The following is a 60,304-nucleotide window of genomic DNA, read 5'->3' as shown; positions in this document are numbered from 1 at the left end:
CCAATCAGGGAGCCCCCTCTCCTTCGTCTATTTCCTTCCTCTTCTGAGCCACTTTTTTATAGTGTGTTTAGACAAAAGCAAGGTGAATGTTTTTATTATGTAACTCTTGTTTGATTATTCAGCGTTCTTTTGCCTCAGTCAGCCAGTGTACTAAACATGCAGACGTGTGCTGTGAGCCAGCAGGAAACAAACCGACTGTGTCGACGAGAGTCTGCTTCGCTCTGTTGGTCTGTTTGTGTGTTTTGGAACATTTACATTTCCCCCCAAAGTTTTTAACTCGAGCACCTAACTTTGCTTCATCATGTATCATTTATTGTGTAATATATAGTCACATGTTCTGTGTGGACACACCTTGCTCGCTCTTTTTCAAACAGACTGGGACTCTCTGCGGCCTTCTTAGCGCTGCACTCTGTTTCATCCATGTAAAGAGATGGAAAGTGTTGATGTGAAAGATGGCAGGAGGAGAACTTGCTTTCAGTCTCTTTATAGTGGCAGTTGTTGTGTAAGAGTAAAGTACGCTGAACCACAGGGTTGGGTCACCTGAGCCTGACTCTTACTGTTGCTTTGTTGTTTTTGATTTGAGTCAAAAATTCAGATATCAATAAAATCACCAATATTTGTATTTATCTACATACAGAATGTAAGTATTGTAATAGATAAACTGCGATTGCACCATTGCTAAATTATCTCGAGCATCTTTTTGCTACATTCTGTATCGGATGATAAACTGAACTCGGGCCATGAAGGTGTTTCCCTGACTCTGCACATAGATGATGAAAGATGATGGAGCTGGAGTGAAGAGATTCGCTCAGTCAGTCATTTTTCATCAAAGCCTGCAGAACTTTTCGTCCCAGGAAATGTTTTTCAGGATCTTAAAGGTTCCTTTAGATTGGAGTTCGTCTGTGTTTCCACTGCAGTCTGGAGTCAGTCAGTCTACTGGAATGCAATAAAGATGAGCAACCATGTTATGCTGTCGTGATCACTGCTCTCTGCGTCTGACTGGTCAGTGCTGAGCTACGGTCCACAGAGCCAAGAGGCCACTGTGAACTAGGGCTGCTACGATTAGTCAACTAGTCACGATTACGTCGACTATCAAAATCATCGACGACTGATTTAATAGTCGACGCGTCGTTTGAAGCTTTGTAAGATCACAAAAGACGCAGGAATAAGTAGTAGGATTTAAGAGTGTAATAACAGAATGAAACAGAAGATGGCAGCACTGCATGTACAAGGATGCCAGCTGCTGTTAAACCCTGAAGAAGAAGAAGCTGTGTCCCAGAATTCATAGCGCGGCCCAGCTCAGTTGTCAACAATGGTGGCAGCTAGTTAGTTTTAATGTTACTCTTATTATTCTTTCTGGGTCACAAAATAAACGTTTAACATATTTTCAGGCGAGAATGTAGCTGTGTAAACCTCAAATATCTGCTCAGTTTATCAAGACACCACATATTTTCAAAAGCGCTCCGACGTTTTCGGAGACGTCTGTTACCCACTAGCTCGATAGCTAGCCGGGGGCTAGGCTCGCTAGAGCCGTGAGAACACCGGACTCCCGGCTAATCGTTTTCAAACCCACCGCCGTCTCTACTCAGGTTAAACATATATAAGTCACTTAGAGAACTTAAAAATGTTATTGTTTGTCTTTTTTCAGTATTTTATTTGTTCCTGAGTAAATCGGTTTGGCTGAGATTAAAGTTATAGTTTTTACACAGCTGAATAAACGTCAAGCAGACAGCTGATTATCAGAAGTGTGAGATGCTCGAGAATTTACTCCGGTGTCCCGTTATATTTTAGATAGCAAGGAGTTTATTAAACTTCACCAAACAATTTCATTAAAATTTAAAAATAAATAAAATTTAATAAACTATCATCTTGTCTTTATTTTTAGTTAGCACATACCTTAAACACTTAAAGCTGTAAGCTAATGATAGTTATATAAGAGCAGATGCTGCTGGTGCAATACTCTGTACGTTTTACGTCCAGTGGATGATCTGATTAATCGACTAATTGCAAAAATAATCGGTAACTAGTCAACTATCAAAATAATCGTTTGTGGCAGCCCTACTGTGAACGGGGGAATTTGCACTTTGGGGGCATTAAAGAGCCTTCACAGGACTCTTTTGTGTGGGAGGTTGGACACATGTACTTTAGGATAACCACAGTGAAACTGTTTTCAGAGTAATATTTTTTGGTAAACATCACCCCTCACCTCATTTGACTGCCACTGCGTCTCTCTTGATCAACAAATTGATTGCAAACAGAAAAGATTTCGGTCCAATAACAAACGAGCTACAGAGGAGACTGATCGTGAAATACTGAAGAGTAATGAATACAAGATTGAGATGTTAAGCATTACCAGCATCTCTCTAGAGTTTCTTTGTAAGTGGATTTTAAGGGGTAAAATAATTTTATTGGAAACTAAATTTCAGCCCTAATCCCTGCAGTGGAAACTCTAAAGGAACCTGGTTCTGGTGATAGAAACGGCTTTCTTCTGACAACATTGGCAATATCCTGCAATTATCTTAAATAAATTTTCTGTTAGTATTTTGTTTTATATTTCGTTTTGTATTTTCTAATACAGGCCTCTTGTCCGGTTTCATAACAGCAGATTTCCTTCTTGTTTGCAGATGAAGCCGGTGCAGAGATGTGCTGGTTGAGGCAGTTTTAGGGAAACTGATGTTCTTTGCCTGTTATGGACCGCACGTTGTTTCAGTCCAAGAGTATGTCTGGTTTTTCATCAAATTCTTTAGTGCTCTTCTTTGTGTCTTGTTTGCATTTGAATGCCTAAGAAAGCTGTACTTATATACTGCAGTCAGTTTCATCTTGTGCCTTGTGTTTGTGGGTGTCTGGATGTCCAGTGCTTTTGGTTTTATGGCCAGATATGCACTTCCAGTACGGGCCTTTAGCCAACAATGTCAGAGAAAATTGGTAAACCTCAAGATCAGCTCAGTCCTGACCTGCTGTCAAAATTCTTTTGGCTCCCTTCTCTCAACCTGGCAGCATTTGCAGCTCATGTGAGCACAACTGCTACATGTATGAGGACAAACATCGAAAATCTGAAAAAATGCAGATACCCCCCAAACTTGTTGAGTCGTGTGTGTGTGTGTGTGCGCGTGTGCAGCAGTGTCTTTCAGAAAGTTCTAGCTCTGCGTAGATTTGAATAAAGCAGGTGTGACGGTTGCTTAATGTGTGAAACTAACATAGTTACTCAGTTTGCAGAAGGTGATTTAGTCTTAATTAAATAGATGCTGAACAAGCAGTCATATCATAATCAACATGATGATGATGATGATGATGATAATGATGCATTTTGAGGATTAATTTTTTAATTAAATGTTTTCTTTCATCAAGTCTTAATATTCTGCTGATTTATAGACATTTATAGACACTGAATCCTGCTCTGCTGTCCATGGAAATATAAGGAGACCGTCTTTGTTTCTGAATGTGATACATGTCAAACATTTCTCTTTATTTCACTTCACATTTTGTTTCCTGTGTTATTTGGACTCATTTATTGCTGCTTAGTGGCTTAATAAAGACACTTGATGTTTATTTATAAAACGCAGGTGCTCAGCTGTCACCTGCTGTCTTTTTCACTTTGGTGCTCTCTCCCTGCTACACACACACACACAAACACAAACACACACACACTGACAAAAAAAGACTGACCTGAAAGATGGGATCATGGCAAAGCTGGAAACCTGGATGACAAGAGGATGTGAATGCAACATTGTGGACAATCCCTACTTGTGCCCATCACCAAAACCAAGCAGCTAACCCACCATGGCGGCAGTGATCAGGGAGATGGAAAAGATGGAAGCCAGGAGGATGAACCAGCTCCGAACCATCCAAGGTGTACTCTCTGGCAGGAGTCTGGAAAGTGGTGAACAACACTAGAGGCCAGTCTGAAGCCAGTTGCACAAAAGTCACCATGAAGTGTGGGATTTACCTAGGAGATGCTCTGTCTCCTGTGCTGTTCTGCCTGAACCCCCTCAGTAAGATCGCTGGCTGTGGATAGTAACCATAGAATAGAGTAATCGTTAGCCACCGCCTCTAGATGCTTAACACCGATCTGTAAGAGAGTGAATGAGATTGATTGATTCTAGGGTCAGCGACATTTCAATGTCATCAGGATTGGAGAAGTCGAGTTGGATAGTAGTGAAGAGAGGATAGGTAGTCACCAGGTAAGAGCCTTGGTGCAGGCTGTGCAAAGATGCCCCTGAGACAATCCAGAACATAACAGGTGGAGGCAAGATGCAGGCACCCACAGCATACGTGGTATGCCATAACCAAGTGGCTGGCATAGAGTACAGGAACATCTGTGTTGAGTGTAGCCTGGATGTCCCGAGGTAAAAACCAGGACACGCGTGATAGGATTGTCAAGAATGATCGAGTTAAGATCCGGTGGGACTTCCAGATACGGGCAAACTGGTGATGGCTAACCAAGCAGACAGTAGTGGCCGTAGGGATGCAACTTTACCAAATGACAACAACATCAGGAAGAAGGAACATGACAAGCTTGAGAAGTACCAAGGGTTGAAAGAAGAACTTGAAAAGATGTAACAGGAGTATTGCACTGTTGCGCTTGGTGGACCCAAGCTAGGCGAGTGGCTTCAGCAAATGTTGGCTTGCTGTGCTTCTTAGTATAAAAGGTCCATCATTAAGACATGAGAGGAGTCAGACATAATTAATGAAACTGCAGCCCTGGTGTCGGTGTGAGAGCAAGTAAAGAACAATTAAAAGAACAGAAATTAAATGGTAAGTAATCTTGCAAATGTTGTGTAAGCTCAGTAAGCCACAGGGCTTAGATGCATTGTTTTACCTTCAGCTTGACATTGAAACCCACGATTAAACCGGAGGTTATCTGCTAAGCTTTTAATTGTGCGATTAGTACGGTACATGCCTCTGACTGTGCACACAAAAACATTAATTATGCTTGAGAGGTGATACAAGAAGTAGTTCCTACCATCAATCAGTTAGACAATCCAAATAATATAATTACTTTCCACTGTGCTCCTGTTAACCATAAATGAATTCACACTGACTTTGTTTCTCTCTTGTAAAGCATTTGTTTCAGCTCTTCTTCGTTTTGATGATCTTCAGTTAGTTCTCAGTTTATGTGCTTCTTAGTTTTGTTTAGCACATTTTCCATTTTGATACTTTGCTTTTTACTGTTAAGATGGCTGATATTTTGATAACATAAGGTCATTCAGCAAGTTCAGCTTTGAATATTTCAAATATGTTTAAGCATTTCAGGCATTCACAGCATCCACATTGCATTTTACGACAATGTGCTTTATTAGGCCTATTTATGGGCCTTATTACTACTGCACGTGTTCATGTTTGTCATATTTCTGAATTCATTATTGATTGATTTAAAGTATATTGAAAAGACAATCACTATGTCCTTCTTAGTGGTTTATCCTTTGTGCACGACTCTTGTTTAACTAATGTAGTATTGCCTGTAAGAAATTAACCTTTTTGTTATTTCCTGTTATTTCTGGCCTGTATCTGTCAGACAAATCTAATGGCCCCGCATTTAATGCCCCATAAAGAGCTGTAATTACAAGGAGAACAGTACTATAGTACCACGGTTACCTCAATTTGTATTTGTGTGTGTGTGTGTTGGAAACCATGATGGCTCGAGTGTAATTAAAAAAGGAAGTGGGGGCCGTTGTGCAGAACAGCCAGCAAACTCACATGAGTGGGCTTACATACGCCCCCATGTGAAGCACGAAACCCCGTCAAAACCATGAGTGTGTGAGTGATGTGCTGCACGAAGGCATGGGTAGGAGGGAGGGCTGGGACAGGTAAGACTGGGAGGTACTAACCCTAGAGGATGAAGGCAGTGAACGACTGGTTCAGTAGGCTCCCTTTATACCCCACAACCCGTCATAGCGGGGAGAAGGCCGGCCCGGGGCCAGCGTGTCAACGCCCCGGAGCACCACAGAGTCTGTGGCAGCACCCATCGCACCACCACAAAGAGTGGAGTGTGCAGACGAGTTCCAAGACCTGGGTCCCAACATGAGACATCCACTCAGTTACACAAGACACACTGTGAAGGAAAGAGACTAACTGGTCTGGGTCCAACACATAGACAGGTTGTAACATTTATAGTTTCATTAACAAGTTATACATGTGTAATTACCTCCTTTGGCATGAAGACAGGGGGTGTGGTCATGTTGGGTGCCACTGGAAACAAAAAGCTAAGCTAACAGAAGAGTTAGTAACGGTTTGACTCATGTGCATTTGATTCTTTAAACAAAGTTTTCATTCAATAAGATGATAACAGGTCTTGCTGGTGATGTTCAACAACAATGTGGCAACATCAAAAAGCAGCCATGTTGCTACAATGTGTCAAACCAGAGCTGTGAATGACTGAGGTAAAAAGAAATATGACGAGTTGAGACCTACAAAATAGGCTGAACATGAAGAATTAGAATAGCTGCTGTTTTTGTTTTGTTTTGTTTTTTACAACTGCAAACAATTAGAAGCAAGTAAACCATTTATTTATACAGCACTTTCAGAACAACTCTCAGCTAAACACAAAGTGCTGTACACTTGACATGCCAGAAATGATACAATGAATAAGTTAAAAAAAATTAAAATAAAATAAAATAAAGATAAAAATAAAAAAATAAGATAATAATTAAAATGATATTTAAAACAATAAAATGAGCACATTAGATCAAAACAACACAATCAGGGTCATATGCCAAGGAGTAAAAATGGGTTTTAAGACGTGTTTTACAAGTGGACAGTGAAGGGGCCTCTCTAGTGTGCTGCGGCAGATTGTTCCACAGATTAGGAACAGCAGTAGAGAAGGCCCCGCCCCCTCTGAGCTTTCTCTTGGACCTGGGTGCCTCCAGGAGCAGCTGGTCAGCTGACCTGAGAAACCTGGGGTCTGATAAAGAATGCAGAAGCTCAGAGAGATAAGGTGGGGCCGTTTAAACATTTAAAAACTAATATAAGAATTTTAAAATGAACTCTACGATGTACAGGCAGCCGATGGAGTGACGCGAGGATGGGAGTTATGTGCTCGCTTTTACGAGTTCTGGTTAAAAGTCGTGCAGCAGCATTTTGGAGCAGCTGCAGACGAGAGAGAAGACACCGACTAACTCCAAAATACAGACATCACAGTAATCCAAACGAGATGAAGTAAAAGCATGGATTACTGTTCAAAATGCGGCCTGGATAAATTAGGTCTTAGCTTTGCCAAACGCCTTAAATGATAAAAACTGGACTTGACAGGATCCTTAATTTGAGTGTCCAACTTAAAATCACTGTCCATCCTAAAACCCAGGTTTGTAACACCAGGTTTAAAATACTCTGCCAGGGATCATCTGTGATTCACAACAGGAAGTCATTTACTATACTACTATTTTTTTAAGATAAAACCACAGGATTGCAATCTTTGGCTTTAAAAGAAAATCAAATGAAAACTTTCTCAGTTTGTTGCCCCTAATAAGGCGTTTAAACATTGCTGATATTGTTGCGTACTCACTGACTTTGTGACCAATAAGCCACTTTAATCGAGTCCCTTGATAAAAATGTATCATGCGAGGTAATGTAACTTTTTTATTTTGCTATTATGTATTTGTTTCCTTACTTTTAATTTATCATTATTTATCTCAACTTCACCTTTTACCTTGTTTTTGTTATTTATTGTTTTATATTATTATCACTATTTTATCTTCTTTTTACTTTATTACTACATTATTTTGTTGTTTATTCTTCTTAATTAATTATTTGATGAAAAAAATGTTGTTATTTGTTTGTACTTTGTTATTACTCTGGTTTATATATTAATTGATTGTTTGAGCTTAATCTTAAGATTTTTATTTTCATTTATGTATTTATTATTCCTTTGTCGCCTTGCTGTGATGTAATGGTAATGGTAAATGGTAAATGGACTGGTTCTTATATAGCGCTTTTCTACTCTTTCTGAGCACTCAAAGCGCTGTACACAACTTGTACATTCACCCATTCACACCCATTCGCACAAGCACATTTTTCTAAGTGCTTTCTAAGTAACATTCACACACACATTCATACTCCGATGGATGCATCGGAGAGCAATTTGGGGTTAGTATCAATTGGCCTTCAATTTTTTTTAATATGGTTAATCACAGTTAATTTATAATTTCTTTCTTTTTGACATAAGGCCAAGGATTTGAGGCCCTGTGAGGGGAAAACATCCAACTTCGGGCCCCACCACTTTAATATTGTAAACCATGCTGACTCTAAAAATGCAGAAATTGATCAAAATTTTGCTTCGATGTTTTGATTTTGTGCAAAACTGACGAGATATCTGCAAATCTTTTTTTTTTATGTTTTAATGTTTTTAATAATAACATTATTAGATGATGTAGAGATATAGAGAAATTAAAAAGAAATTAAAAGTTACACTAAGTTAACACTCAGATATATAGGTACACTTGAGAACTGCTTTAACGGAAAATGTCAAAAACTATTAACAAAGGCATTTAAAACCATTAATCACAGACTGAATAAATGTGTGGCGCCTCGCATCGTGCATTATCAACATCACACGTTATACTCCAGACAGCGAGGAAGACAACACTTAAATAACCTGATGTTGAATATGAAAACGTGTTGCTATAGAAGATGTTCACAGATTACTAAAATACGACAAATTAACATTTGAAAAACTCATAAATTGCAATTGAAAAGTGTGCCGTGCATTATGAATGATGCGAGCTGTTTGAAAATTCATGACTACTTCAACAAAACTTAAAATCTAAAATAACAAAACAATAAATCATCCTTTTTCTTCCTCTCAGGTTGTGGGTCAGCAGCAGGGAAGCCCAGACCTCCCTCCTGCCACCGGCTCCAGGTTATCTGTGGAAACATCGAGGTGTCCCAGGGCAGCCGATAGACGCTATCTCTCCAGTGCGTCCCAGGTCTATCCCAGGGCCTCCTCCGGGTCGGACATGCCTGGTCGGAAGACCTTACCCAGGAGGTGACAGCCTAGTGTCCTTTGAACATAGAGGAGTAGCGTCTCTACTACTCCCCCCCGAATGGCTGAGCTCCTGACACTCTAAGGGAGAAGCCCGTCCACCTTCATTTCAGCAGCTTTTTCAGTAGCGTTTACAAAACGATCAGGTCTAGATTAACAGATGTATGCTGTTTTCAACAATGCGCCAACTGCTGGCAGACGGCTGCATAACGTTTAGGACAAAATAATTTAAATAATTAAGTATTGGCAAATATGACTTAAATGATCCTTTGGATATCTTTTTAAAATGTAATTTTCCAAGGGGCCGCCTGCAATTAGACACATTTCTAGTGTCCAATTGTCTCTTTTAGGTTAATCATTTCTGTCTAAAAAATAGCCTAATAGATTGTTCTGCTGTTTTCCTGTCAATCATGGACCCTTTTCTCCCTCTGGCGCCCCCTGGCTGTACTGTTTACCAGCTGCATCCTACATGGATGCGAGCAGCAGTCCAGCTATTAAAATGCTGACACGGGGAAAAAAAAGATAAAGACATGTTGTTTTCAACACAATTTATTTTACATACTCTCCATACACTTCATATTCCATGTGAAGCCTTGGTATGTACTATTGCAAGTTGCTTTCAGCTTATCATGTCAGCACACACAGTCTTTAGTCAGCAGGTCCTTAGTCAATCTGCCCACACTCTCTCAGCTTCAATCAACGGGCCCCTGGAAGATGAGTTTGATGTGGCCCTGCTCTCCTGTCAACCAGGTACCACAGAAAGGGCAGGCAGCATGAAAGGCATGAGTGCCGTGGGGCAATGGGATTTGGCTCCATCCTGCTACTGTCTTTTCTGAGCAAACGTGACCACAGGGGCAGAAAGCATGAGTGGGTGGCCCAGCGTCCAGGTACAATCCACCCTCGCAGCCCAACCACAACGGCACGTAGGGGCCTACTCTTCGACACATAGGGCACTCCCTCTCACCTGTGCCGGCAGGTGCTGTGCCTCCGGGGCCGGGGGGCCCTTTTTCTTTCCGGTAGCCCCAGTTGTGGTAGCCGTGTACGTGGCCGCAGTTGACATAAACCCAGGGTTGCTTCTTGTCGACAATCTCGCGCTGGGCCAGGCTGGGGAAGGCCAGCGTGTTGAAGCCCACAGGACACTGAGGCCTCGCAGCGTTCAGCTCCTGTCGAAGGCACTCCAGCTGTTTGAGAGTAGGAGTATGCCGCAATCCGGTGGGGGTCCTCCACAGCAAGGTTGCTCCACACAGATCAATCAGTGAACCATCCTGGAGGGTGTTTGACTCATTTTCAACCTTCAGAGCAGAACAGAAAAAGGAAAATGTGAGTGCAGATATGAAGCAAGGAAAGCATCATTATCAGAAACTGAACCAGGCAAAATCACTTTTTGTATTCATGGAATTTTGTGAATTTTCTTAAACTAGAAAAACTCTGCAGGATTTTCACTTTTATGCCACCACACAATGGGATGTAGCAATCTATGGAGCAGCGGTCCCCAATCCCCGGGTTGGGGACCAGTACCGGGCTGTGAGAGTTGAGGCTTGGGTGTGAAATTTTATCTTTTCCCGTGTTGTAGTTGTGCGTCTTATTTTGAAAGAAATATTTACACGTCACCATAGCGACCAAAAAGCATTACGATGTTGCTCTCAGTGTTGTTGGCGCATTTCAGGAGGACGCTGCTAATAAAGTTGCACAGCTTCACAGTGAAGTTGCGTTTTTGTCTTGGTCGTATCATGTTGTTGTATTTATCCGCGACACTTTAAATGCCGCTACGTAAAAAAATTGTCTGACATTAAACCGGTCCGTGGCGTAGAAAAGGTTGGAGACCGCTGATCTGTAGAACCAGACAGCAGCTTTGTTTGTTTATGTCTCGACGAAGCAACAAGTCAGCAAATGTCTGACCACAGGCAGAAAAAAATATTCAGTCACATTTAAATTTATTTACTCAAAAGACAAAGAAAACTCTGTGTTTATGCATTTATTGTTTTTTTTTATTGCATCTTTCTTTAAAATGCTTCCTAGTTTGACTATTTCTATTATTTCTAATGCTGGTCTAAGGTCACCATCTTTAAGCTGCAGTTCATCTTTGACTGCTTTACTTAACTTGTATACCTTCTGTGATCATTTTGATTATTAGATTAGCTTTTATATTAGATTATTTAGATTTAGATTATTCAGCAGGCCCCAGAAATGGACTGAAAAGTAAGATTTCATTCATCATTACAGGATGGTGTGCAGCCAACAGCGCGACTGTTTCAAAACAAAGGAAGTACTGGTGAATTATGGCACTGTGTTAGTCCAGCTTTGGTCCTCAGAAAGTTTTTCAAATCAGCTGAAACTGTTACTGGAGTTAAAATCATCCACATGCTGGGAAAAACTGGATGTTTATCCTGGGCCAAGAAATGTTTGTATAAAGTCAACCAAGACCTAAATTTAAGTTTAGTTTAAGTTGAGTTCGTTATTCGACTCAATATTTCTGTAATAACAGAGAAACCAACCAAATCATTGCCTCCTAATGAAATATCAGAGAGACTGTGCTGCACGACTGTATACTGACATTTTTCTTTTCTTTTTGTTTGGTCCTTGTGGCTACGGGCGTTTACATTATTGCACGGTTTTAAAGAACAGCGTGCAGTTTGACTGCAGCTCAGAAATCCCATTTAAAGAATTGCGCTCAAACACACATCAGGAGCTAATACACACTGCTGAGAGGACGTCTTTCCTCCTTTTTGAAATATTAATAAAAAAAACATAACAGGATCTTTAAATACAGTCATTCGTAGCTTTTGATATTGTTTAGCTTTGCGGTCTGTGATGAATCAATCATCAAAAGAAAGCCCTGCAATTTCAAGCTTTTACGTCAGGCTCAGTAGTTCGGACACTCGTATCCACATGAAGTCTGCATGAAACACATCAGCTGCTTTCTTACCAGTTTTCCTCTCTGCTGGGCTGAGCGTGTCTCCCTCAGCGCAAAGACATTGCCACAGACTGAGATTTCTCTCCAGACCCCAGGAGCCGGCTCAGACACAAACTCGCCCGCTGGGTGCATGACCAGCACACCGTTGGTAGTCAGACCATCCATCAGGCCATCTGATGTTCTCCATTTGGCAGCCCGCTCCTTAGATTCCCCACATGGACACACACAGAGCAGGTATTCAGGTTAACGTGAAGACTGTGAGGTGCTGGAGGCCGTTGTTAGACACGGTTAGTAAGAAAACAGCTATGGCTGCGTTTTCCCTCAGTATAGACCAATGTACTGAGTAAAGCACAGAGATGCACCCACGCCTCAGAATAAACTCAGAAAGGATGCAAATCAACTCTCCTCCTTCTCACGTGTACTTTAAAAAGCTTTTATAGCAGCAAAGATCTGCCAGGTGCTTTGTTTCTAAGACATTTGATGCTCTTGATAAAAGTGAAATCTTTCATGAATGTAACACGAACGTTGGGGTTATGTTGTTTGTGTACTTTATGGCAGTTAAAGCGTAAACAAAGAAATCTGGCAGCTAGTTATAAGAGTACGCTTCTGATATGTAAAAGATTATTCAAATTATTTGAATTATTTTAGTGTAACCTTTTAAATGTCCAAAAAATAATATGGAAAATGATGACTTTGTAAAGCACACTAAGAGTTCCTAACTTAAAACTATTTTACATACAATAAAAATAACATTTATTAAGCATAAAGGGCTGCGTTCCTCATTCTGACTGTAATTTAGCTTAGAAAAGGCTTGAAAACAAAATATTTCTGTGTTTATTTTTTACTAAAAACATCACAGTAAGATGCATGAAACAGGTCGTAGATCAATGTAAATTTATCCCAATACAAACTATGATCAGGTCTCTGTTTCATATTTTGTGGAGTTTTATAATTTTCTATTTACACAGGTTAGTGTCATTGGGCCTCGTTTATATTTACAGTCCATAATCTAGCTAAAAATAGACAGAAATGAAAAATGTACCAAAGTAAATCAAGCTCTTTCACCCCACACAGCGCTTACATAAAGCTCCTCACCCACTGGCATCCAGCCTTTACGTCACTGCCACAGTCGGCTGTTGTCAAAGCTGTGCTTGTTTCACAGCTCGTCAGAAAATAAGGGTGCGCTCCAAAAGCACCTCCTATGTCCTATTCCTAACCTCTTGTAGTGGATAGGAGAATCAATATGGACTTAGGAAAAGAGAACAGCCAGATGTGACACCAGATGTCCGCTGTGTTGAAAGTACAATATAGAATAGAATAAAATAGAATAGGCCTTTATTGGGTGCTCCACACCAGTTGCTTTGGCCTCTGTCACATTGACTGAGTGAAGGTCTCCAGTTCCTGCTCTCCAAAGATGGACCAGTCTGTGAGATCAAAACAGTCCTACGCTGGAGGAGAGCATGGCCATGTTTTAATGACCCAGATGTTTGGAGGGGTTTGTTTCCTTAGGGGGTGCAGGCAGGGACACAGCAGATGGACTACAAAATGTGCACACTTGCCACGGCGTGTGGAGGTCAAATGACAGAACAGCCTGTGAAAAATATTACTTTAATATAAATGTTGGCATTTTAAAGAAAAAGTAACATTTAGGGCCTGATTTATGCCTGACTTAGACTTCTGCAGGAAATCTACTTAGTAACTTATGATGTAACCTTCACTGCCCTTCAGTTGTTGCTGGCTGCGTCGACCAAACCTGTAGTTACAGTTCTGGTGAAGTGCACTTCGGGTTAAGTGGACGGTCAGGACGTAGGGTTGTGATGTTGTAAGTTACCATGTAGATTCTACACTATGACCCCAGTCCATCAGTTTAAATATATTAGTTATCCCTGATCTCATCTTATCATATCTCAAATGATATCTTTAATTAAAAGTGACTTTTATTATTGCTAGATGTCAGATTATGTTACGTTGTCCTCCTGTGTCTGCTCTTTCTTGCTCTTCCACAGACAGAAGACCAGGAAGGCTGCAGGACCCGACGGTGTGTCCCCCCCCTGACTGAAAGTCTGTGCTGATCAACCATTTTCAGCTGCATCTTTAACTGGTCTCTGGAGTTGCACCATCATCCTAGTCCCAAAGAAATCCACCATGATACGATTAAATGACTACAGGCCTGGCGCCCTGATGTTTGTGGTTATGAAGTCTTTTGAAAGAGTGGTGTTGAGCCACCTGAGGGACATCACAGACCCCCTGTTTGTCCAGTTTGCCTACTGGGCAAACAGACTGGCCAAGGATGCAGTCAATATGGGACTTGACTATGTCCTGCAACACCTCGACCAACCTGGGATATAAACCATTATGTCTTGGCCTTCAGTTTAACCTGAAAGCTCACCAGTTTACTGTGCCCGTCTCCACCTATCAGTGGATCACCAGCTTCCTGACGGACAGGCAGCAGCAGGTGAGGCTGAGGTCTTATCATCCTCAAAAATACTCTCACTTCAGATTCCTGGGATGGTCCTCACATATAGAGTCTGTCGTGACGAAGGCCCAGCAGAGGTTGTACGCACTGCAACTCAGAGTCCAACCTGCCACAGGAGCTGCTGTTCATCTGCTACACTGTCATCATCCAGTCTGTCCTGTGCTAGTTAATTACACCTAATACTGGTCAGAATATAATCGGGTATAATAAAAATGATTAGGTGTATAGATGTACAATATATATGTACATTAACAGGTGCCTGTGCCACTTTTATTTTAACTATGTTGTTTATTTCTTGTTTGTTTTTATTCTTTATCACCTGCTGTAACACAACAATTTCCCCGTGGGATGAATAAACTATCTCTCTCTATCTAGATGGTCGAGTCAATACGAACTAAATTAAATGACTGTAGATTTCTTTCCTTCATAATATTTTTAAGTCCACAATCAACAGCCGCTTCATGAATGTAAATATGCACAACAACAAGGCGCAAACTAGAGTTACACTCAAAACAGGAAGGCCAAATTAGACTGTGGTGGGGCGTGGCCTGCGGTGCCGTGCAGGGAGGGGGGACACACCTGCACGGCATCCTTAATCACGCCCGCCAAGTTAAAAACACGGGGACTCAGGGGTTGGGGTGTTGTGATGTAAATAAAATGGCTCAAAACACTGATCCCTGGACCCGCCGTGCCTTATTCACTCCACATAGACTTTGCCAGAAAACATTTAAAGCCTCCTTAGGCTTGGAAAAAAATTCTTTGGACAGATGAAACAAACTTGTACCACAATGATGGAGAAGGAAAGGAAGTAGGTTTAGATTAATACATCTTCATCTGCCAAACACAGTGGAGACAGTGTTATAACATGGATTGTCTCCAAAAGTTGATTCTGTTCATCTGGACGTAGCGTTTTGTGGGAGAAACATTTCGTCATCATCCAGGTGACTCCTTCAGTCTCAGCTGACTGCAGCTTTCAATCTTATAAACAGGACATTTGCATAATGACTGAAACCAGCCCACTGAGGGAACAATGGGCTGGGAGGTCAGTTCCTTAATCATAATTATGCAAATTCTCATGACCATTGATCAACAACCACTGATCAAAGCCCACTGATCTTTTGGAGATTTACTTACCTGGATGATTGAGCGTGCATGAAGACATAACATGGATTGTATGGCTGACAATGAAACTAGATTCAGTGTTTATGTTACTGCTGATTAAAGAAGCAGGATGAATTCTGAAGTGTGCAGGGCTATAATCTCTGGTCAGGCTTTGCCAAATGCTAAATGGTAAAAATGTGCTTTAAGTGACTTTGAATGTGGAACGCTGGTCGGTGCCAGAAGTGTTTGGTCTAATTATCTCTGAAACTGCTGACCTGCACATCCATCTCTGCTTACAGAGAAATGAGAAAATATCCAGTTAGCAGCAATACTGGCTGAAAATATCTTGTTGATGCCAGAAGTCAGATGGGAATAACCACAAAGCTTTGATCTGACGCAAAGGCAACAGTAACAAACAACAAAGCTGCTACATATGAATGAAAAGACAACATTTGCTCCGTACAATATTATATGTCTGTGTTGTGTAAAGCGCTTTGAGTGCTCAGTAGAAAAGCCGTCCAGAAATTTAGTTCTGATAGCCAAGTTGTCAGGGCTGTCAATCTTATTATTATTCCTCAGTACTCTTTGCACAGAGGTGTCACATTTTAAATTGTCCCACCCAGCTTCTGCTACAGTTCTTAAGAGTTTATCAACATTTAGAAAGGAAGGAATATTTCAAATACAGTACGGACACTAACAACCGGAGGCTAATTTGAAAAAATATCCCCAGATAGCTCATATCACATATGGGTTTATATGTTGTAGAAGTCAGATTTACCACTAACTGTCTCAGACAGTTAACATGCATATCTTTGAGGGTGAGAACACACCCAGAGATATAAAAAGTGGTTTAGTTGGTGAACTTATCCACAGGTTTGCAGACTACGTGTTTAGGGAGTCAAAGGCACCAGTATCTGATGAGTCCGGAGTAGAAAACTGTTGCATGTAACCATAACATAGATTATTTAATTTGGTGAGTACAGTATTATAATAAATGAAGAAAAGCTAGTTCAGGCAAACTACTTGCTATACTGTCTCTTCATGTCACATCCCAAAACAAATGGTGTTCAAATGCAGGATTTCACTTAGCGTAGAGAGACTGTAACTGTTGCAAAAACCTCCTTTAAACCTACTAATAGTTACTAGTTACTGATAAAGGGAAAACCAGAATGACACTATGTTGCTTTTCAATACTTCAGCCTGGCTGACAAAGAGTCGCAGCACTTCTGAGCATCGTTTTGCTTTAGCAGTAGTGATGACTTCAGTAACTTTGTAGCCACAGCCGCCTCGAGTCACAAATCTGTTAACAAGTCAAACTGCTTTAGAAACTGCTGATACTTTACAGACCACTTCTCTCCCGTTGATCTCTCTGGGCTACTTTATGCAGACTGCCGTTAAATGCACAAGACCCCATCCCTGTAAAACTCTTTTAAAAAGTTCTGCCTCTCAATAAAGCGTAGATGAGTTTGTTGTTATGGGGTGGCTGTAGCTCAGGTGGTAGAGCAGGTCATCTACTGATCGGAAGGTTGGTGGTTCGATTCCTGGCTTCCCCTCTGCATGCCAAATATCCTTGGGCAAGATACTAACCCCAAATTGCTCTCCGATGCATCCATCGGAGTATGAATGTGTGTGAATGTTATCTAGAAAGCACTTAGAAAGATGTGCTTGTGCGAATGGGTCTGAATGGGTGAATGCACAAGTTGTGTAAAGCGCTTTGAGTGCTCAGATGAGTAGAAAAGCGCTATATAAGAACCAGTCCATTTACCATTTGTTATTAATAAGTTAGGTACCACAGGTTTTTAAGGTAGATATAATTAAGCTGTTACTTAAAAAACTGCAAATTTAATCCACGTTGATCTAAATAGGCTCTGTGATCGTTTGCATAATTTCAGTCAGGATTTCAGGTTCATCACAGCACAGAAACAACACAGTGATCTTGGTATCAGACAGTGGACTAATATCTGTGCTTGGCCCAACAGACCTTATTGCAGCTCTCAATACTTCACTACAGAGAGTAGTACAGCATACAGCATTGATATAAAAGGAAAATGCACTGCGCTGGTTTAACAAGTCACCTTCTTATATACAAATTTAGCCATGTTGTTCCACTATGACCAACATTATGTTAGTTTTTTCACTTGGTGAGCAAATGTGAGCAAACATTTCCATTTCTAAAAACAACAAATACTCAGTTATTAGAGGTGGGAATCACCATACAACTCATGATACGATATTATCACAATACTTAACGCACGATACGATATTATTGCAATTTTTTAAAATATTTTGCGATATTCAGATTCTGTACATAAAGGTAAACTTTATCAATATTCATTTTCTCTAATATCAAAGTCTCACACTCAGTCTTTCTCTCATTTCAGTTTTATTGTTGACAAACTGAACAGTTTGTATTACAGTCTAGTCCAACTTAACTGAATCAACCATCTGGTACAATTACAGCTATTCTGAACTATGCAGTTTATGAAAACTATGCAGCCCCTTCAGCAACTGAAGAATTTGAAAGTAAATTAAAACAAAATATAATTTTACATTAAATAAAAAAGTTTTAAACTTAATTAAAATAAAACATGTCTTAAATTAAAATAAGTAAACTGTCATGTTTATTGCTGCCATAAAAAAGTTAAACACATTTGGACAGTGAAGGAATGTCAGGATTCTTGCTCAGAAAAAGGATCAACATGCTCTGAAGTCAGAGCACAAAAACCTTTTTGTAACAAAATATCGATTTCTGCTGTATCGATACATTATTAGCAAACAAAATATCACCATACTACACAGTATCGATTTTTTCCCCACCCCTATCAGTTATGTTTATGTATAAAGTCACAAAACATAAACAAACAAAAGAAATTATACATGTTTTTTTTCCTACTTATAATCTGCTGCTTTGCTTTGGCCACCATGACGACTGAAGACATTGTAAGGCAGCATATGGCCTTTAACTGTAAAACCTAGCTGTGCTGCAAACTCTGCACTAAGAGCTCTAACACAGCAGACCCATTTCTCTGGCTAGTTTCCCTGAATCCATAATTTAATTTAAAATCCCTGCCTCAGGTACAAAGTCCTAAATGACAAGGCACTTCATTCCCAGAGTGCAGACTGACTTGATGCGTTTAAAGTGCCTTTAACTCTCTGTCCCATGAAACCAGCCACAGGAGAGGAGAAAGACGTCCTCTCCACTTTTAAATGTAGGATTTAAACTTCCCACTATTACAGTTAGACCATTCATGCTGCAAAGTATGCTGCTGCTGCCCTGCATCACTGTCTGCTGTTGTTGTCTGCAGGGAGTGATGAACTCAGCTGTGAGACACTAAACACAGCACCAAATATTAATTTGGATCATAAATGTTATAAACTGTGATCTGCTTACTGACTAAAGATTAAACACATGACCAAAGTCTCTTCATAACTCATGAGTAACAACTATTAACTCCCACACACACGCACACACACACACACACACACACACACACACACACACCCCTTCACGTTTTCATGCAGCTCCATCACATGAACAGACATGCATTCTTGCAGCTCTGATGTCACACGTGGGTGGAACAACCACATCCCTTCTGTCAAACTACCGTGGTTGCTATGGCTACCGGTGGCGCGTACCAAGCGATGCCTGTCACCCACGTGGGAGGGAACACTCACCCCCAGGAAGATGTTCTTGGAAGAGTCAAAGCCAGCGGCGTAGATGCGAGCGGTGTAGGGAGCGCTGCGCTCACACATGATGCGGCAGGCGTATCGTGAGATGGTGCTCTGGACTGATTGGCCTCCGCCCTCCCCCACCGCACCCCCGACTTGACCACTGCTGCCTGCTGTGTCCGTCACCACAAAATCAATCATGCTTTCTGTGGACCGGCCAATCTGAGAGAACCGAGAGAGAGCGATCACTAAGACATGCTGAGTCAAACAGTCCAGTGCATGTTTTAGAAATATGTGCAATTATTTGTATACAAGCATCAGTCGAGTGAAGAATCCTCTAGAAGATAATCACATGTTTCAGCTGATTTTTTCTGTCTTCAGTTTTTGTCAGCTGTGTGATTTTTTAGTAAAACTTTATAGACCTTACTGTGTAAAGGATCTGGCCCTATAATAATAGCAAGACTGAATTGATTTACTTAGTTGCCAGGCAGATGTGGAAAGTGTAACATCAGCATAAAGATTATTAATCTGAAAAATGGTGAAACCTGGATTAACCAATAAAAATCGGTCCATACGTTTTGAATGGCAGAAGCCAGTTTTCAGTAACATTTGACCAAATACATAAATTAGTACAACACTTGTGTGTGTTAGTGATTTCACTTTGACCGCTCTGAGTAGAAAAGCACCACATGAGAACCAATCAAGTCCATGTACAACGGACACGCCTCTGTGTTTACTGTGTGGTGCTGCATTTTGATTATCAATGAAGTGAGAGTCAACGAACAAAATGTATATTTTAATTATAAAAAGAACAATGTGTGACAGAAACAGTATTTTTAATAGTTGCTGGAACTAGGCTGTACCAAACAAAAGGTCCCTGTAAAACATGCAGACTTTTTTGTGTATCATCCAGAAGGAGCAGGGACTCGACCCAAAATCCACTCATGGATCTGACCCTTAAATAGAGATCAGTGGAGCCCTGGCTTTGTCTTCTTCATAAGAGAAGGTGGCTGCTGAGGGCAAACAGGTCTGACTGCAGACTGGAAAACAATTGTTGCTGGTTTCATAGCTTAATGTTGATCTATAACAATTGCTTTAAAGTCTGAAGCAGAAAAAACAAAAAATATTAGTTTAATTTTGTAAATATGTGATATTTAGGTCAATCAGTGACAAAGAACATTGGAGAATATTGTCGTCTTTAAACCTTTTCATCCTGAGAGACATAAATAAGCTTGAATAAAGGCTTGTAGCCATTATTAAACCTCGATAATCCTTTGATTTGTCATACTGTTACCAAGTTTAAATGAATATCATCAAATTTCAGCTTATGTTTTTAGAGTTACTATTTTCCTTTTCGTATTCTTCCTTGAGCCAAGACTATCTAAGGGTATGTGTTCAACAGTTAACAGATTTCACCCCAACCAGTGTTCAGTGGTTCTGTCTTGTGTTTGTGGTGCGTTGTTACAATATTTTACACAATTTTTTACTTTCCAGTGTCTTTTTTTCTACAACAGGAAACAAAACTAAAATGTTGAATTGGCAACCACACACATGTGTGTGTGTGTGTGTGTGTGTGTGTGTGTGTGTGTGTGTGTGTGTAGACACTGACCTGAAACATATCTGTGTTGGTGTCATGGGTGTACTCCACAATTACAGAGTGGCTCCGTGACAGTGTGTAGGAGATGCTGTGCTGGCTTTTGTTGCTGAGTGCCTGCCAAAGGAAGACACATTATACATCACACCACATCACATTACTGACCTCCAGAAAAATCTACCTGGAGAGCATTTTCTATTTTTAAAGACAACAACAACAGCACCTGGATTTATATAGGTGTTGTTGTTAATACTAATTATAATATTAACAACAACACAGACAGCATCTATCCTAATGTCTTACTGTCAATGTGACAGCACAGTATGTTTTTTTTTACATTATTAATGCAGCAATTAACCATGTTGTAAAGGCAGATTTAAATATTAACCGTTGCATATAAACTTTGCTTTTTGATCACAGAGTTGTGAATTCAAAGCTTCCCTCTTAGTTTTACTTGCACAGATCAGAAATACGACTGTGTTAGCTCAGGTTAGTGAGGTTATTAAAGACTGTTAAATAAATATCCTGTAGCCATGGCAGCTGAAGTTTTAAGGCTTTGGCAGAGTGATGAGGTTAAAACTATAAACAGTTTTTTTCTTTCTCTTCGCTAATGAGGAGTCCAAGTCTAATGAGGTCGTTTTGACCTAAAGTAGTAGTTTTTTGTTTGTACAAGACCGAACATGAAAAACTGCCCCCCCCCCCCCCCCCCCCCCAAAAAAAAACCACACCAAACAAACAAAACAAAACAAAAAACAGATAGATAAAGACATTTAAACACTCTAACCCATCCTGATAAAGGGCCCTGGCAAACACACACTCGGTACAGCATCTCCCAACCTCCCTTTATGAAAAGAGCCAGTCTGAGTAGCCTGTAGTGCTGTGATTTTCACCGTCTGGCAAAATTAATTCGCTACTCCCTTTGTCTCTTAGAATGACTTCCTACAGTTACAACAAATAATTAAATAAATCTGAAGAGTTTTGGTAATACTCCTACCAAAACCCCCAACAAAAAACAAAGTACTGGATGAAGTTGATTTGGCACAAAATATTATATCCTAAATAATTGTATATTTTTAATGAAAGAGCTGATGACCTGTAAGCTAGAATTAATCGTGTGAAAGAGTCAGTGGAATTAATCCACTATGAAATTAAAGAGGTGAAAAAAATATATAAAACTATCAAGAGAGTCAATAAAATTGAGCTAAAAAAATGGAAAGCAAGATACTTGAATTATCATGTTATAAAAGACGGCGGGACCTTTGCCTATAGCGCTACCAAAACTGGAGCATCTGTGCTTTAATGAAGACCTGTGCCCAGATGACCATCAAAGAAGAATTGCACTGGTTGAGAAAACTTGAAAAGCAGGGAAATGGCCTTTTATACTGGACCCAAACCTCACCTCACTGAAGCAGGAGGGAAAAGAAAAGAGCTTCAACTTCTTGGATAACATGTAATTTCAAGGTGGTGCATACGTTACATAACTCCCATTTTGGGGCTCTCCAGGTTACTGTATTGATCTCATTAGTGTTGCTCAATAATTTTTACATTAAATCTTGCCAACTTTTGCTGTTATTGCTCGCTAGTTCTTAATGCATTAAGCTACCATTTACAGAAGCAATCCAAACGTAAAAATAATCACTTTTAAATCTCAAGACATATAACCAAAAAAACCTGCATATTTCAAAATGCAAAACAATTTGAAAACCAGCTTTTGCCTAATTTAAGAAACTTATTCTCTACTAAGTGAGACCAGTTTTTTGTAAAAAAGGGAGGGAGATGCAATCTTGCTATATCAATGTCATTTTCTATATCTATTTCTATAATCTTAGGATTGTGCAATCGAAGCATTATCATCATCATGCAGCGCCTCTACTCAAGACCTGTGCAATATCAGCTTCAACAGAGAGCCCAGACATTTAGGTGGGTCAAGAAGGAGGTTTTTGAGAATGAAATGAAATTTTCCAACACAAATAACCTGACAGATGTTAGTTTCTTTGTGCTCAGAGTTTGAGTCCAGTTTCCGTAGAAAGAGCTCACCAGGAAGAGACAGACGGCGCTTCCTTTGCACAACATGTAAGTTCATCATACATAGTTTCAGAGCGCCACTGTATAACAATACTAAACAATAACTCAAAATAATTACAAGGGGTTTAGTAGCCCTGTATTTCACATGGGTTACAGTCATATGACCTCCCAACCTGAATGCTGGTAATGAACAATGCAGATTTATTGGAAATTGCAGTACCTGGCAGAAAGTGTCTGAATCCTGACAATGAATGAATATTTGAATAACTTTATTTAAAATTACATGAACATAAATGTATTAACAGTACCCCTCCGCGAATCGCTATCTTATCACTCGCCCTCTCTCATCCCCTCTCCCTCTCTCGCCCTCTGTCGTCCTCTGTCGCCCTCTCTTGTGCTCCCTCTCCCTCTCTTGTGCTCTCTCGCCCTCTCTTGTGCTCCCTCTCCCTCTCTTGTGCTCTCTCGCCCTCTCTTGTGCTCCCTCTCCCTCTCTTGTGCTCTCTCGCCCTCTCTCGTCCCCTCTCCCTCTCTTGTGCTCCCTCGCCCTCTCTTGCCCTCTCTCGTCCCCTCTCCCTCTCTTGTGCTTCCTCTGTCTCGTCGTGTCTGATTAGCTCCAGCTCTGTTTCCCTCCCATGTCTCGTTCCCTCATGATTCCTTGTGTATTTAACCAGCAGAAGGTGAAACTGATCAACAAGCCCTTCTGCTACTATTGATTAGATCAATATCCCAGAAGTTTATCTGAGTGGATGTTTGAAAATATCAGGTTAATGTTTTGAGCAGTATATACATATTTTCATTGGAACTTATTTTTTGCTCAGTGACAGTTCAATGATAGACTGAATTACTTAATAGTATAACAAACTGATTTCTTACCTTTGACACCAAAGGAGTTGAGACATTGTGGATAACATCAGGTTTGACCCCGTTGGCTTTGGGTCTCTTGTAAAGAGCCAGACGACTTCTTCTGCGACCTTTGTCCCCATTGGCCAGTGACCCGTTGTGCCTGTGAAAAATAAAATCAATTGTACCTCACTATAAAGGCTATAAAGACTCAAGTTTAAATAATTCATTAGCAGAAAAACAAACATTGTAGCGAGTTTTTTTAAAAAAAAATTCTATATAAGTCAAAGGTGCTCTCAATGAAAAACTGCATCAGTGCTGGTCAGTGGACTTTTAAAATCAACACTGGCAACCTAGGATGAGGAAGAAATCTGTTTCAGAAAAAAACAACTTCATGCACCATGTATTCAAGTGTACTACGTAGGTGCATGGGTTAAAGTGGGATTTGGCAGGTGGTAAAACAATGACTCATATCAGTCACATATCTATTGGTAGCTCTTGGAGATGTTTTCTTTGTCGACAGGCTGACCCTTGATGTTGCTGGCTCTGAAGTTCACTACTCTTTGTGAATTGTACCAACTATATTCTACAACATATAAACAGCTGTTACAGGAGCCATTGTGGCTGCTTTCCAAATTGTAGCCAGGAAGAAACTTGTACAAATGCAGTACTTGGCAAGTGTTTCTAAAAAACATGAGCAATTTAAATTCAAATTGATGAAAGTCTTTTAAGTCAATATACTCAGCAGTCAGATTAAAGAAAAAAAAGTCAACAAAAATAATTTAAAATACTGCAAATTACTAGTTTTAGCCTACACTAACTATCCTGTATAACCGCTGAATAACATTTAATTATAATTTTGTTTGTTAAGCAACAGCTCATGTGCAGATCTACTATCTGAATGAAAAATAACATGAATTAGAATCCCAGAAAACTGATGCTTTTCATCTGAGCATTGCATTTCCAGTGGAAGAAATGTTTCATCACTTTTCAGTCAAATTAACTCTTCAGTCTCAGCAAACTGCAGGTTTCACTAGACTTATAAACAGTGCATTTGCATCATGACCAAAGCTAGCACTGCTGACTGACAGTGAGGTGTGTGGTCAGATTCATGATTGGTAATATGCAAACTGATATTGAACAATAGTCATGAATACCATTCAAGGGGAGTTGAGGAATGGCTGCACACTGCACTGTAAGATGGTGACAGATGCAGCCCTGGCCCCTCTTTGGTTCAGAGATGGTCTTTCCCTTTTCACATAAATGACCTCATTGACTCTGTGCTCAAGCCAGCATTCCTCCTTCTCCAGGATATGCACATCATCCTCATCTTTGAAAGAGGGATTAGTTTGAAATGATGGCTGCGCAGAGAGTTGTTGGAGGCAGCCTCTTAACCGTCACAGAAATATACACCTCCAGATGCAGCAAGAGGGCCACCTGTATCATGCAGGACCCCACTCACCCAGCACACTCACTCTTTGTCCCCTCAGGCAGGAGGCAGAGGAGCATTAAATGCAAAACCACCAGACTGAGAAACAGCTTCATTCGAGAAGCTCTGAGACTTCTCAGTGCATAATGGACAAGAAACTGCTACTGTAGTACCTTAATCACTACTGATACTTTGCTGCTAAAATATTTATACCTATACTTCTAAATCAATACTCCATACTGTTAGTCAGGTTGTTGCACTTCACTTATTTGTATTATTCTATTACTATTTGATACTGTTTTATTACTTGTCATTCTGTTGTTTTTATGGAAAACTGGGACCGTGGGGAATTTCATTCCACCTCATGTAAACATGCAATGAGAATGACAATAAAGCTTCCTTGAATCCTTGAACCCCTTATTACTGGCCTATATGTGTAAATAATCAATGATCCTAGCCTCATATAGTAGCTGTTCTGTATTGTGCCATCCATTCAATCAGAGGTTGTTTGGTTTTCTTGATGTGTAATTTACAGCAATCCTCCTGGAACTTAACAGAGTGCCCTGTATCAACCTGTTTGTCCCAGCTGACCTTGGGAGTGGACCTATTTTTAATGCAAAGTGTTTTGGGGTTTGAAAGCCACAGAGAGGTGGCATTCTGAAAAAATGGGCCTGCTCACATAAAAGGGATCACTGAAGGTTCTTGTTTATGCAGCAGTGATCCTTCTCTCCTGGATTACCTGGAGCATCCTCACATTCACTCGATGCTTTTTTGATATCATGTACTTTTGCTGCTCTTGCTGCTGCATCTGTGGGTGAGGATGGTTTTTGTGTTTCATAACACAGAATGAACACAATTTGTGTCCAACTTAGATAAGAGTCAAACCTTATTTACTCATCTGTATGTGTTGGTTATGTTACATAATAACTTTTAAATGCCCATTACTGAATTTCACAGTCTAAGAACTCTAGCCTTTAATTTTCAGATCCTCCCTGGTGAACGTCATGTGTTTGTCCACCAGGTTAATGCGATCAGTGACTTGTGGCATGTCCTGAGAGTTTATTTCCACCCTGGTATTATCCAAAAAAACTGAGCCAATGGCTGGGTGGCGTTCGGGTTTTCAGTACAGACTTGGTGTAGCTTTCCCCTGCAGTCCATAGGATTGTCATTTTCTAGCTGTGTCAGACAATCTATCACCATCTTGCTGTAACCACGACCTGGATCCCCTTTCAGGGCCACATAAATATTTTTGTCACTACGCAGTAACAACATTTTCTAATGATAGTCTGTCTGGTTTAGCAAAACTCTGCTAATGTCAATATCAATGTCTATTTTATTTCTGTAGCACATTTAAAAGCAACAAAGTTGACCAAAGTGCTTCACAAGTTAGTTTTCTCTTGTTCATGAACAAGAGAAAACAAAAGAAAAATAAATACAGGAAAATAAGACATGCGAATAGAAAGAAGCAAGAAGCAAATACAATATATTTAACATAAAAACACACAAAAATAGGACCTGATGTCACTCAAAATGAACTCGAATTAAAAGCCAATGTAAAAAAAGTTTCAGAGTCTTCAGAGTTTCAAGATAGGATTTGAAAGACTGTATAGACTCTGAACTACGAGTATCGAGTCTAGGCGCTGCAACTGAGAAGGCTCGATCTCCTCTATGCTGTAATCGAGACCTCGGCTGTACTAAAAGCATTTGGGTAGACGATCTCAGTGCTGTTTAGTTGAGGAGTTTGCTTAAATAGCTGGGTGTTTATTTAAAACATAAAACTGAAAGTAGGTAAAAGCATCTTAAAATCAGCACGATGATGGACAGGGAGCCAGTGTAAATCTGATAAAACTGGAGTGATGTGATCGTTCTAACACCTGTTAGAAGACATACAGCAGCATTTTGGACTAAGAGAACCACAGTAGTCCAATCATGAGGTGATGAAGGCATGAATAAGTTTTTGCAGGTCTTTAGGAGGAAAATAAGTCTTTGCAATTTCACGTAACTGATAAAAACTGGTCTTCACAACTCTGAAAACTTGCTTTTCTAATTTCAAAGAGCTGTTTCCAGGATTTCTTACAGTCTGGGAATGATGACAAGAGGGCCGAGGGTATGAGTTACAATAACAATAAACAATAACTTCAGTCTTACTTTTGTTTAGGGTAAGAAAATTCTGTGTCAGCCAGACTTTAATGTCTGATGATGATGCTGTTGTGTGAGTGCTTTGCTTGTTTTGATGTTGATATTGGATGCTGGCTTAGCAAAATTCTGCTAATGTCAATATCATGTCTATTTTATTTCAGTAGCACATTACGTCTCAAATCGATCTATTCTATCGTTGCTCCATTGTGATGACCATCTCACACAACACCAGAGAGTGGATGGTTCTGCACTGAGATGTGTTCTCCCAATGCCTGGTTGCACAATGCTTTTAGAGCATCATTTTCAAACGCGCAACGTGTGACAGTGTGTTCATGTCCCTATAGACTGTCTGCGCATAACAAGCAAATTATTCGGAAAGAAGTGGCTGCTATGCTGGAGATGGGGGTGACAGAGGAGTCGCAGAAAGCTTGGTGTTCTCGTAGTGAAGATCACGGTTTGACGCCTACCCCATGCCCCATGCTACTGGTAGATTACCTTGTCTACACAGTCCAAGGGGATAAAAAGGTCTTCTCCACTCTATATACAGTCATTTGCACTAATTTGTCACTCCTCCTGGTCAGAGCACCACTTTGCTGCACCTCATGGACCATGCTGCATCCACACGCTGCACATGCTGCCGTGAATGATGTTCTCATCCACAATGACACCTGGGTGGAGCAGATGCAGCGAGCGTACACAGTCCTGCAGTCGCTGAGGAGCTAGCTGCTGGGGCCAGAGAGGAGAGAGAGGTAGCGGGAACATCCGGAGTGAGGAACGCTGACAAATCACGAGGAGCTGGAAAAACTCCCCACAAAAGCACAACACGAGTAAAAGTATGCTTTAAATAAAGATTCATCCATTGCTGAACCTTGGGTCATTCCTATTTTTTTATTTATTAGTGTCTGCTTACATATGACACTTTGCAAGAATGCTGGACGTTTTTCATATATTAAATAGAAAATTATCAGACATTTTTTACCATATCTGTTTAAAATTACAGACTCTGGTTCATTTTGAGCTAAAGCAAGACCTGCGAACACCAGGCTCAGTCAAATTCATGCTCAGTCATTGCCAAAGATTTCAGTGTGCTGAAAGCATGTTGGCACACTGCTTCACAACAAATATTTCTGGAACAACTTCACCTACTCTCAGGGTGGATGGAAAAGATAAGGATGTGATGACGCAGTAACTCCAGGAACACTTAAGCCCAGTGGTTCCAAAAATGGGGGATGTGCCTCCTAGGGGGGGCGCAGGGCCATTGCAGAGGGGGCGGGGGGTATAAATTTAAAAAAAAAAGAACGCTTGGACACTGCTAGCCTAACGGACAGGTTTTTGACGGGGCTCCCACACAAACGCAAAGCAGAGGATGAAGCATCGCCAAATATGCTTCCAAACCAACTTCCCTCCAAGCCAAAGACTAGAAAATATGATGAAGCATTCTTGCCTTTGGCTTCACCTGCACAATAGTTTTAATCACGGACAAACAGTATCCCACATTCTTCATTTTTAGTTCCCAAACACTTCTTATAACGACTGACTACTCCTGAAAGGAGGTTTTAGCTCTTTATACAGTAAAGTTACAGGAGGATGAAAATAATTATCAGGCAAAATGTCCTTCGTTTGTTAAAATAACCCCATGATACCACGTGAGCACACTATATACACGGTATATGAGTTACAGAAACATTGTGGGGGTGTGTACAAGGGAAATAATATGATATAATAAGTAAATAAGGGTTTAAGGGCTATGGTCATTAAGGATGAGGACGGTAATTGCACATCTGCCAGAATATTGTACAGAAAAAGGAAAGACCAAAATATTGCACAGGGAATGGCAGCAACAGAGTCAATAGCAGCGACAGACAGACTGTATGGGAGAGGTCTGCTCATGCTCTTAATTTGCATTAATGGTTCTGACAGCCTACAGGTAGAAGTTGTTCTTTAGTCTGTTGGTTTTGCTCCTGATGCCAGAGGGCAGGATGTTGAAGAGGTGGTGGTTATAATCTAGAGCTCACAATGGAGTCCAGGGGGGAGAGTGGACAGCCGATCACCTTCGCTGCAGTTCTGATGACCATCTGGTGTCTCTTCTTATTGGCTGTTGTGCAACCAGCGTACCACAGTGATGGCAGCACTCTCGATTGTGGCTCTATAGAAGAACACTAGTAGGTTTGCAGCCTGTTCCAACTCATCTCAGGACACGCTCTCCACATAGTCACCTTTTATGGACAGCGGAGGGGGATCAGCTTTTGTCTTGCACAAGTCCATGACCACTTCCTTGGTTTTCCTGGTATTGAGGTGAGGTTATTGTAGTCACACCATTCTGTCAGACGCTGGACCTCATCTCTGTAGGTGGTGTCATCATCGTTGGTGATGAGCCCCATGCTGTCGTCTGCAAATTTGATGATGATGTTGCAGGGATAGGGGGGTGCAGTCAGTGGTGTAGATGGTGCACAGGAGTGGACTCAGCACACATCCCTGTGGTGAGCCAGCGCTGAGTGGCAGGGCGGATGGTCTCTGGTTGCAACCCTGACTGATTGTGTTCGGTGTTTAAGGAAGGTTTTGATGGGGGGGGCGGGGGGGTCCAAGTTTACCAGCTTGGCTATAAGAACAACGAATTACAGTAGTCCAGCCTAGATTGATTTTCAGCATCATTGTGGAAGAAAGCAGTCCTACATATTTATTTAATATGTGCACTGAAGGACATATTCTAAAATGAAAATGACTCCGACGCTCCTCACAGTGAAGGCCGAGGTAGTGCAATCCAGAGTAAGAATCTGGTTAGATCCTTCTATTTCTAAGATTATTAGTGTCAAGGACAATAACCTCAGTTTGATCTGAATTTAGAATCAGAAAATTAGATGGCATCCAGGTCTTTATGTCTTTAAGTCATTCCTGCGATATATAAGGGATAATATTCCCAAAAAAGTAATTACATTACCGTTACTTTCCCGTAAGCAGGCTGCGTTACTGTGTTACTAAACTGTGATTTTGTTTGTGAGAGTGTCTCATGACAGTGACGTACGAGCGTGCGACGTCCGTGGCAGCAACAGACATGTGCAGATCAACAATGGATAACATGGAGTGCAGGATAGAGTACGACCATTCAGTGTTTAAAGCTGGGAAGTACTCACATTACTTTGAGTTTGATTCTGTAAAAAGTGACAAAAACATTAGTGGTGCGTCAGGTTGTTTGATAACTCCAAAGAGCCTGCCCAGCCCCCACAAAATGCAGCCCAAACAGCTGATAGGAGTGATACACCCATGCACATCTACCAAGTTAAAACTGGTAATACATTAATACACTTTAATGTAGCTTGAAATAACTTTCCAATCTAAAGTACAAAGACAAGACTCAAAATGATTTGAAAAGCAGCCAGTGTTCAAATAACAACTTTGAAATCGCTTCATAAAACCTGCAGAGCACTTAAAAACTTAATATTGAGAAATTATGGGTCACTCAAGACTGGTTGTTGCCAAATGATCACAGACGATCGTCTAAGAATGTTTGACTTATTTATTTGACGCTGTGTTGTCACAATGACTGTCACATGTCCAAAATAGACAAGTTAACGTCACATGGCTGTTGGTTACATGTCTGCAAAACCTCGAGTGGTTGAGAACTAATCGTCAAATCAGTTTGAAGACAAGTTGGCAGGTTTATGCTCTTTACAAGGTAAGCTTCCTGGTGAAACTCCAGATGTGCAAGTGCAACTGGTCATAACTGGACTTTCAATCTCAAAATCAAACCCACACTGAAAGAGGCTCAGAAGCAGACAAGAAGATATCCTTGACCTCGACGCCAAATGAAAATCTGGGGCTTGACTGTTATTAGCCTGTTCCCTGAATCATCATTTCTCCATACATGCATGTGACCTAGACTGACCTACTGTTTCTAATAGATCAAGAAAATATATAGTGCATCAAGATCTTTACAGCACATCTAGAGAGTACAGAAATTAATAAGATGGGAATTATTACCTTATTTACTAATATTTTCATCTGTCTATCAAATGCATCTCATGGCTAAAACGCCTTTGCTTTGGTTTAGCAGAAATCTGTACGCTGCTTTGAGTTATCCTGATTAGCTCAGTGGAGATGCTCTTACCATGTGCTGCTTTCCATTTAATGTGGAACTTTTGACACTCAAAGGTCAAATGTCAGAGCTGGGAGTAGGGCTGTGCGATATGACCAAAATCTCATATCCCGATATTAAGACATCTATCGTCCCGATAACGATATAAATCACAAAAATGTAACATTTTCTGTAAATTCTGTGAATCTCGGGCAGCTCGACTTGCGTGAAGTGTTTCCAGCTGCACGTCATGTAGCTGGAGTCGAGTGTTTTAACCGATGCATGAAACGATACATTTTTAGACATAAGTTGTAAAGGCCGCCATTTTCTTTGTGAGCATTTATTACATGGCGTGCTGCGGGGAAAAGCCTGTTCTAACGTTTGAGTCTAAGGTTTATTTTTTAGCACCTGGCGGCTCTTTTTTACTTCTCATCCGTAAATAATCTGCTCTTTCACGTGATTCAGTTTATTTTGAAAAGTCTCAACAGGATCTTGAGCTTTATTGTGAAAGGTTTATGTGGAACATAAACAAGCGGACACGCGATGCTGTTACCGTCGTTGTTGCTAACCACAACGCATGAAAACAGGCGCTTGTCCGTCCATAGTGTGGTTATATTACATATAAGAGAAAGAGAGAACTTTAAGAAATTAATACAGTGGGGCAAAAAAGTATTTAGTCAGCCACCGATTGTGCAAGTTCCCCCACTTAAAATGATGACAGAGGTCAGTAATTTGCACCAGAGGTACACTTCAACTGTGAGAGACAGAATGTGAAAAAAAAATCCATGAATTCACATGGTAGGATTTGTAAAGAATTTATTCGTAAATCAGGGTGGAAAATAAGTATTTGGTCAATAACAAAAATACAACTCAATACTTTGTAACATAACCTTTGTTGGCAATAACAGAGGTCAAACATTTACTATAGGTCTTTACCAGGTTTGCACACACAGTAGCTGGTATTTTGGCCCATTCCTCCATGCAGATCTTCTCAAGAGCAGTGATGTTTTGGGGCTGTCGCCGAGCAACACGGACTTTCAACTCCCGCCACAGATTTTCTATGGGGTTGAGGTCTGGAGACTGGCTAGGCCACTCCAGGACTTTCAAATGCTTCTTACGGAGCAACTCCTTTGTTGCCCGGGCGGTGTGTTTTGGATCATTGTCATGTTGGAAGACCCAGCCTCGTTTCATCTTCAAAGTTCTCACTGATGGAAGGAGGTTTTGGCTCAAAATCTCATGATACTTGGCCCCATTCATTCTGTCCTTAACACGGATCAGTCATCCTGTCCCCTTGGCAGAAAAACAGCCCCATAGCATGATGTTTCCACCCCCATGCTTCACAGTAGGTATGGTGTTCTTGGAATGCAACTCAGTATTCTTCTTCCTCCAAACACGACGAGTTGAGTTTATACCAAAAAGTTCTACTTTGGTTTCATCTGACCACATGACATTCTCCCAATCCTCTGCTGTATCATCCATGTGCTCTCTGGCAAACTTCAGACGGGCCTGGACATGCACTGGCTTCAGCAGCGGAACACGTCTGGCACTGTGGGATTTGATTCCCTGCCGTTGTAGTGTGTTACTGATGGTGACCTTTGTTACTTTGGTCCCAGCTCTCTGCAGGTCATTCACCAGGTCCCCCCGTGTGGTTCTGGGATCTTTGCTCACCGTTCTCATGATCATTTTGACCCCACGGGATGAGATCTTGCGTGGAGCCCCAGATCGAGGGAGATTATCAGTGGTCTTGTATGTCTTCCATTTTCTGATGATTGCTCCCATAGTTGATTTTTTCACACCAAGCTGCTTGCCTATTGTAGATTCACTCTTCCCAGTCTGGTGCAGGTCTACAATTCTTTTCCTGGTGTCCTTCGAAAGCTCTTTGGTCTTGGCCATGGCGGAGTTTGGAGTCTGACTGGTTGAGGCTGTGGACAGGTGTCTTTTATACAGATGATGAGGTCAAACAGGTGCCATTCATACAGGTAACGAGTGGGGGACAGAAAAGCTTCTTACAGAAGACGTTACAGGTCTGTGAGAGCCAGGGATTTTCCTTGTTTGAGGTGACCAAATACTTATTTTCCACCCTGATTTACGAATAAATTCTTTACAAATCCTACCATGTGAATTCATGGATTTTTTTTTCACATTCTGTCTCTCACAGTTGAAGTGTACCTCTGGTGCAAATTACTGACCTCTGTCATCATTTTAAGTGGGGGAACTTGCACAATCAGTGGCTGACTAAATACTTTTTTGCCCCACTGTATAGCCACCACAGTGACCATCAAGACCATGAAAAAATATTGCCGTAAACAGTTTATTTTGCGACACCACGAAACAAACGATAGCGTAAAATGAAACAATAGACGTTTTTATATTGTCATCCAATATATATATCGTTATATCGAACAGCCCTAGCTGGGAGTGACATCATTCCCAGCTTAAACATTTGTTCAGTAGTAAAGTTGGAAAAGCAAACAAGGAGAATTTGTTTTGCTCCTTGGCAGAGGGTTGAGCCATTCATGCATTACTAGCAACACAGTGCACTGTAGCAGTGTACAGACAGAGCATGTTCGATGTTCTGCATATAGCTCAAGTCACAGATACATAATAGTGGCAGTACCGATTACAAGTTGATACTTTTCCTGATGTTTATGTGCATTATTACAATCTTGGTTTGATAAGGCGGGGTTGGTGGGGATGTGCCAACTTCCTAAACTGGAAGTCCAACTTCAGGGACTTGGAGCTAAGGAAGACTCAGAATTCCAAATATGAATGAACACACCTGTATAATGAGGCAGCTTCATGAAGTTAACATCAGAAGTACATCAGAGCACACAGTACTTTAATATCATACCCCAAGACGACGAGCTCTCCATACTTTACAGGCTCCTTGTCCTCAGGAAAGACTCCATCGTGGGGTTGTGAGCTTGAGCCCAAAGGAGGCGAGGGCTGGCTCTTGTTGCAGGATGGGCGCAGCTCCAGAGATGGGGGGGGACACAACGCCTCTGAGCTACCCTCCAAAACCATGCCCACCGGCCACAGCTGGGGCTCGCTGCTGGGGAGAACAGGTCAGAAGGAAATCATAAAAGCCTGTGCGTTTGAATGAGAAACGTACATTTAAAGTAGTAGTATAGCACATTTTTAATATCTGATCATATCACAATGTGACAGATGATAAAATGCAAACAATCTCATGTATGAATTACAGGTCAACATTAGCACACAGGTATAAAAGTATTCATAGCTTCCTCGAACTCTACCACCTGCTCAGTGCTGCACTGTTAAGCAGTCTTTTCTCACACAGAGAAGATTCCCAGTTTCAATCCTCTGGTTGGCTGTGGCCCCGTCTGTGTGGAGGTTGCATGTCTGTGGACTGTGGGAGGACGTCAGAGAGAACCCACACAGACACAAGCTCCACACAGAAAGGGCCCGGCCCTGGTGGATTCGAACCAGGGACCTTCTTGCTGTGAAGCAACAATGTGCTGGTGTTAACACTGTTGCCTCACAGTATGAAGGTCCTTTTTTTAACAGAGCAAGAGATTTTTCATCACAGTATTTCTAAACATTTTTCTTTGGAAATTGTTTTTACAAATAACAAAATTATTTCAGCAAAAAACATAAATTTCAATCATCAATATTATGACCCTGTGAAAAAACGACTCTTTGATTTAGTCACAGAGTCAACCATGATGTGCTGTTCAAACTTTCAAGTAAAATCAAGTTAAAGCTGAGGGTTAGCTTTTAATTCACGTACAGTATAAAAACATCAGGTCTGAGCCGTCACTTGAGGGAGAATGATGCCAAAAACAGAAGAAATCAGGTTAAACATGAGAAAAATAATTTCTGATGCTGAGAAACCAAAAGTCGTATCCAACTTATATTTCCAATTTTCAAGTCCTGAGATGAGAAATTCAGAGCCACTCAGTACAAAACAACAGTAGCAAACAATAGATTAGAGACTGAAAGACAATCAGAATCAGCTTCACTGTCCAAGTATGCAGACCGAGTATTTGGGTATTTCTTTGATTTCAGTGTATGTGGCAGATTAGACACACACAATGCAGACAACAGCAACAGACAGACAAAAACAAAAAGGACTCTTTGATTCAGCAGCAGGTGTGACGAGTCTTTTATGTAGAAACTTAAGTGTTCAGAGGGTTTCCACCTGTGGGGTGCAGTGCTGTGTAGTGCCTACCACAGGGGAGGAACAGATTGTGTTTAGGGTCATTTATTACATTTGTTTTTATTTATATAGTCCCAAATTACAACACCAAGTTTTCTGCAGGCCTCACTGTCTATTACGACCTGTTCTTCCTGAGCTGATGGAGGAATTATATCCTCTGCTGAGCCTCTTTAATAAAACTAGTTAGAAATGTGTCTAATGATCCCAGAACAACCACCAAGACACTTGTGAATGACTTAACCAAGTCCTGAAGTGTGGTCTGAAAGAAGACTATTACCATATTCATGCACAGAAATTGATTGTGAGGATTACAAAGAAAATGTCTGTTACAGAAAATATTCTGTGAAAAGCCAAAATGTCCATAAATATTAAAGATGACGTACTTCAAATCTGTCCGGGCAGAAAAAAAATTATTTTTTAAAAGTGTGTGTTAAGCATATATATTTATTTAATTGATAAGTATTATTATAATCCAAGATTTAACCTTATTTACACTTTATTTACAGTATTATTAACATCAAACTACACTAAAGTCGAACTAAAACTACCTACAATATTAACGCGAAACACAATCAAACGCAGTACAGCAATAAACAACAATATAGTTCGATAATGAAGTCCTTGTACTTTCAACACTGAACTTCAGTTTCACATAGTGACCATCTGACATAGAACCCTGAAAAACAGGCTGCTGGACCTCGAATGCAACACCACAAGTCCTACAGTTACATGTATCTCAAAAAGGGAAAGTAAATAGTCAACCTCAACTTTGCTGATTTTGTGAGCCATTGGCAAAATCAAATCCTGTGCTGACAGGAAGTGAAATCTCTCATAGTAATTTAGTAAAAGCCGGACACGGCCCAATCAGATTCTTCAGTGTTTTCTTTGAAAGTTGCTGCCTTCAAGCCCCAAAACAAAGTAGACGATACTTGCAGTTCCTCCAAAGTATTCTGAAACTCAGGACAGTATCCAGGAGAACAAAGTCAGTGTGCAGAGGTCCAAATAACATAACAGCAGCAGCTACGACAGAGTGAAATGACTCCACAAGACTAAAGGACAGTCCTGATGTCCTCTGGTGTCTCACTGTGGTCTCCTCTGTGGACGCTTTGATGTAAAACAGCTAAACTGTCTCAGCTGCACACATGGGTGCTGCCAAGGTTTTGGACCCCATAGAAAAATATCACTGTGAGTCGCACGACATTAATAATTCAAATCATGACGCCCTAAAATATATTTATAACACTGAGCAGACACGGACGATATTCTGCTTTGAGATTGATGAGATATGTGCAAGCCATCATTCTAATGTTTTATTATAACGTTATTATTCATTTTATTTTACATTTTCATCTATAAAATGGTCCAAAAGTATTTTTACTGCTTTAACATTTTTATTTATAATATTAATTATTGTCAGATATAACTTAAATAATCCTTTGGATTATAACAAATAAAGAAATGAACCATGCTTCTGTCCTGAGGGAAGTTGAATTGGTTTTGATTTGTTTGACCTTAGTCAAGCTCTGACGTGCAGCCACACAGCAAGTAAAGGTACACAGCAACAGCTAAAGGGGAAGAGATGAGTAAGTGTCCCTTTGTCCTGCATTTCATCCACTGAAGAGAGAGATTCAGTAATGCAGCCATAAACTGAAGCTTGAAGTTAAGCGTTAAGGCGTTAACGCTCACTGATAAGTTCTATGAGAGGTCCAGAGGAAGTCTGTCGTATATCAAAGTCTGCGTTTGATAGTCAGTGCATGTCTCAATCTGTTTAAAAGAATGAAAAATATTTGTTGCACATGCTTCATACATTTATAATTTTCTTTATCTTGTTTTCATCCACATTCACAGAGGAGAGGGAAAGAAACAAACTAAATACATTTGTCATGTGATCATTATACAGAGCGTTTTTTAAACAAAACAAATGTGATTCAAACACATTTGAAATACTCACCAATCCTAAAGAGCTTTTACAATGACAGAGCTAAATGGAAACCAACTACTGCATTTCATAGGCAGAATATCACACATCTGTAAAATAACAAAACTATCCATTAGTCTTAAAGCCATTTTCACAACAGTGAGGTAAAGCATTCAGCACAGTTCAATCCTAAATATAGAAATAAACACACATGTTAGCATTCACAGTATCTACGGCAGCTCATCACAGTGTAAATGAACTGAAGAAGGCTTTTGGGTTACAGTCGCAACATACTCAGATGTTAGATCAGTCACAGATAAGTAACATCACACGTTAATTATCTATTATTATTATATTATACACACAAATGGGAATTATATTTAGAATATTATTTATTTATTTATGATTCAATGTTAAGTATAATTCTCTCTACAAGTTATTCTTACACTTTTAGAAATCTTTAGTGAAACAGAACAGTATCTGAACTAAAGTGGACACCGTGACGCCCAACAGCTTTCCAAACGATGTGCATGCTATTCCAAAAAATGAAAGGAAAGCTTTTCCCCTTCATGGCTAGGCTGGCATAACATTAGCTAAAAGCACAAAGCTTTCATTTCATATAATAACTGTTATACTGAAACTCAGGTTTCTGCTTAGTTACTGACTGCAGCAGCTACATCACCATGTAGATGCAGCTGCTATGTGGTGGTAATGTTGCTGCTCCACACTTTAACAGAGCAGCAACATTAACAGTAAGGAGCTACATATATAATCCTAAAAATAGTACATGAGCATGAATTTCCTCATTTTGTGGCAGCAGACATGTTTCAACAAGCAAGTTGAAACTCCGCCCACATTAGCACCTTTCCTTACTACATGACCGATGCAAGTATGTAACAGTCTGTTGTCATACACAGAAAAAAGTCAAGCAAAAAATCATTTCTCAGATTTTGTTCACGTATATTTGTTTACCATTGATTTAAAGAAAAGATTTGACATTAGATAACAGGGTCCTGATGCTTGTCTCAATAACATACAGCAAAAACTAAAACCCCAAATTAAAAAACAAAACAAAACCCACCTCACCCAGTAAAAATCCAGCTGGGTCGAGCGTCTACAAATGATTGAAACTCTCTCATTTGTGTTACAGTTTTAAATTTGTAGTTACTCTTAAAGTGTCCACACCCACTGGAATTCAGTTCAATTTTATTAATATAGTGTCAAATATCAAGAACACACTTTATATTGTAAGATAAAGATTCTGAGATAATACAGAAACAACCCCAACAATCAAACGACCCCCTTCGAGCAAGCGCTTGGTGACAGTGCAAAGGAAAAACTTCCATTTATCAGGAAACCTCTGGTAGAACCAGGAGGGGCAGCCATGTGGCTGAAGGTGAGCGGAGGAAGGCAGGTCAAAAGAGCCAGAGAGGAATAATATCTCAGGATTAAATGCAGAGTAGTGTGTAAAAAGGTGAATGAAGAAGAACCATGAGAAGCCCCTGGAAGCCAAGACGTATTGCAGTGGAACTAGAGGAGGATTACGGGAACATCTGATAAGCCCTAATGATAAGCTTTATCAAAAAGGAAAGTTTGAAGCCTTAATCTTCAAACTTTCCTTTGACTTTTCCTTTGTTAAAATCTGAGAAGTAAAATACAAGATGTCAAAAAGTGAGCCTGTGAGCTTGAAGGCTACTTCTGGCATTAGAACGTAGCTCCTGACAATAAGGACCTAGACGTCCACAAAGACGGGACACCAGTCTTTGGCTCCTTAATACTTAATGCTAATCTTTTACATATGGTAAATGGCCTGTATTTGTATAGCGCTTTACTTAGTCCCTAAGGACCCCACAGCGCTTTACACAACCAGTCACACACCCATTCACACACTAGTGATGGCAGCTACATTGTAGCCACAGCCTCCCTGGGGCGCACTAACAGAGGCGAGGCTGCCGGACACTGGCAGCACATTAATGCTAACCTTTCACATATAATGGACATAATGCACCGCCTTGGCTGATCAGTGAAAGATGTCTCCAAGCCAATAGGGATTATTCCAAAGTTCATTTCCTGTTTTTACCAAGATGCAGTTTGGAATGCTGCAAAGTCAATTTTCCTTCAAAACAGAAACTTGGTGGTTTTCCAAAGACCAGCCTTTTCTACCAAGAACCTGAGGGTGGCAACATCCCACCTGTCAGGTTTTGCTAAATGTAAGACCACAAACTAAGTTCTATAATAGTTCCAGCCATTGTCCCGTGAAGTCTTTGTCTGGCCAGTACCTGAGAGCCTTTGGTCGTATCTCAACCAGAAAACATAAATTAGAAGAAGAGAGGATGACCTCCACCATAATGAGCTTGTCACAGAAGAAGCCCTCAGATATGTGAGAGCAGGACAGGGTAAATTTATTTCTGGAATAGCTTAAAGTACTAATTTCAGCAGCCACACCCACCTTGGCAGCTTCTCTCTATATCAATGCACTTGCTAACTACGTGAAAAACCCCAAAGATCTGTTACTGTTAAAGGCTGGACTAACCTGTAAGAGCTATTTATAAGATGTAAACTAATGTTCAGGTTTTTACGTGTTTCACAAAGAGTTAGTCTTTTTGACTGCAGGATAATTTATTAAAACAAATCAGGAAGGGGCAAGCAAAAGCCAAATGATAATCGCAGACTCAAATCCCTTGAATTATACTCATCTAAGGCGTTACAATCCACAAGAAAACAGATGAACTGCTTGGAAGTTGTAATTGGAACGTTGAAATTTAAGTTGACAGCCTGGGCAGCAGTTGATCCCTGTGGTTCATCCAATCATCTGCACTGCTCATCTTGAAGGAGACAAAGAGGCTGATATCTTCTGCACAATTTTTTTTACCTGGTCGTATTTGTTCTAAAATTTTGCAACTCTATTTCTAATGAAACACAAGAACATGGGAACAGGTGAAGGAGAAAAAACACAAAGCTGAAATTCACATAAAAAAGAAGTTTCAAAGTTGGAAAGTAGCTGAACATCTTTATAATGTACATTAGAAAAAGCTGACTAATGATAAAAGAAAATTTAGAATAAAAAAACAACTGAATGAATAGTGAAAGCTTTGTGTGTGTGTGTGTGTGTGTGTGTGTGTGTGTGTGTGTATAATCTTTTTTTAGTTTGTAACTCGTTTGTGGGTTTATTTTAAGACTAACTGTGTGTTAGTGGGGAGATAAACTATACAGACTAAAAACAGACGTTCAGTTAGGTTAGATGAGTTAAAATGTGGGAGGATCCACTACAGACATGTAAATGGTTTCAGTGCTGATCATCCAATCAGAAAAGTTGATTCTTTAAATCTGCCCAGATTTAAACCACCTGTCTGCTGCAGACCAATCCACCAATAAAAAAATTAGCCAATCAGAATGCTCTATCATTTACATACATTTAAATTCACCAACTGGAAATACCTGTCAGCAGCATTCGGTTAGACTGCAGTAAAAGCGAACATACTGGTACTCTGAGGCAAATCCCTGTCAAATGTGTCTAAATTTGCTGTTCCTCCTACGTGGACTTCTTATTGATTCTTTTTATATTTATTAATGGATTCATAATTCATTTTAAAATATTAACACATAATTTGTCATTTTATTTTAAACTAAATTATCAAACAATACATTACTATCATGATATCTAAATAAATAAAAGAATCGCAAAATGAAATTGTAAATGAATTTAATAATGGATTATTATTATTATTTATTTATTTATTTTATTTATTTATTTATTTATTTTGCACAATTCATCACTGAAGCACAAAATGCTTTAATTTAATGCATGTGACTCTTCTGGTCCTCCATACAAATCCATAGAAAATGAAAAATAATGTAGGAAATGAATGAAAGCTACTATAAGAAGAAGGTGATCAGAAAGAGAGAAACAAATAGAAGAAGATGGGGTTTAAATGACAGGGAGAGGTGGAGCAGGGAGAAAGAAAAGACACAAGAAACCTTAAATTACTTTCTCTGGATGGAGAAGAGAGGCGGATGCTTTTGTGTGTTTGATTATATGTGTCAGCAAGTGCATGCGCACAAGTGTCAGGGTGATGAATTGCCTGTTCTAAGCCACACATTTTCTAATAAACCCACAGTCACATCCTGTGTGTGCGGACAGAGGGATGCAGCTCTGAGCAGAGTGGATACACTTGCTAAGCTACTGTAGCCAGAAGTACTTAGTTACAATAGTTTGACTGTAAAGCAGCAACATTTTAGTCAGAAGGCTTATTGACATAGTTAAGAAGTAAATACAGATTTTTATAATATATAATTTGTAATAATCTCATTGTTAAAAAATATTCAAAAATTGTGAATATTTAACAGATTATGAATTCCTTCCTCTTCCATGGGAGACGGGGGGAGAGTAACTATTAAAGTGAATAATTAATAGACTAAAATATCTGTTGAAGTTATGGGGACCCATAATATTTTGTTTTTTATTTGTAGGATTTCCAGATTTAGTCTTAGTGCTTAAAACAAAAAACTCTGACGTGTGATTTGTCCTTAAGGGCCACAATACAGTTTTCAGGTGTAGAGAACGACATTATGAAATACGGAAAAGCATATTTTGTAAGACAATATTCCTATAAACCTTTTCACTTATTAGGCAAGTATTCAATTAATTCAACTGTGAAGACTTGACCCAATATTTACTTCTTGATTATCACTTAATACAGATCAGGTTGCTTCTACAAACATCGAGATGACAATTTTGGCTTTAGGTAAATTTAGAGGTCCCTTTTTACTTCATTTAAATGTCATAAATGGTTAAGAAAAAGAGGCAGGGCAAGTTTGTCTGTGGAAGAAAAGGAAGAAGGACCAAGAGACAGAAAAGAAAAGCCAAATTTGTCTCTTCTATAAACAAATGAACAGAGAGCTAAAAATATTCCACTGACAAATGAACTCTGCATTGAAATGTGGCTTCAGGACAAAACGGTCTCACTAGTTGTGTTCTTCAATCTATTTAAATAAAGATGTTCTACTTCTGTCCTTGGACGACTTCTTAGTCACTCTGGTTGAGATTAATAAATGTATTATTTCCCCATAAATCCAGTTTAGTTGTCAAAATAAGGGCAAATATACTTGTAAACATGTAGCTTTATTAAACATCAGTTCCGACGTGGACATTTTTGTTTTTTGAAAGCAGGGCAGAGAGCCACGGAGCATGTGTAATGTGCATTATGTAACACTTTATTATGTACAAATCCTACAAGCCAGTGTTATGAACGATTACCCTCCCCCGGTAACAAAGTCAGCCTCTGATCTCTGTCTTTCTGCTCGCACTGGGTATTATTATTTATCTTTAAGTTGTTAAACTATTATAAAATGTACTTGTCAAGGTCAGGATGTTATGCTATTACAGGTTTGTCCAAATTCTCCACATCAGACGTGAGTGCTGCTATTATGGGATGATCTCATCTCAGCTTTTTCATTGTAGTCGCTTTAATATAATAAAGTATTCTAAGAGGGTGTTAATATGCAAGTATTACCAAAGAAAAGACATGATCTATCTCTATCTCTTAAAAGAATCTTTACCTTTGAAGATGTGTTCTTCAAAGGTAAGGACTGCTCTGTAATGTAATATTCTACGGTCCTTAGTGGACTGGGAGGCAGTCAGAGGTGGAGGACTTGGTGCTCTGATCCCTGGATTGCCGCCTCACTGGTGAGGAAGGAGCCTGACCTGGTGCTGGAGGTTGGCAGACACCAACCAGATATAATTGGGCTCATGCCAAGAGGCTCTGGAACCAGTTTCTGGAGAGTGGACTCCACCCTGGAGTTTCCCAAAGGGAGGCAGTGGTGCAAATGTATCCCCCTGGCTCGCTGCCTGTGCGTTGGAGTTTTCCTCAGGCCCCAGGTCCTGACTATCGTTTGTACCTAAGTGCCAAATGACAGTTCAGAATCCCTGGATGAGGTGCTGGAGAGTGCTCCACACAGAGACTCTATTGGGAACTTCAATGCTCTCACACTGATGCTGTTAAACAACTGCACACTGGCATGACCCCTGGGGCGGGTGAGATTCCCCCTCAGTTCCTGAAGATTCTGGATGATGTAGGGCTGTCAGGACTGACACGTCCTTGCGTGGGTTTGGGGGTTTGGGTGCCTCTGGATTTGAAAACTAGGTTGTTGACTCCCCTGTTTAAGTAGGTAAATGGTAAATGGACTGTATTTATATAGCGCTTTACTAGTCCCTAAGGACCCCACAGCACTTTACACATCCAGTCATCCAGACATTCACACACTGGTGATGGCAGCTACGTTGTAGCCACAGCTGCCCTGGGGCGCACTGACAGAGGTGATGGTACCGGACACTGGCACCACCGGGCCCTCTGACCACCACCAGTAGGTCAACGGGTGAAGTGTCTTGCCCAAGGACACAATGACTGAGACTGTCCAAGCCAGGACTCGAACTGGCTACCTTCCAATTACATAAGTAGGGGGACCAGTGGGGGTGCTCCAAGTACGGAGGATCACACTCCTCAGCCTCCCAGGGAAAGTCTATCACAGGGTACTCGAGAGAAGAGTCCATCCATTAGTCCTTGGATTCAGAAGAAATAAAGCCACTTTTGCCCTGGTCGTGGAACACTAAACCAGCTCTTTATATTCTTGAAGATATTCAAGGGGTTGTGAGCATTTGGCCAACCAATTTACTAATGTAATTTCGGGACTTGGAGACAACATTCAACCAAGTCCCTCAGAGTATCCTGTGGAGGGAGTTTCATGAGTTGGGGCTGTTTGGCCAGTTGTTATGGGCCATTAGAGCTCTACAACTGTAGCAAGTAAGTCAAACACCTTTCTGGTGGCTGGCCTTTGCCACAGATTCTCTTCATGGATCAGATATCTAGGGGTAGCCAAGTCGGGGAGGGTCTCCTCTTTGGTGACGATGTGGTTCTGTTGGCTGTGAAACGTGAGAATGAGAATTAGCACTTTGACCACGGGTGTTGAACTCCAGTCCTTGAGGACTCCTGAAACTTTTAAATGTGTCCCTGCTGCAACACACCTGAATAAAATTAGTAGGTCATTAGTAAGAACTGACTGCATGCTGAGGTGTCAACCCCTAACCTCAAGTAACTTTAAATAAATCTAAGTTTGTGAAAAAATCTAATTCTAAAAGTACTTTTATTGCACATGTTCATTCAGTCATGAGCTGCTGTAACATGAATCAAATGGCTGAATTGCCACCTCAGCATGGAGTCAAGTTCCATAGAGTCTTGCTAATGACCTACTAATACGGGTGTGTTACAGTCGGACACATGGAAAAGTTTAAAGACACCGGCCCTCGAGGACTGGAGTTCAACACCTATGTCCTAGACTGTGGTTCTCAGCTGGAAAAGGGTGGAGTGCTGCATGTGACGGATACAGCCAGCATATGTGAATTTTCTTCAAAGAGTGGCTGGCCTCGCCCGGGTGCGCTGCTCCTACTTGTCAAAAGGAGCCAGCTGAGGTGGTTCGGGAATCTGACTAGGATGCCTGCTGAAGTATTCCGGGGATCTCGTACTGGTGAGGAGGTTCGAGACCAGGACTTGCTAGAGAGATTACATTTCTTGGCTGGCTTAGGTACATTTCTGTGTCCCCAACAGGGAAGCCTGGGCTTCTCTGCTCTGACTGCTGTCCTAACTACCTGAACCTGGATACGCAGCACAAAATGGATGGCTGACTGGATGGACGGAAATATTCATCCATCCACTCAGTTCTGATAGACTGATTGATTGTTTGTTTTGGGGGTTTTTTTCAAGTCAGGTATTGGATCAATGCATATATTGCTATTTTGTAAAGCATCTTGCAAAGCAAACTAGAGTATAAAATTTTGGGTTATTTAAAAGTTACATAAAAAATACCAAGCAGTTAAATACAGCTTAATGCAGGCTCAACTGGTTAGTCTGGTGCAGAGCAGACTGATGCTTGTGTCACTGTACGGTTACATCAAGGATGGCAGACATCAATAAGTTTAAGATGATTCGATTTACTCACTTAATTGCACCTTTCATGCTGGTTTTATATGATAGCTCATATTGCATTTACTTATATCTGGTGGAATTCATTTAGATACAAAAATCCACAAAGAGCAAAAAATCCAAGAGAAGCAGCAGAAAAAAATCAGCTAATTACAGCCTAAACACAAAGAAGACTCAACTGGAACGCACAATACAAATTATTGTGTGACTTATGGAAAGTGACAAAATCCCTTCATATCACTATATCCATTGCACCGCTTACACATGACCTTAAAGGTCCTCCACAGTCCATATCTATAACCCCTGCCTCTTACCCAGGTAGTAAAGGTAGTAGTTAAAAAAGCTTACTCAGATAATAATCAATGCTAAAAGCGAATATTAAATAACACTTTTTCAAAAAGCAAATATCAGCAGTCTCATAAATGCCTCCTCAAGCCTACACAACTTTAGACACCTCTGCTGCAGGCAGGCAAGCACACAGGTCCTCTCACTAACAGCTGAAGTAGCCAACGTAGGTAATACTGAACAACACTTTAGGAGGTATTTTTGAGAGGTCAAGCTCCTGTTTCAACAAAACTAAAGCATTAAACAGTTGTAATTTAATCTTGCTGGGACACACAGTAGTGTTTGCCGTTGTCGTATGGTTTGTGGCTCACCTGCAGAGGAGGGGTGGAGCAGTGGGATTAGGATTTCGTGTCATAGCCGGCAAGCACAACCTAACCCTGCCTTCTCTACTCGAGTACTGGGACCTGAAGCAGCTGAAAAGCTGTGCAAGTAGTGGAAACCCTCATGAAGAAACACACTTTTCTTGCAACGATGTGTGCTACTGGTCCTTTATGATTATAGCAGATTAACTATTAGTCATTTTCAACAGTCACTTTAGCTGTTTTTAATAATAATAATAATGGATTGCATTTATACAGCGCTTTTCGGGGCCCTCAAAGCGCTTTACAATTCCACTATTCATTCACTCTCACACACTGGTGGAGGCAGCTACAGTTGTAGCCACAGCTGCCCTGGGGCGCGCTGACAGAGGCGAGGCTGCCATATCGCGCCATCGGCCCCTCTGGCCATCACCAGTAGGCGGTAGGTAAAGTGTCTTGCCCAAGGACACAACAACCGAGACTGTCCGAGCCGAGGCTCGAACCGGCAACCTTCCGATTACAAGACAAACTGCTAAGTCTTGAGCCACAATCGCCCCAAATTTTTAATCATTAACATAGAAACTAGCAGGCAGTCGTTCGATTAAAAAACCCCAAAAGCAATAATTGCTGTTGGGCTGAATGGGTCACCGATGGGATGTGGAGCTGTGGCTGACTGGATTACAGACACCTGGAGAACCAGGTGGGTTGCTGGCTGTGCAGAGCAGGAAAACTGTAGCTGAACTGAGATTATTTTTTGTAGCAAGCTGTGAGGTCAGTTTTAAAATGCAGTCGCTGGTTCAAAGAAAGCTCTGTTTTTGCTGCCTTCATTTTAGCATAGCTGAAATCACACTGATCCAAAGTTCATTTTTAACATTTCCATATTTCTCTTCCTATACAATAATTCAATTATTTAAGTGTGTTAGGTAGCGTACTGTTGTACCCTTTATTAGTTGGTTCTGAAATATATTGTCTTCAGCTTGTGAAAAGAGCGAATAAAACCTCTAAACTTAAATACTTACTTTGTTAAATCTACCTTATGGTTGATGATTATCATTTACATTTTCAAAGAATTGCTTCTTCTCCATTCAGAGTTGTTGCAGGATGGGGTCCAAAATTTCATGTGATATTATAGTATTTTATTCTAGGAAACTCTAAAGGTGAGACTATTGTTTTGTATTATTTTTATCACTACAGCACAGAACTGCATATATTCATTAGTGACGTTGGTGACAGTGATGTATGCTTTGAAATAGTTTGGCTTCGTAGCCACTAGCAGCCAAATCACAGCACAAAGCCTCAGCAGCACTGAGAACACACAGACGTGTGTTTTGTGTACGGTCACATCCCATCAAGTTACAAATGACTAATTATTGTTGAATCGTGAATATCGTCGAAGGACTGTTACTTTTAACGCTCTGAGCCTTTCTGAAGGACCATCCCACCAAATCCTCCTCCGCCTGCATTCACTCTGGAAACGTCTAGAAGCTGGAAGTGTCACATGGAACTGTTAATGCACCACAAAGGCTTGATTTGTGATACAAGATGATTCAAATATGGCTTCTTTCTCCTCTTCTTATTCCTTCTGTGTGCGCGGATTGCAGCGAATTGCGTTTTTTCCGGGCCGTGTTTTTGTGTGCACGGAGGACGTGTAGTAATCTGAGCAGATGTGATCACACAAACAGGCTACACAGAGAAAAATAAGACATTTACGTAGAATCCAGCGAAATGCAAACGCAAGCGTTTGTACACAGGTGATTCCCCCCGCACGAACAACATAAGCTACATACTGCGAGCACACACCCTCCATGCAGAAGCACGCATATCTGTGCACGACATGTACACAGGAGCCGATATAACAACCAAACGAAACCCGTTCTTCATCACTCACATTAGTCTGACATCACATAAATCTCTTTACCTCATAAAGACTCACGTCAGCCTTGAATAGGCGATAAAGTCAACAATCCACGAATTAAAAGGCGACTTGGATTCCCATCACCTCTCCAGAGGAGGAATAAAGCACAAGACAGGCCGGCTTGCGTCTCCTGACATTTGATGTTTTGTAGAGGAAGCTGCTGTAAGAGGAAAGCTGTAAGAAAGACAGGTGATGGAAAATGGGGATAAACAGGCCCGTACCCGCGGATGTTTGCCAGCAGAGGTCCAGGACGGCTCGGATCTGTGTGGAATTCCTCCTGTTGACGGGAATATTTGCGGGGGTTTCAGTCGCCGCACGGCCTGGGAAGCGTAAAGAGGAGTGATGGAGAAGAACAGGAAGCGCAGAGCATCACAAGCAATATCATCTCTCTTCCGTTCATCTTACGCCAGAATCGATTCTCCCACAAATAACGGCAGACAGCGATGTCACCTCTGTCTCCCCCTCTCTCTCCTCAGCTCAGTTCAAAAGTGCCATACAGCCAGTTCCTTAAAACAACAACACATCAATCATAATAGAATAAAATAATAAAAGACAAGTAATAAAAAAATACAATAAAATAACACAAAGATTAATACACAGTTCAATTTATTATATGCTAGTCATTTCAGATCATTCACTGTGTCTCCTAGGAGTATTTTTTGTTTTGCAATGTCACTGAAATGTAGATTTAAAGGACAGAAATGGTAACAGCAGGTGTTCTTTACTGAATGATTTCCATTTTTGGAGGCCAATAAAGTATGAAATGTATATAGATGTTCATTGGTGATTGTTTGTCAAGGAAATCTAGTATTGTTTTGCTTTATTTGCATGATTTATTCAATAAAAAAACCTTTCAAGTAAATTTGAAACAAAAGGTTCTGTTACAGAATTCTACAATAAGGTATGTGTGGAAAAATATGATACGTTAAATAAATGTATCAGGAAAACCATGAGCTGTTAAAAATAGAGACAAAGCGATGCAACCATTTATGACAATGCAACCATGTAAAACAACAAAAAAGCAAAGAGGCTTTGCAATTTTATACTTTATTCATCTGCATATAGTCAAGTTGTGGAAAAAAAAAAAAGGTTTCATGTTCAAAAATGAATGAATTATTTGTATTGTGTCTCTGACCTAAAGTCAGAGAAATTGGACATGATTCTAAAACCTGCACTGAAAGGTTGGATGGACTTACAACCAAGTTCTGAAACATAGAAAACAAAGAACAGGCATAACAATCCTCATCCCCAAACAGGGTAAAGACAAAAGGGTACTGGGGAAACTAAGATCAATTACATTACTAAAGATTATAGACCAGGGGTGGGCAATCTCAGTCCACGAGGGCCGGTGTCCTGCAGGTTTTAGATCTCACCTTGGGTCAACACACCTGAATCACATGATTAGTTTGTTACCAGGCCTCTGGAGAACTTCAGGACATGTTGAGGAGCTAATTTAGCCATTTAAATTAGCTGTGTTGGTTCGAGGACACATCTAAAACCTGCAGAGACACCGGCCCTCGTGGGCTGAGATTGCCCACCCCTGTTATAGACCGATTATAGACTCAGGCTGTATCACAACAAGACAAAAAAAAGAAGCTTGTGTTAAATGCTGGGTGCAAAAAAAATCCATGGTTTTAAGAGGAAGAGTGCCCCTTATTTGCCATGAGGGGATGATGCTGGTCTGTGCACTGGTATACAGCTTGAATATTGTCTTTAAATTTTGGCATCCAAGTTCTCTGTCTGCATGTGCGCCAGCCTCATCTTCAGTTACAGTAACAGTAACCACAAACAGTTCTGAGTCCTCATGGATTTCTTTGATGGAGCGCACTTCTCTACGACCTGATTCATGTGAAACTTCTTTCTATAGGCTTCTGTATTTCAGACACTGTCAAGCATTCTGCTTGTGTACCGTGATGTCTCACGTGCCTTAACTGGTGCTTCTAACCTTTCACGTAACCTATCAGCGTGCCCTGCTGTGCCTTTTCTTCCATGTTTATGTGGTATTGAGTGGACCTCGTGGCTGTTGCTAGCCATAGCCTTTAGCTGCATCTGAGCTCACTCATGGGAGGGGCCTATGTCTGTTTAGGTCTGCTCCTTAGCTGGGCGGCTTTTCCTTTACTATTGATGAGCAAGTTCCAAATACAATACAGTCCCTGACCATTTGGTCATTATTCTTATAGTTACAGTTTTTCACCTGTAGCTTCAGCGCTGTAACAAAGTGCTGAATTGACTCATTGGGGAATTACAAAGTTACCAGTTACCACTTTTCAGTACCACTGAAAAGAAGAGTTCCTTTATTCTAAATGGCACCATATTGTTTAAGTTGCTGCTGCAGTGACACTTGAATTCATCACTTTTTGTTGGCTAATTTTGTAATAGAGTCTGACAGAGGTGCAGGAGCAAATCAGCCTAGCCTGCACTGAACACCCGCCTTGGACGGGTGCAAAAGCTAATTCAAGAGGTGGATACACATTGAAACTGCACATACCAAATGTTCCAATGTGTTTATGACCTCGGATAACCTGTAGGAGCACCTTTGGCAGGCCTACACACTGACATTAGCCCTCTCATCAGAACAATGTGAAATTATTGCACATGTCTAAAAGCGCTGCCCATCTAATGATGCTGGAGGATGAACAAAAGGGAATTATCCTAATTCCAGAGACCACAGCAATGGCTGAAAGTCTGAAGAGATGTCCTGCAGGGAGGATGTGAAATGTCACTGTGGATAGTGGAGGTCCAAATGTACCCGAGTGAACCAAACACTGGAAAACTGGAGAATCCCCAAGAGTGTTGGGGTGATTGTGAAGACTAGCCTATCCATTTACTTAAACACTGGAACCCAAAGCAAAATCAAATATACATTATATAGATATAAAAACAACTGGGCTGTTAAATCCTTAAAATATCTTAATAAAAACCACCTCTGCTTTCAAGGAGAAAATAAAACAGGCAGGTCAGCACCGTCTGTGCTCTCAATTTTTCCTGCTTTCAACAGAAGATGTTATTTGTAGCATTAAGTGACATCATCCTCACTATAATCTGTTACTCACACACTGCACCGCCATAAAAATTATATTTATATTATAGAAAAACAATTTCATGACAGATGTGTTTTTTCCTATCCCCCTTTTCTTCCCAGTTATGCAGGTACACTATGACCAAAACTCCAGACTCACAGTGATAAAGTTCAGGAATGTTTCTGTGTGTATTACAACAAACACAGCAGTCTTTTCTCTGTATGTTTGACTTTATAAATTGATTTATTATGAGCAACGCAAATGTTAACAAATGGAGACACTAATTGTTACAGTCACAGCCTGCTCAATATTTTTCTTGCCTTGATTGTGTGAGGATTTCTCCAAACTCCTCAGAGTTGATCACCGTTATTGACAGTCTGGTGTAATAAGTAGCTTTGTTTGGCATTGCTTCACAGGAAAGCATTATGAAGATGTAGTAATAGCCAAATTAGGCCAGCAGATGTCACTGTGGAGGAACTAAGAGGAGAACAGTGTGGCACATGTTCAAATGATCCAAAGTATTTATTAATCAAATAACACTCACCCCCCCCCCCCCCCAAAAAAAAAACAATAATAATAATAAAAAAAAAATATTCCGATATTGCAGAACTGTTACATGATATTAAACCGAAACTGTCAATTCACCTCTGTAGAGCGGGCAGTCATAATGAAGCTCATATGAAGCTCAATGAAGTTAATATCAAGTTGTAGATTGAAGCTGCGTTTCATATTTTTGGCCACCAGATGTCACCAAAGAGATCAGTGTTGAAAAGCTTCCAGTAACCATTTTTCGATACAAGCTTCAGAAAGTTTCATTTGGCCATCGCGAACTTTTGTAACGCACCCTGTATCGTCGATTAAACGCATCGTATATCTCATACGGCCACGACCAAGAAGAAGACGAAGAGGACGCTAACGGTAGCACCAGTAAATATCGGAAAGGAGATACGATGACGTAATCAGAAAGCGCCGTAGACGTTAGCAAACCAGTTAGCTCCGTTAGCCCGCAATTTGAAAGGAGCTTACTGACAGCTTCATAGCTCGTGCGGGCCAATGTTTTATCTCGGTAAATGACCCAACAGCACCTCTGGTTCCTAGCAGCTGTTTGGTTTAGTCGTGGCTCGCCTTCATTATGACAGAGGAAGATGATTTACCAGCCAACTTTTTGACAGAGAAGATGCAGCACAGCAGTGGAGAGCTGGTCCCTCCCGACGGCCTGTGTTGGTTGTCAGTACTGTTCTGTCTGATGCTGGCTTGTTTTTATGTTGGCAGCTTATATGTGTGGAGGAGTCACCTGCCGAGGTGAGCTACATACGCTTTATACTGGGGTTTATTTGAAAGGAGAGTCAGTGAACTGCTTTCATTCCTATATTATTTACCCACACTGAAGTTTGCATTAAGTTTGAATTAATATTTAATTAGAAATAATTGATCAGTCTGCATGTTTGTGGACCATGTTAAAGAGTCACTGAAGAAAGGCTGGTGGCATCTCCAAGTGAGATTTTTCACGCGGTTCAGTTCGTTTTAGTGAGGAAATGTATCTTCTATAATAATCTTCAGTACTCATGTCACAGTGTGTGGCTACAAGTGCAGTAATGCACTTGTAGCCACACAAGTGCATTACTGCACTTGTTTCTGACTGGATTAACCTGTGAGGAGCTTACAGGGCTGTTGCTACTTTACCTCCACCTGGGCACACTGTAGACCAGGTTTTAGATGTGTCCTTGAACACAGCTGATTCAAATGACTAAACGACCTCCTCAACCTCTCTTGAAGTTCTCCAGAGGCCTGGTAATGAATTAATCATTTGATTCAGGTGTGTTGACCCAGGGTGAGACCTAAAACCTGCAGGAGATGGGCCTTAGAGGCCTGGAGTTCAAATCAAATTCAAATTCAAATTTTATTTGTCACATACACAGTACGATATGCAGTGAAATGCTTACACAACTGCTCGTGACCTAAAGAAAAAAAGAAAAGGCTATGAATAAGATAGGAAATAAATATGAAAATTAAAAAGGGTAAATTTAACTAGGAAGGAATAAAATAAAATATAAAAATGAAAGTTAAAAATGAAATAACTGTACAACACAAATTAGAATGAAGGGTAAATTTAACTGGGAAAGATTAAGATAGAATATGTAAATTAAAGTTGAAAATAAAATAACTGTACAACAAAATACACAATACACAGTATAGAAATATATAAGAATGTATGAAGAAATATAAATATATATATATATATATACACACACACAATAAAAGCAGCTGTACAAGTATTAAATGGAAATGAAGAATATAATGTCCAGTGTTGTGAAATCCACATTATTTAGTGTCTTGTGCAGTGCAAATATGCTTAAAGTGATTTAGTGATGAAGTGAAAACAATGTCCAGTGTGTGTGTAAGAACCATATGTGTGGGTCAGTACTGTGTGGTGGTGTGATTGAGAGACCGTATCGCCTGCGGGAAGAAGCTCCTCCTCAGTCTCTCTGTTGGTCTTCAGGGAGCAGAATCGCTTTCCTGACCTCAACAGAGAGAACAGTCTGTTGTTGGGATGGCTGAGGTCCTTCACGATCTTCCTGATCTTCTCCACCCCCGCTGTAGACTAGGACAGCTTCTTTTCTCAGGGTGTTTTTTAAACTTGAAGTAAAACTTGGTTCAGTTTTTCACTCACAGATGCACAAAGAATTTCCTGTCATCTGACAAGGGCATATATGGATGCAACAGTTTTCAGATTCTGGGCCAGAGCAGATATTTAATAACAAAGTGGCCAATTGCAAAAGCAATATTTTCTTTGTTTTGCTTGACTCTGATTGTTTTTCTTTCGTTCCTGTGCTTGTACCAGGGGATCTTGAAATTTGAATGGCTACAAAATAGGGCTGCTAAATTTATGGAATCCTATTTGGCAACGACTTGATGGCAGTCGAGGCAAAAATCTAACAACGCAGATGTTCGCACAAAAAATAATGGATTCCTTTCTGTGAGGAAAAATGAGTCCTTGGTTCATTCTGCAGCTAAGTGATACTTGTACTACAAAATGTTCATGCTCCACTATATCACAAGCACCTGGCTCAGGCTTTACTTTAAAGTTGTGTTGAATTATGTTGCCACTCAAAATGGACCAGGTCAGAGTCTAGATGATCTCTTAAGTCCATGTCACCTATCATTGTGAATAGCAAACGCCAAAGGACTATACTGCGATGTTCATAACCGGGCTTTCTTGGTATTAGCTGGCCCCAGTAATATAGGGAAAGAAAATGCAGATTTTCTAACCACTTGTGAGTGGTTTCTGGTAGTAGCTGTGAAGCTGATTACTAAAGCGCCAGTCAAATGGGCCTAAGACCCGTCAGTGACTCCCTGCTTGTTCCTAGGGAAAAGTGTTTATTCCAGGACTGGATGGTGAGTGGTTCATAGCAGTCATGAGAATGTACAAAGATAGATGAGATGTATTGTGCTACACCATAAGTCTCCTTGCTACCTTCATCAGTGCACACCTATAGAACGCACCAATGGTAGGGGAACTATGAAGTGTGACACAAAACTGAAACTGTTTACATTCAAACTAAACCTTTCATCTTTTGAAATGTGTTGGTTGTCAGGCAGAATTGTGAATTAGATGGTAAACATCCTCCAAGTTTGCATCACATCTTGGAGAGTAAAATGGCGAGGTCAGAGAATTCTGTGTCTTTCATGTAAGTTACCGACCACTGCTTGTGACCAAACCCAAGGCTGGTTATGGTGCACGATCTTATGATGGAGTTACTGGTGCCACGGCTCATAGACCTCTACAAACGAGTTAGTGAAGCAAATTGATCAGCTGTCTTATCGTGTCTTATGATAAAACATACGTCCTCTTTATGGCATGATTATAACCAACAATATCCTTGCATCTGCTCATTGCCAACCACTTCATTTTGTAGAAATCCAGCCAGTTCTTTTAAGTGTGTGTGTGTCGAAATAGTATTTCAACTTTATTCTCAAAATGAGCAATAAGATATTTTTTTCTTAATGTGGCCCTAATACCTTCATAGGCTCTTCTCTGTGATTGGTTTCATCCAGTGTCAGCCAGCAACCCTGAGCAATCCCTTGCCAGCCGGTCTGGGAGTACACTCGCTCCATGGTGACCAGAGGTTGCCCAGATGTTAACACCTGGTCTCTAGACCTGTGTGACTGGGGCCTTACGTTGTCTAACACCACAGTCAACTACAGCTGGTTTGGCAATAGTTGCGATCACCTTTCTCTGTTGAGCTCAGCTTTCTGCTCCACGCTCTGGATGTTTAAAGGAGCTGTTTATAATGTAATTTACTAACTTTCACTTCCAATTTAACCAAACAGCAGCAGTGTTTTACATGAATGTATTGATTTTGGATGAACTTGCTGTGCTGTAATGTTATCACCGTTCCCTAACATCAAAGCAGGAAGTTCTCTTTGTGCTCGTTTGTGTTTGTCAAAGTGGTCATTTGAAAATTGGTTTATAGGTTGTCTTGTAGCTGTGTAACATGCAGCTGCTTTATTGTTATTGTAAGTGTTAATGTGGAGCAGATGTATCTTATATGCCTACTGTTGCTATTATTTAACTTGTGTTGTATCACTTGTCTGCCCACTTATGTGCACTAATTAATAATGTAACTAGGGTTAATCATTCACTTCTTTATGTGAACACAGTCCATGTTTTACTGCTCACAGCACTTAAAACATGCGGTTATCCTAATTGGGCGTTTATAAAGTCAGCAAAGAGGCACAGAAAAGAAGATCAGACACCAGCGAGGGAGGATAAGAAGGACAGACGCAACAACATTGTCATCCCCTATGTAGCCGGTGTATCAGAGAAACTCAGGAGAGTTTTCTCCAATCACGACATCCCAGTTTACTTCAGACCCAGCAACACACTCAGACACAAGCTGGTTCACCCGAAAGACAAAACGCCAAAACACAGACTTAACAATGTGGTGTTTGCTGTACAGTGCAGCGAGGAATGCCCAGACCTCTACATTGGAGAGACCAAACAGCCACTTCACAAGCGCACATCTGCATCTAAAGGTCAAAGGTCACTCTTTCGAGGATGCCAACGTTCACATTTTGGACAGAGAGGATAGATGGTTTGAAAGAGGAGTGAAAGAAGCATCTATGTCCACTGTGAGCGACCATCTTTGAACAGAGGCGGTGGTTTACGACACCAACTCTCTGCCATCTATAATCCAGTTTAGGCGTAGCGAGCTGTCTGTGAAGATGCATAGTTTCCTTAGCAACAAGCGACAACTCTGCCCTTTTTTGTATATTTTTTCTGTATTCAGGGAGTAGTGTAGTTTGTTACCCATGTGTAACCCTAGATATTTCTATGTCCACCCAAAGACTTTCACAGGCTGGAGAGGAGGCCTGAATCTTTGAAAATCTACTATCATTTCCTTCATCTTACAGGTTCAACATGAGGTCGTTTTTGTGACTTTTACAGGATCCTTATATTCAGAATTCTGTCCGTTGTTAAAACACCACAATGACAGTATGATCTGAGTGTTTCTGGATGTGGCAGGACTCCGAATGGTATTTGAAGTCTGCTGTACACGATGTGAAAGGGAACAGAGCCAGGACAGTCCCCTGTGTTGCCCCCGTGCTGCTCATTAATGTTCCAGAAACACAGTTTTCCAACCTGACTAACTGGTCTTTCTGTCAGGTAGTCTGTAATCTCTGTGAACTTGTCAAAGATCACATAAGTGCCAGATTTCTCCAGATGAGCTAGGGCACGGTGAAGCATGTAGAGGACGGGGGTCATGTATGTTGTTGACCTGAAGTCACAGTTGGTGTAGAATCAGCTGTTCCAAGGTTTTCATGATGTGCGATGTGGGGGCCACTGCTCTGTAGTCGTTCAGGTCAGCTGGACACTTCATTTTTGGTACAGGATGTTTTCCACAATGTCAACACCCGCTTCAGTTGTACTCAGATTAATGACACAGGTGTGAGAGGGGAAGGAGAAGGAGAAGGGGGGGCTGTGGTGGAGAAACCTGACATCTGATTAGGACCAAATATTTACAACATTCCTGCAACAACTGAATGGATGTAAATTCCAGTGACCGTGTGATGCATGCTCTGCACTGTTATTGACAGACAGGTCCACTGTCCAACCAGCTCACATCACCTCCCGGATCACAAACGACCACTGAATTAGACACTGAAAACTGTGGCGCTTGCAGACGGTTTAGACGGAGTAGAAAACGCTGTATAAGAACCAGTCCACTTACCAGTTACCATTTTAATGGCCAACTTTAAAGCATGAAAAAACTGTTTCACAGCCCGCTGTTTAAATAGTTTTATTACAATATAAATCCTGCCAGGCAACTGCTGTTGAGAGTTATAGATCTATAAGTAAAACTGAATGGGGTTGAAATTAAACTGAAAACTTTTGGGTTGTTTCTGTCTTCATTACGACTCCATGCAGCGCGGCTTGTGAGTCTGCGACTCATCACTTTACATTTGTAGATTTGTTATTGGTTCCCCATGGAGGATTTTAATGTGCTTCTTTATGTGTGCATTATTAAACCAAAGCTCACTGGTGAGTGCTGACAACTCACTTCTCCTCCGTCTTATCAGCATACAGAAGCTGTTTGTATCTCCGTGCTTGTGTGCTTGGATAACGTGTGCATGTTTCCCTGTCGTCAGGGACCATCCTGCTGTCATAAAGAGACGCTTCACCAGCGTCCTGATTGTGTCAGGTCTGTCGCCCCTGTTTGTGTGGGCATGGAGAGAATCTGCAGGTGTCGTGGTGAGTTGAGATCTTGTTCTAGTACCTCAGGATGAACATTTTGTGCTACGTTGTATCACAGTTTCTGTTTTCATTTGTGTGTCAGAATGGCCCGTCTTTGCTGGTTCTCATGGGAATCCGGTTTGAAGGCCTCATTCCTGCCATCATACTTCCTCTGCTCCTCACCATGGTAAGAAACAGCCAATGTGCTTCCCTAACATTACCCCTAATGTTCATCGTTAAACTGTGCTTGATTGGAATATTTTGGGAAAGAAAACCTTTATTTTTCTTTAGTTTAAATTAGGGCTGCACGATTAATCGTTAGAAAATCGTGATCTCAATTCAATGAGATCATGTGCGATCTCATTTCCAAATGACAACGATTTAAAAAAAAAAAAAAAAAAAAAAAAAAAACGACGACAATTGTACCGCATTTTGATCCGGGACGTAATGTGCATGAAAACAAGCGCTCACTCTTCCTGCTCAACAAATGACAAGGGCGGAGCCATATACCACCTGATACAGAAGCTGGCTGCTAAAATTGGCAGGAAAAAACAACGGAGAGCACGTCAGGGATGACGAGAAGGTGACAGGAGAAAATCCGTCCCGGTCAACCACCCAAACATCAATAACGGGAACCTTATACAGCGCTTCCCTATACACGTCGAACTCTGCGGGAGTTCGACGGGAGGCTTTACAGCCTCCGTAAAGAAATTACTGAGGCCATCACTTATCACCTGACCAAAGATATGGCTCCATCAACACTGTGCAAAACGAGGGATTCAGGAAAATGATCAACACCCTAGACAAACGCTACACAGTGCCGTCCCGCAACTATTTTTCTATTGTTGCACTACCTGCTCTGTACACGCAGTGTCGAGCAACGACAAAACCTGAGACATTTGTTGTTTTTATGTTTATTTATTGTTTTTCAGTCTCAACTGTTACGAAGTTGATGTGCAGTTAATAAGTGCAATAAATATTTATACTGGAAAGAAAATCGTGAGAGAATCGTGATCTCAATTCTAAGCCAAAAAATTGTGATTCTCATTTTATGCAAAATCGTGCAGCTCTAGTTTAAATGATGAAAACATCAGTTGTGGGAAACATGCACGCTTTTTTGTCCTTGTAATGTCACTCAGAATAAAATATGAGAATGTATAGAAACAATTTCAAATGATAATTTAAATTGTTACTTTATTAATGTTCACACACTTATTTTCAACCTAAAAATATTCACAAATGTGATATTTATACAAATATACTGAGAACTGTGAATCTGTAGTTAAATATTTTAGTGTTGCTTTCATTCGTACTTACATTCAGAAAAGTAGCCAGGGCGATGAAGGAAGTAGGCGGAAATACCCAGAGTCTATGTGTTCAACAACAGGCTGGTGGCAAAAACAAAGGAAAAGGCTTATAGTGACTCATATGTGAGGCTTGACACTAAGGAAGGAGAAAAGGACTTCTACCATGTGGCTATACAGAGAGCCGTAGAGAGTCTTGAATGAATGTACTGAAGAGGTGGAACCTCTTGAGGAGCTGGAGGAAAGAACAATGAGAGTGAAGAGGATGGATGGAGGACAGCGAGGGCATGACATATCTGTGGAGGTGTGTGGATGTCTAGAAGAGATTTCAGTGAACTTTTTAACACAAGTATTTAGCACAGTCTTGGAAAGTGGGAGGATACCTAGAGATAGAGAAGCGGTGGTTTTCAAGAACAAGGGCGATGTGCAGAGCTGTTGTAACTATGGAGGGATAAAGTTGATGAACCATATCATGAAGCTATGGGAAAAATTATTGATGTTCGGTTATGAAGAGAGGTGATGATCAATGATCAGGGCGAGGGCTTCATGTTGAGAGATAACACGACAGATGTTTGTTTTCAGAGTGTTGTTGAAGTATAAAGAAGGTCAGGAGTCGCACTGTCTTTGTGGATGTATAGAAAGCTTATGATGAGAAAGAGACTGTGGCACCACATGATCACGAGTTCCAGTGAAGTATTTCAAATGTATGAGGACAGCGAGACAGTGGTGACGTGTGCAGTAGGAATGCTAAAACAATGGTTTGAGTCAGGTGAGAAACTTGAGATGCAAGAAAGACACAGATGCTCGAATTTGTGTCTGACTTTCAGATTCAGGTTCGTTTATTGTCATTCAGTCAATGCTCACCATTACATTGCTGAATGAAATTATGTGGACAGAGGAGAAAACATAAACTTTATATGCAGCTCTGGTAATGGCAGCAACATCTCAAATATAAGTACTTTTATTTGTCTGGCCGTGTGCTGCAGGTCCTGTTTCTGGGCCCACTCATGCAGTTGGCCATGGATTGTCCGTGGAGCTTCACCGATGGGATCCGGGTGGCCTTTGGTGAGCCAACGAGCTGTGCTATGTTTTATTCTTGAACTGGATTCATGATTTTCGATCTGTTTCTAAATTTGGTTTACACCTGTTGCTCTTGCTTCTTCCTCTAGACCCATGGTTCTGGATGTTGTGTGCCAACGATATGCGGTGGCTGAGGAATCAAGTGGTGGCGCCGCTAACTGAGGAGCTGGTGTTCAGAGCGTGCATGTTGCCCATGTTGGTGCCCTGTGCTGGTCCTTCTACTGCTATCATAACCTGTCCCCTCTTTTTCGGAGTGGGTGAGTGCAAGTTTTTTCCAGCTTAGCCACAAGTTGTT

General features: G+C 40.7%; 3 protein-coding genes across 5 annotated transcripts in view; 2 read left to right on the top strand and 1 right to left on the bottom strand.

The window, feature by feature from the left end:
- The window catches only part of rab1ba (zRAB1B, member RAS oncogene family a), an 11,695-nt gene extending 10,457 nt beyond the window's left edge, over nucleotides 1–1,238 (top strand). The window contains exon 6 of the mRNA XM_006808490.3: nucleotides 1–1,238. This exon is cut by the window's left edge and continues 760 nt beyond it. The gene's annotated coding sequence lies outside the window, so the exon portion shown is untranslated.
- Nucleotides 1,239–9,515: 8,277 nt separating this feature from the next.
- Nucleotides 9,516–48,340, bottom strand: peli3 (pellino E3 ubiquitin protein ligase family member 3). Of its 3 annotated transcripts, none has more exons than XM_006808489.2 (7): nucleotides 48,091–48,340; nucleotides 34,088–34,288; nucleotides 23,630–23,759; nucleotides 20,747–20,848; nucleotides 19,144–19,359; nucleotides 11,904–12,092; nucleotides 9,516–10,269 (listed from the first exon to the last, which is right to left on the bottom strand). In XM_006808489.2, the coding sequence occupies exons 2-7, from the start codon at nucleotides 34,258–34,260 to the stop codon at nucleotides 9,670–9,672; spliced, it is 1,410 nt and encodes a 469-aa protein (XP_006808552.1). In that variant the 5' UTR covers nucleotides 34,261–34,288; nucleotides 48,091–48,340; the 3' UTR covers nucleotides 9,516–9,669. The 3 variants fall into 3 exon arrangements, with proteins under 3 accessions (XP_006808552.1, XP_006808551.1, XP_006808550.1); XM_006808488.2 differs by having other exon boundaries at nucleotides 34,088–34,285; XM_006808487.3 differs by lacking the exon at nucleotides 48,091–48,340 and adding an exon at nucleotides 47,873–48,064.
- A 3,350-nt stretch (nucleotides 48,341–51,690) lies between these two features.
- The window catches only part of rce1a (Ras converting CAAX endopeptidase 1a), a 13,280-nt gene continuing 4,666 nt past the window's right edge, over nucleotides 51,691–60,304 (top strand). Inside the window, exons 1-5 of the mRNA XM_006808486.3 lie at nucleotides 51,691–52,191; nucleotides 57,541–57,643; nucleotides 57,729–57,812; nucleotides 59,916–59,994; nucleotides 60,099–60,266. Of these exons, the coding sequence (XP_006808549.1) occupies nucleotides 52,022–52,191; nucleotides 57,541–57,643; nucleotides 57,729–57,812; nucleotides 59,916–59,994; nucleotides 60,099–60,266 (604 nt within the window). The 5' untranslated portion in view covers nucleotides 51,691–52,021. The remainder of the gene's footprint in view (nucleotides 52,192–57,540; nucleotides 57,644–57,728; nucleotides 57,813–59,915; nucleotides 59,995–60,098; nucleotides 60,267–60,304) is intronic.

Source organism: Neolamprologus brichardi, chromosome 3 (genome assembly GCF_056152115.1).
Source record: "Neolamprologus brichardi isolate AB-2024 chromosome 3, ASM5615211v1, whole genome shotgun sequence".
Lineage (NCBI taxonomy): Eukaryota > Metazoa > Chordata > Actinopteri > Cichliformes > Cichlidae > Neolamprologus > Neolamprologus brichardi.
Note: the sequence above shows the minus strand (reverse complement) of the source record. Positions and strands in the feature narration are given on the sequence as shown.

Bases quoted from the DNA above. Each gene is read 5' to 3' on its own strand.
- peli3 (XM_006808487.3), bottom strand. The intron at 20,849-23,629 runs GTAAGAAATCAG...TTCCTTTGGCAG, and splicing joins CAACTCCTTTGGTGTCAAAG to GCACTCAGCAACAAAAGCCA. The intron at 12,093-19,143 runs GTGAGTGTTCCC...GGGGAATCTAAG, and splicing joins CCAAGAACATCTTCCTGGGG to GAGCGGGCTGCCAAATGGAG.